This window comes from Rasamsonia byssochlamydoides, assembly GCF_041956645.1.
Source record: "Rasamsonia byssochlamydoides strain NRRL 3658 unplaced genomic scaffold VTN77scaffold_70, whole genome shotgun sequence".
Classification (NCBI taxonomy): domain Eukaryota; kingdom Fungi; phylum Ascomycota; class Eurotiomycetes; order Eurotiales; family Trichocomaceae; genus Rasamsonia; species Rasamsonia byssochlamydoides.
This window is the reverse complement of record NW_027192453.1, coordinates 1-53,109: the sequence shown is the minus strand read 5'-3', so window position 1 is coordinate 53,109 and position 53,109 is coordinate 1. Positions and strand designations below refer to the sequence as shown.

The 53,109-nt window shown below is 50.1% G+C and overlaps 21 protein-coding genes across 21 annotated transcripts; 7 read left to right on the top strand and 14 right to left on the bottom strand.

Annotated features, from left to right (window-relative positions):
- Positions 1 to 3,286: 3,286 nt before the first annotated feature.
- Positions 3,287 to 4,177, bottom strand: VTN77DRAFT_8339 (uncharacterized protein; the record flags this gene model as incomplete). The annotated part of the gene is made up of 1 exon (XM_069424826.1): positions 3,287 to 4,177. One exon carries the CDS (start codon positions 4,175 to 4,177, stop codon positions 3,287 to 3,289), a length of 891 nt encoding a protein of 296 aa, XP_069274753.1.
- Positions 4,178 to 8,453: 4,276 nt separating this feature from the next.
- On the top strand, positions 8,454 to 11,541 carry VTN77DRAFT_8338 (uncharacterized protein; the record flags this gene model as incomplete). Its single annotated transcript, XM_069424825.1, has 7 exons — positions 8,454 to 8,522; positions 8,593 to 9,070; positions 9,139 to 9,500; positions 9,562 to 10,408; positions 10,458 to 10,641; positions 10,702 to 11,350; positions 11,404 to 11,541. The coding sequence occupies 7 exons, from the start codon at positions 8,454 to 8,456 to the stop codon at positions 11,539 to 11,541; spliced, it is 2,727 nt and encodes a 908-aa protein (XP_069274752.1).
- Positions 11,542 to 12,350: 809 nt separating this feature from the next.
- On the top strand, positions 12,351 to 13,127 carry VTN77DRAFT_8337 (uncharacterized protein; the record flags this gene model as incomplete). Its single annotated transcript, XM_069424824.1, has 4 exons — positions 12,351 to 12,371; positions 12,448 to 12,535; positions 12,606 to 12,895; positions 12,975 to 13,127. 4 exons carry the CDS (start codon positions 12,351 to 12,353, stop codon positions 13,125 to 13,127), a joined length of 552 nt encoding a protein of 183 aa, XP_069274751.1.
- Positions 13,128 to 14,800: 1,673 nt separating this feature from the next.
- VTN77DRAFT_8336 (uncharacterized protein) lies at positions 14,801 to 15,531 on the bottom strand (the record flags this gene model as incomplete). The annotated part of the gene is made up of 4 exons (XM_069424823.1): positions 14,801 to 14,880; positions 15,038 to 15,073; positions 15,317 to 15,359; positions 15,502 to 15,531. 4 exons carry the CDS (start codon positions 15,529 to 15,531, stop codon positions 14,801 to 14,803), a joined length of 189 nt encoding a protein of 62 aa, XP_069274750.1.
- Positions 15,532 to 15,999: 468 nt separating this feature from the next.
- Positions 16,000 to 17,155, top strand: VTN77DRAFT_8335 (uncharacterized protein; the record flags this gene model as incomplete). Its single annotated transcript, XM_069424822.1, has 2 exons — positions 16,000 to 16,294; positions 16,347 to 17,155. The coding sequence occupies 2 exons, from the start codon at positions 16,000 to 16,002 to the stop codon at positions 17,153 to 17,155; spliced, it is 1,104 nt and encodes a 367-aa protein (XP_069274749.1).
- A 445-nt stretch (positions 17,156 to 17,600) lies between these two features.
- Positions 17,601 to 18,022, bottom strand: VTN77DRAFT_8334 (uncharacterized protein; the record flags this gene model as incomplete). Its single annotated transcript, XM_069424821.1, has 2 exons — positions 17,601 to 17,700; positions 17,805 to 18,022. The coding sequence occupies 2 exons, from the start codon at positions 18,020 to 18,022 to the stop codon at positions 17,601 to 17,603; spliced, it is 318 nt and encodes a 105-aa protein (XP_069274748.1).
- A 402-nt stretch (positions 18,023 to 18,424) lies between these two features.
- VTN77DRAFT_8333 (uncharacterized protein) lies at positions 18,425 to 19,878 on the top strand (the record flags this gene model as incomplete). Its single annotated transcript, XM_069424820.1, has 2 exons — positions 18,425 to 18,487; positions 18,622 to 19,878. The coding sequence occupies 2 exons, from the start codon at positions 18,425 to 18,427 to the stop codon at positions 19,876 to 19,878; spliced, it is 1,320 nt and encodes a 439-aa protein (XP_069274747.1).
- Positions 19,879 to 20,180: 302 nt separating this feature from the next.
- Positions 20,181 to 21,464, bottom strand: VTN77DRAFT_8332 (uncharacterized protein; the record flags this gene model as incomplete). The annotated part of the gene is made up of 2 exons (XM_069424819.1): positions 20,181 to 21,016; positions 21,131 to 21,464. 2 exons carry the CDS (start codon positions 21,462 to 21,464, stop codon positions 20,181 to 20,183), a joined length of 1,170 nt encoding a protein of 389 aa, XP_069274746.1.
- A 450-nt stretch (positions 21,465 to 21,914) lies between these two features.
- On the bottom strand, positions 21,915 to 23,219 carry VTN77DRAFT_8331 (uncharacterized protein; the record flags this gene model as incomplete). Its single annotated transcript, XM_069424818.1, has 3 exons — positions 21,915 to 21,942; positions 21,994 to 22,972; positions 23,021 to 23,219. The coding sequence occupies 3 exons, from the start codon at positions 23,217 to 23,219 to the stop codon at positions 21,915 to 21,917; spliced, it is 1,206 nt and encodes a 401-aa protein (XP_069274745.1).
- Positions 23,220 to 23,976: 757 nt separating this feature from the next.
- On the top strand, positions 23,977 to 26,709 carry VTN77DRAFT_8330 (uncharacterized protein; the record flags this gene model as incomplete). Its single annotated transcript, XM_069424817.1, has 1 exon — positions 23,977 to 26,709. The coding sequence occupies one exon, from the start codon at positions 23,977 to 23,979 to the stop codon at positions 26,707 to 26,709; it is 2,733 nt and encodes a 910-aa protein (XP_069274744.1).
- Positions 26,710 to 27,624: 915 nt separating this feature from the next.
- Positions 27,625 to 28,676, bottom strand: VTN77DRAFT_8329 (uncharacterized protein; the record flags this gene model as incomplete). The annotated part of the gene is made up of 3 exons (XM_069424815.1): positions 27,625 to 27,734; positions 27,850 to 28,493; positions 28,561 to 28,676. The coding sequence occupies 3 exons, from the start codon at positions 28,674 to 28,676 to the stop codon at positions 27,625 to 27,627; spliced, it is 870 nt and encodes a 289-aa protein (XP_069274743.1).
- Positions 28,677 to 31,955: 3,279 nt separating this feature from the next.
- On the bottom strand, positions 31,956 to 33,192 carry VTN77DRAFT_8328 (uncharacterized protein; the record flags this gene model as incomplete). The annotated part of the gene is made up of 2 exons (XM_069424814.1): positions 31,956 to 32,087; positions 32,149 to 33,192. 2 exons carry the CDS (start codon positions 33,190 to 33,192, stop codon positions 31,956 to 31,958), a joined length of 1,176 nt encoding a protein of 391 aa, XP_069274742.1.
- A 468-nt stretch (positions 33,193 to 33,660) lies between these two features.
- VTN77DRAFT_8327 (uncharacterized protein) lies at positions 33,661 to 34,055 on the bottom strand (the record flags this gene model as incomplete). Its single annotated transcript, XM_069424813.1, has 2 exons — positions 33,661 to 33,746; positions 33,797 to 34,055. The coding sequence occupies 2 exons, from the start codon at positions 34,053 to 34,055 to the stop codon at positions 33,661 to 33,663; spliced, it is 345 nt and encodes a 114-aa protein (XP_069274741.1).
- A 1,325-nt stretch (positions 34,056 to 35,380) lies between these two features.
- On the bottom strand, positions 35,381 to 36,261 carry VTN77DRAFT_8326 (uncharacterized protein; the record flags this gene model as incomplete). Its single annotated transcript, XM_069424812.1, has 3 exons — positions 35,381 to 35,874; positions 35,942 to 36,106; positions 36,186 to 36,261. The coding sequence occupies 3 exons, from the start codon at positions 36,259 to 36,261 to the stop codon at positions 35,381 to 35,383; spliced, it is 735 nt and encodes a 244-aa protein (XP_069274740.1).
- A 3,199-nt stretch (positions 36,262 to 39,460) lies between these two features.
- On the bottom strand, positions 39,461 to 39,805 carry VTN77DRAFT_8325 (uncharacterized protein; the record flags this gene model as incomplete). Its single annotated transcript, XM_069424811.1, has 3 exons — positions 39,461 to 39,508; positions 39,574 to 39,725; positions 39,787 to 39,805. 3 exons carry the CDS (start codon positions 39,803 to 39,805, stop codon positions 39,461 to 39,463), a joined length of 219 nt encoding a protein of 72 aa, XP_069274739.1.
- A 1,243-nt stretch (positions 39,806 to 41,048) lies between these two features.
- Positions 41,049 to 41,365, bottom strand: VTN77DRAFT_8324 (uncharacterized protein; the record flags this gene model as incomplete). Its single annotated transcript, XM_069424810.1, has 2 exons — positions 41,049 to 41,133; positions 41,181 to 41,365. The coding sequence occupies 2 exons, from the start codon at positions 41,363 to 41,365 to the stop codon at positions 41,049 to 41,051; spliced, it is 270 nt and encodes an 89-aa protein (XP_069274738.1).
- A 717-nt stretch (positions 41,366 to 42,082) lies between these two features.
- On the bottom strand, positions 42,083 to 42,466 carry VTN77DRAFT_8323 (uncharacterized protein; the record flags this gene model as incomplete). The annotated part of the gene is made up of 2 exons (XM_069424809.1): positions 42,083 to 42,273; positions 42,346 to 42,466. The coding sequence occupies 2 exons, from the start codon at positions 42,464 to 42,466 to the stop codon at positions 42,083 to 42,085; spliced, it is 312 nt and encodes a 103-aa protein (XP_069274737.1).
- A 1,178-nt stretch (positions 42,467 to 43,644) lies between these two features.
- On the top strand, positions 43,645 to 44,493 carry VTN77DRAFT_8322 (uncharacterized protein; the record flags this gene model as incomplete). The annotated part of the gene is made up of 1 exon (XM_069424808.1): positions 43,645 to 44,493. The coding sequence occupies one exon, from the start codon at positions 43,645 to 43,647 to the stop codon at positions 44,491 to 44,493; it is 849 nt and encodes a 282-aa protein (XP_069274736.1).
- Positions 44,494 to 47,145: 2,652 nt separating this feature from the next.
- VTN77DRAFT_8321 (uncharacterized protein) lies at positions 47,146 to 47,792 on the bottom strand (the record flags this gene model as incomplete). The annotated part of the gene is made up of 3 exons (XM_069424807.1): positions 47,146 to 47,423; positions 47,457 to 47,478; positions 47,700 to 47,792. The coding sequence occupies 3 exons, from the start codon at positions 47,790 to 47,792 to the stop codon at positions 47,146 to 47,148; spliced, it is 393 nt and encodes a 130-aa protein (XP_069274735.1).
- Positions 47,793 to 49,548: 1,756 nt separating this feature from the next.
- Positions 49,549 to 51,425, top strand: VTN77DRAFT_8320 (uncharacterized protein; the record flags this gene model as incomplete). The annotated part of the gene is made up of 2 exons (XM_069424806.1): positions 49,549 to 50,131; positions 50,200 to 51,425. The coding sequence occupies 2 exons, from the start codon at positions 49,549 to 49,551 to the stop codon at positions 51,423 to 51,425; spliced, it is 1,809 nt and encodes a 602-aa protein (XP_069274734.1).
- A 201-nt stretch (positions 51,426 to 51,626) lies between these two features.
- Positions 51,627 to 52,379, bottom strand: VTN77DRAFT_8319 (uncharacterized protein; the record flags this gene model as incomplete). Its single annotated transcript, XM_069424804.1, has 1 exon — positions 51,627 to 52,379. The coding sequence occupies one exon, from the start codon at positions 52,377 to 52,379 to the stop codon at positions 51,627 to 51,629; it is 753 nt and encodes a 250-aa protein (XP_069274733.1).
- Positions 52,380 to 53,109: the final 730 nt, after the last annotated feature.

Here is a 53,109-nt window from a genome sequence, read left to right as displayed (position 1 = left end):
TTCTTTTCATCTCAGTTGGCTAGTAGCGAGTAGATGGAGGAGGCAAATCAGACGGATTTTCCTCTTCGTCGCTATCAGACTCTTATTCCGTGTCATTGGGGTCTTCGTGATCATCGAGGCGATCAGCCGGATATAGACGTTCATCATCCTCTGGCGCAATAATGGGGCCCGTGAACGTATTGCGAACAACTGTCGGCGAGATCACCTTGGCGTATCCGTCGTCATCATTGTCGAATTGTACTGTATTTCAAGCTCAAGCTTTGCAGGGCTTGAGGATAGCGCAGCACATGAGCGAAGTTTGACTCTGGCCGGTCCTTTCGTTACTAATAGTCTGGACGTTCGACAATTTTGTCCTTGTAGCATTGTATTAGCGAGTCTGGATGCAATTCAGCGTTTTTTTTTATTTTTATTTTTTTATTTTTGATTATAGCTTGGAATGGTGTGTTGGCGTTTAATGCAGGCTTTATGACGTCCAGGAGCAACCAACTTTGTGCAGATTTATTTCAGGCCGGTTTCCTCGCGGACAACATCTTCCGGCAGCTCCCCGCGAATGCTCTCGCTTAGTTTCTCCAGCAGTCTCCAGGTTGCTTGCTCCACGGTGAAAGCAGTCACGAGTACAAAGCACTGTTGTCGGAGGAATTAAACCAAACGGCCTGTCCTGTTGATGGCGTTGTTCAACGGATATTGCGGAGCTGATATATAGAGATATGTCGATTTGAAAATGTCTCGAGGATTCGATTCAGGAACATTTCCACTAGCCACGTCGCCAGGGCCAGTGGTATTGTATATGACATTTGCTAAGGTTGAATGAGAGGCGAGATGTTCCTGATGCAGTCAATTGCTTCCGCATTACTCCACGTCGTTGTGAACCTCAGTGTCATCGAGGAATTCCAAGTCGTTCAAACATCCTTTGCTCGAAGTCGACGATAACTTCGCTTGCTTGTTGTCTGCTGGACGCGTCTTTTTCTCTAGCCTCCTGGTTTACGGATATGTTCGTCATACCCCTGGTGATGAATAAGCGTGTTGACCTTGTGAGTTTTTCTTACCCGTACATTGGCTTTTGTGATATTCAAATCGTGTTATATGTTTTTTGTCCATTTGTCGATCTGATGACCGACGGTTCATCAAAGAACCGGGCTAAGATCAGTCAGAACAAAAGTCATTAATTCCCCGTACCTAGGCATCTCCATGAGTCGTGGAGTAGAATATCCAAGGCTCCTCGGGAACATGTGCCGGACGTTCAGCAAGAAAATATGCCAATTCTGGACGGTGGCGTTTCAGATGCCAGCTACAGCTCCTTCAGCACCTCACTCATGAACAAATCGAGTACCGTCGGTGTGACTGCAAAGTCTGACCAATTCTTCGAGCTGAACCATTCATCCTGATCCAAGCGGGTCCATGTCGATTATCCTGTCAACTACTTTGTCGCACCAATTTGTCTCATCACCGTGATGGCGGTACTGGTCCGCCGATCAGAGCGTGTTTTCAGCACGCTTTCAAGGCCTGAATCTGCTAGACTGACCTCAATATCCAGGAAGAATGGAGCTCGTTAATGCCGCTGAGGGACTGGCTATCAGTCCTATGCCCGTAGATATGTAACATGATTCACGGTCGGATTGAGTCGATCATCTAAAACAATCAGAATCATAAATATAAAACTAAAAGAATAGACTCACAAAGACTGTCTGGGACTGACTTGATCTCATCTGGATTAAGCATCCAGACTAGTCTGAACCGTTTTTGGTACGGGTAGTCCGTATATCGTATCGATTATGGATCAATTGTGGATGAATAGTGGATTTTCCGACCGTTCGAAGGCAAGGAGATGGAGAACCCAATCTCCTAATGCTGGAGAGCCCTAGCGAGGGAGTCTTGGATAACCCGAAGACTCAGAGTGCGATAAAGAGAAATGAACCTCAAGTGATCTCACGCGTTTATCGCAAGAGACATGCTACCATTGGTACGGGTAGTCCGTATGTCTTCTGACAGGCGCTGCATCTTCTCGACCTCATCTAGCTTGAGGATACTAGCAGCAATCCAACTGAGAGAGTCGATCAACAGTGGGGGCCTGTTGGATGGTCCTAGCGACCAAGTCAGGACACCATGCTGCTTCTTTAGCTGCTGCTTAATGGCAGTGGACTGATTCCTGGGATGGCGATAGATAATGTACCGAGATCTCTCCAAAACGCATAAGGATGAGTAGAGTCCGAGGTGCGTATAATCCATCATCAGGTATCGAGGCTGGGACAGATGGAGCAGTAAAGGTAACGACATCTTCCTCAGTCATTGCCTCTCTTTCTGCCAGAGTTGGCGTTCAGGATGAGCCAGCTGTATCTGAACTCAAGTTGCTCTCGTATAGCATCATGGAAAGCTTCCTCATCCGAGAGGTTCTGTATCCGCCCTTAGCCTGGTAAATCCTCCCCGGATATCTGATCCAGGTAGCAGCTTCCACAGCCGCGCTCGATTTGGAAACGAAGCAAGTACGACGCCTTGTGGATTCACCCGTTGATGATGATCACGTTCAGGTTGACTGTTTATTTGCCGTAGGTCTGCCGCAGAAACCGGAATCTCTTGGTCAATTCACTGGCTTGCGAGATACCAGCATCAATAAAATTCGCTTTATTCAGTGTAAGATCCATTTTCGACAGCATTACCGCTGCGTACGTATGATATTGGTCCGTGCATGAACTTGATAAACTCCCGATTCGATAGATTTGCCAACTTGATATCTCCGTAGGCTCGCCTTGGTGACTACCTCTGCTGGAGATCGAAGGAAAGTACGATGCTGCGTCGTACACCGTTCTTGTCGCCCGCCCATATATATTTCCAGTCCTGCCGGACCCGTCTGTCCCGGAAGAGAAATTCCATCATCGTTGATTTCCCTGACCCTGCTTTTCTGCAAAGAAGATGCCATTCTCATTGCGCAGAAACGATATTAAGGCCTTGGATGTCCGACGCTGTCTTTGCGGCCTTTTTTTTTGCTGAAGATGCTTTGTTGGTAAGCTGGTTTGATATAAAATCAAGATTTGGAGAGTAAAAAAAGGAACAGGAGGAGCAGTATGTGCGCGATAATTCAGGCAGGAGAACCAACACTGTAGAATTCCGCTTTCCAGAGGTTTTGGGCATTGCAAAGCTTGCTTCCATTTTGCCGAAGTCTTGAGTTGAAGACAACGTGGCGGTGATTAAAGGTTTTGATCTGCTAAATAGCAGTCCAGCTAATTAGCCAACAGGTTAGAAATCAGAATACCGTTTGAGGTATTATCCAGTTTTAGCAATCAGGGGCTTGCTAGTATAAACAATGGAACGCAAGGAGTGCAACGGGGAACTGACACTCCTTACCTCTCCGGGCTCGACGCGTGAGGACAAGAGGGGGCTCCTTCGTCACCGCAGACGAGACAGCCCTCGAAGCGTTGCCTGGGAACGAGAGGTTGACAAAGGCTGAAATGTTACGTGATGCTACGGAGACCTCTATAAGACACTCCGATGCTGTCTTCAGTATCTGGAGCGCTGCTTGCTTGGGTATAACGTCGCTGTCCGGATCCCTCTCCAACAGCGATACGTACTCTGCGAAACTCTCGGCCACCCTCTGCGAGTTTACACTGAGGGAGTTGAGGTCCTTCGCCAGGAGCTGTCTGTCGCGCTCCTTAGCACTCTCCCTTGCCTTGTCTTGCGATTTCTTACTGGACATGATTAGGTTGTATAAGCCGCGACAGAAAGCGGGTCTGCCAAGTGTACACTCGGGCGACCTCAGGTCGCTGTGATGCCTTGCCACGGACGCTGGGTGAGGCGCTGTTTTCACTGTGACCTTTACCAGCGTAGTGTCCACGCAAGATCTGAGCTTGTCTCCAAAGTCCGCAGCGGATCTCCCGAGCGCATACAGGGTCACTGTCCTCACCCCGTATCCCGCAGACAACTCTATGGCGGCCTTGAGAAGCACTAGAAGCCTTGCAGCTTCTCTGTCTGACTCCGGGCTGTTTTCGGGGGTTATTGACCTTACGTTGGTAACTAGAACGCCACAGTCTATGTATTTCCAGCTGTCCCTAAGCCACTCCAGCGGTACACTGAAGTCACAGCCGCAAGTGCGAGAGATGTCACTCGCTAGTACCTCCACAGTGGCTGGTATTTCTTGGAATGTGCCCTTCGTAAGACTCTCATCATAGGACATTGCCGAGGCCATCTCCGGGTATAATGTCCCTATTGTAAGGTGACTGCGCTAGCACTATAGTGCTCAGCGGCAAAGATGCATGTAGCCTCAGTATGTACCTGGAGAAGCGCAGGTAATAGCTCCTTTGCGTGGGCTCGAGGTCACCGAGACCACGCGCGAGCTCACGTACCCTGTTAAGGTAGTTGACGGTGAGGAGGAAAACCTTTTCTCCCTCGACATGGGTAACCTCGTGAAGGTATTGGATGCCATGAACCTCACATGAGGCAGTCCGCGGTTTTGGTATTCGACGCACCATAGTCGTCCAGAGCAGTGGCAAGATGCCATTCAAAGGTGAAGATGGGTATCCGGTTGTGGTGTGCGAGCAGACGATTCTCTCCGTAGGACGTTTGCTTTGGACTGCTGCGAGATGTGTGAGTTCCGCAAGGAGTCTGAGGAGGCGTGCCACCACGAGTAGTACCCGGCTTCGGGGACATTGAGTAGACTGAGATCCACGAGGAGGCAGATCTGGGCGTTCCGCAGCAGTCTCCCTCTCCTCGAGCTCGTTACTTCGGGTTCGGCCGTGAATGTAGTGAATAGGATGTGCCGGGCAACCGTAGTACCGTCTGTACTAAGGCCATGCAGTCCGGAGGATGGAGTGCATGAATCTGGAATTGCCTATAAACTGTTCTCTGGCTCATGAGTGAAGCTAGCCTTGTCCAATACTTTGGTCGAAACAATCAACGAGTTCTGTAAAGATGGGATTCTGCCGATGCCTCAGTGGTCCCTATTCCTCGTTGGTATATAGCAACCTGTGTGCGGTTTTCTGTATCTTTGGCTGCTATACACATATATAGGTAGTCCGTGAAAACGAACGACGGCCCATTCGAACGAATCTGGCAGTCAGCACAGATGACTTTCATGCCAGCCGAATAGCAAGTCTGATAGGTTGCAGACACATATCTTGGGTATACTGCCCATCAGAAAGTGACCTTCTGCGCCATGTTGTAGTACATGGAGAATCTGGCATAACGCGAACTGACCGTTCCTACCCCGTGGCTCGGACTTCCATTTCTGCCAGACAGTCCAGCTCATCAATCTCGCTCACTGGCCTGTTGCATGGAGAATATTGGCGATTGAATGATGAATATCTGGATGTTAGCTGTGGCATGGGAGGTTCGATCACTGCCAAAAGGCAGCCGTTTTCCGTCGCTGTGAGGCATTCGAGTATGCCGCGCAGAATTGGATAACACGAAAAGAGCGATATGGCGGTTGAGGGATCTGACTTGGCAGTGGATCATGTGCTTCGATTAATTCTGTCAAGATGATATATTATAAAATGATCCTGATGGTTACGACGGTTGGTTATAGTGTCTGCAGTCTGTTATGATACTGGAGGAAGTATTATATATATTGAAGGAAGTGGTCCAGAAAATGGAAATTTGAGGAATGAGTCTTTGGCTATGAGGAGAAAAACAAGAGAAGGGACAGAGGGGAGTGGAGCAGGGGTAGAGGGGGGAAGAGGGACATTTTTATATTGCATTGAGTACTGGTCTTGCACAGTGAATGAAACCTGTTCAGTCAATGTCTCGGCAAAGTGCATGTCTTAGCACCTACTATATAAACTACATATCGGTGAATCTCCAGGAAATTCTCCGTGCTATGATTCCTGACCTGTATGACATAGGCAGTCCCGCAGATTATCACTCTGAAGATCATGACAGAATGTGAAGCTCTTCCATGGAGGGTTCAACACAATACCCAGGTAGAGGTCTGGGGTATAGATATGGTGGATCTGCGATGAGATCATCGTCTCCATCACCATATGAATCGCATTGTGATAGGTTGCAGGATTGATCCAGAGGAACTGGATAGATTGAATACTTCCAGTATGTTTAGCAGTGCCAACTAGATTATTCTTTCTTTCCCATCAAAACAGAATGCGATGGAGTACTGGCATAGTCCAAAATGGCATCATTGGAAATGCTAGAGATGTTGCAAATCCATGAGTCAGGACCACATGACTTGCAGGTATTTGTATCTCTAGCTTGGAAATTCACGAGTCAGTAAATAACACATTACTTGCAGGTATCTTGGAAATCTGGCTGGGATGGTCGTTCTTGCCCTTTCTGGCGAGGACTCGCAGGATGCAGACTAGATCGATGATTGGGCCAGGCTCAGCCACACCGACGGTTTCATGGATCCCGGCATTGGCGGGCATCCACCACGGTCAGCCAATGAAGATAGCGAACGGGCGCTATTCTTGGATTCTTGGAAAATGACAAGTGGGGAAAGAAAGAGAAATCTCGACCAGTCACACGGCCCAGTGTCCAGAGGAACAAGGATGGACCCAATCAGACCCTGCCAGGTCGGTCCAGGGCGCTCATCGAACCGGTCAGGTGAAAATGAGAAGGCTCCACCGTGTCCCTTGGCTGGTCCCTAGGCTAATTAACGCCCTCGGAACCGTTAGGGATCCCGAGTACCGATCAGTCCAAATGGTGGCTTTAGCCTCTGTCATGGCTATATTTAGGACTGCTTGATTATTATTTTTTTTCTTTTTTTGAGACTTCGCCATCAATCAAGCCTTGATGCAGATGGACTTACGGAGTATTAAGTTATTATTATTCTTAGGTTGATCTAGGTCATCTACTAGCCATCTGGTCAAGCACTAGTAGCCTGTAGCCTCGCAGGACGGGTCACTGGCCGACGCGTCGAACCTTCTTTTCTTTTTCCACACACACACACACACAAAAAATTAAAGAGAGATTGATATCAAGGAGTGCATGCATTACCTACTCTGTATGGAACGCTGCCGTTGCACGCATCAGCAAGCGACTTGGATGGAATGGAATGCGGCACAGTCTATCCACTTCCCACAGTTTAGGTGGGTAGTCGGTCACTCAAAAAGAAGACTGTATTTATTATTTCTAGACCCCATGACAAGCAGATCTTGGGTCGGGTTCCGGCCGCGTACTCGATCGAGTTCGTCGTTTACCAGCCGTTAGTTAAGCTACTCCGTACCCGTACCATGGCCAAATAAATGATCGTGGGAGGGGCGTCGAGGGCGATCGGTATGGATATGGGATGGCATGGCCCATGGAACCCCAAAACAGTTAAGAGGCTAAGAGTCTAGGACAGCCCCTCCCCCTGGGGCGTGTTTCAGCTGCTGGCAGGAGTCGGCACTTACTCCGTAGTTACTCTCTGTGCAGTATGTAGTTAACAGGAGGCGTATTGTACGGAGTACTCCGTAGAGGAGCGGCTTCTCTTCTTTATTAATTCGAGAGTCTTAATTAGGGAATCGTTTTCTGCACAGACGCATAGACCGTATGTAGGCTGGTAGCCTGATAGTAAGGTTTCAGACCGTCCGACGATCATCTGAGGCGCAGTCAAGACATAAGCATTTTCTGCAGAGGATAGATCAGAGTAAACGCCTGCGATGTTGTATTGTGATTACTACGGTGATTTTTATCTGATCTCTTGAGAAGGTTGGTGGCGATGGCAGTCAAGAGAATACCTCGGATTGTGACAGTAACACCAGCACCGCCCAAGTATGCATGCACTGATCATACGCTCTATCTAGTTTTCTACAGTCGATCTCTTGACGTGCCTCCACCAACTATTCCTGCCTCCTATTTTCCCCCTTTACTCTTCAAAATTACTCCGTTCTCTGCCAGTCTGGATGTACTCCATACTGTACGATAGTTACTCTGGTATGGGCTGGGTTGGGTCGTTGCTGGCGTGTCTGTAAATAGTCACATTAGCTCTAACTAAGTCACTGAGCCAAGCCACAGGGAGCAATTGGCTTAACCCCAGAGGGACAATGGGAGAGCGTGCGTGCGTTGCGGCCTCCATATTATTATGCACCTAACGTGAGACTGCGGCTGGACTCCCTACCCTCCGTCTTGCCAGCAAAACCACCGCCTAACCGGCCCCGACCCGTACAATCTCTTCTGGAATTTCTTTCTTTCCTTTCCACCCTGTCCCTTCCGTCCTTCCTTTCCTTTCTCTTTCCCATCGTCCTTTTTCTCGTCCATCGAGCTTTATTCTTATTCTTCTATCCTTTCCATCGTAGGAGAAAACAGAGTCGGTCGTTGGACTCTGCCATTCGGGTCGGCCAACTTTCAGCCCTGGAGGCTCCTCCCGTACGCTGCGCCTTCGTGTCTCAGCTGACTCCTGTTAAGCCTTTCTCCTTCGCTCCTTATAACTACCGACCCGATCCACTGCATTATTCATTTTCTACTGATTTTGTATTTTTACTGTTCCTTCTCGTTCCACACGCGTTCAGGACTTCACCGAGTCCTCTCAAAACAACATGGCCTACCAGGGCTCTGGCTCACCGTACGAAGAGAGCCATCGCCTTAATGACATGTCTGGTTCAGGCGTACGGCTGAGTGATACCCTGACACTTTGTTCAAAACCATGCTGACAATATGTTCGCTTTTCCCCCACAGTACGGCCGGGAAGACGATGAAGCGTCCAAATCGCTGTTGAACCAGGGTCCCTTCAATGGACCGTTCGATGATCCTAACAGCCGCTCGCAGTCTCCCATGCGTCCTGTGTCCAGGTACAGTTTGACCGAATCCTACGCGACCGATTCGGCCGGGAATGGATACCATGATCCCTACAACACTTCTGGTTCCACGTATTCCGGGAACAACACGGAAAACCCTGCTACCGCCTTTGGCGTGCCGGGCCGTGTGGCATCGCCCTACGCGCGGAGCGAGACGTCGTCCACCGAGGCGTGGAAACAGAGACAGGCTCCTGGCGGTGGGGGCAATCTGCGTCGCTATGCCACGAGAAAGGTCAAACTGGTTCAGGGTTCCGTCCTGAGCGTCGACTATCCTGTTCCCAGTGCCATCCAGAATGCCATCCAGGCCAAGTACCGGAACGATCTGGAGGGAGGAAGTGAGGAATTCACCCACATGCGCTGTAGGTTGATTCCGGTCGAGATCTCCCAGATGATGCTTTCCCCCGGTAGCTGACCAGTACTCTAAAAGATACGGCTGCCACCTGTGATCCTAACGAATTCACGCTGCAAAATGGATACAACCTCCGACCGGCAATGTACAACCGTCACACGGAGCTGCTGATCGCCATTACCTACTACAATGAAGACAAAATGCTGACGGCTCGAACCCTGCACGGTGTCATGCAGAATATCCGTGACATTGTCAATCTGAAGAAATCCGAATTCTGGAACAAGGGTGGACCCGCGTGGCAGAAGATTGTCGTGTGTCTCGTCTTTGACGGTATCGATCCTTGTGATAAGGACACTCTTGATGTCCTTGCCACTATCGGTATTTACCAGGACGGTGTCATGAAGAAAGACGTTGATGGGAAAGAGACGGTCGCCCACATTGTCAGTAGTTCTTCCCAAACGGGGGATTATACAACACATCACTAACTAACTTCGGATGCAGTTCGAGTATACCACCCAGCTGTCGGTGACTCCTAGCCAGCAATTGATTCGTCCAACCGATGATGGACCCAGCACTCTCCCCCCGGTCCAGATGATCTTCTGTTTGAAGCAAAAGAACAGCAAAAAGATCAACTCCCACCGATGGCTCTTCAACGCCTTCGGCCGGATTCTCAACCCCGAGGTGTGCATTCTGCTCGACGCCGGTACCAAGCCCGGTCCCAAGTCTCTCCTGGCTCTGTGGGAAGCATTCTATAACGACAAGGATCTTGGCGGTGCTTGTGGTGAGATCCACGCCATGTTGGGCAAAGGATGGAAGAACTTGACCAACCCGCTGGTGGCGGCCCAAAACTTCGAGTACAAGATCAGTAACATTCTCGACAAGCCGCTGGAGAGTGCGTTCGGATACGTCAGTGTGTTGCCCGGTGCCTTCTCGGCCTACCGATTCCGCGCCATTATGGGTCGACCCTTGGAGCAGTATTTCCACGGTGACCACACCCTGTCGAAGCAGCTGGGTAAGAAGGGTATCGAGGGCATGAACATCTTCAAGAAGAACATGTTCTTGGCCGAAGACCGTATTCTGTGTTTCGAATTGGTCGCCAAAGCCGGCTCCAAGTGGCATCTGTCCTACGTCAAGGCGTCAAAGGCCGAAACCGACGTGCCCGAAGGTGCCGCCGAGTTCATCTCGCAGCGTCGTCGTTGGCTGAACGGTTCGTTTGCCGCCAGTATCTATTCGCTTATGCACTTTGGGCGGATGTACAAGAGTGGTCACAACATCATTCGCATGTTCTTCTTCCATATCCAGATGTTGTACAACACCTTCCAGCTGATTCTGACCTGGTTTGCTCTTGGTAAGATAACCTCCCCGCTTACTGAAATCGGGCTGCTAACCATTGTCAGCGTCTTACTGGCTTACTACGTCTGTCATTATGGATCTGGTCGGCACTCCTGGCACGTCCAACAACAACAAGGCTTTTCCCTTCGGCAATACAGCCACTCCCATCATTAATACCATCATTAAATACATGTATCTCGGGTTCCTCCTGCTTCAGTTCATTCTGGCTTTGGGTAATCGTCCGAAAGGGTAAGTTCCAACTGGACTGGGGTCTCTCGCGGTGTTTGCCGACATGCTGATGTTGCATAGTTCAAAACACTCGTATATCATGTCTTTCTGCTTCTTCGGTATCGTTCAGTTCTATATTGTGATTCTTTCTATGTACCTGGTCGTGCACGCCTTCAGCGGATCTGCTCCGATGGATTTCGACACCTCCCATGGCGTGGGCGCATTCCTCAAATCCTTCTTCTCGTCCTCTGGAGCCGGTATTATTATTATCGCGTTGGTTGCCACCTTTGGTCTCTACTTCGTCGCCTCTTTCATGTACATGGACCCGTGGCACATGTTCACTTCGTTCCCGGCCTATCTCTTGATTATGTCGTCCTACATCAACATTCTCAACGTGTACGCATTCAGCAACTGGCACGATGTCTCCTGGGGTACCAAGGGTGCCGACAAGGCCGACGCTCTTCCCTCCGCGCAGACCAAGAAGGAAGCCGACGGCAAGGGTGCGGTTATCGAAGAAATCGATAAGCCTCAGGCCGATATCGACAGTGCGTTCGAGGCGACTGTGAAGCGCGCGTTGACCCCGTTTGTTCCGCCGGAGGAAAAGGACGAGCGCAGTCTGGAGGACTCGTACAAGAGCTTCCGTACCAAGCTGGTGACGTTTTGGATCTTCAGTAACGCTCTTTTGGCTGTGTGTATTACTAGTGAGGCAGTGGATAAGTTCGGTTTCACTGTAAGTTCCTCCCTCTCTTTGACTTTTAGCTACAGAACTGACCGATTTCGCAGTCTCAAGCCACGACCCGAACCTCGCACTTCTTCCAGGCCCTGCTGTGGGCAACGGCGGCTCTGGCGCTGATTCGATTCACCGGCGCGTGTTGGTTCTTGGGCCACACTGGTTTGATGTGCTGCTTCGCCCGGCGGTGATCGTGATCGTGATCGTGATCGTGCTTGTGCAAAGCTGGGGTTGCTGCTTGCAGCTGGCTGTGGATGGCGGTGGCTCCGTTGGCGCTGTTTTCCGGAAAAGGCATAACCTTTTAATTCCCATCCTTCTGACCATGTAGTCTACTGTAGATTCCCCCTGCGATGTTTATCTTCTGGTCATTTTTTTTTCCCTTTTGTTGTTGATTTTGTTTGTTGATTTATTGATTATCAGTTGATATTGGCGAAGCAAGAGGCGATGTCACTGCCGATTGCAGACTTACTTGCAGACTTAGTTCCTGGAGCGTGAGTGAGATAATGGCGCTAGAGTTTGAATTTGAATGGCAGATATACAGTTTCTTTGCATCGTGTAATCCAGTTCGTAGATTTCTACATGGTTAGGTATCCTTGCGGATTCCTTAGCGTGCATACAGCCGTGGCGACTGACTTGGGGGGTTTTCGTTGGTCCGCGGATCAGTCAGCAGACTGGATAAGATCTTATCGGCCAAAACAACTTGCCGCCGCCATTTGCCATAACAGCGGCTGTTTCTTGCGCAAGCACAATTCTCGAGACCTTTTCCAGAAGACTTCTGCAGCCCGATCATCGTCGATTTTCCTATTCTCTCTCTCTCCCTCTTGGTCCCACTGACGAACTGTCCTTGCCACGCCAGAAGAGACGATTACCTATCGCGTGCCCCGATAACCCCGCAGCTTCTCCTGCTCATCTTCCCCACGACGCAGACATCACGTTGCCACGACTACTGGAAATAGTATAAGATAGTACAGACCTCGCGGGGCGGAGGTGTGAAGGCAAGATGTTGAAGATATGGTCGATGGTGCGGTCCTTTGCCTGCCGCTTGTCTTGGATTCTCGTTTGATAGGCATCGGACTGACTGTTGTTTCTACATACAGAAGCAGAAGCAGCAGCAGGCAGAGAATGCCGAGGGAGGAGGAGCAAAGAAGAAGAAGGTCACTGCAGCCCAGCTGCGGGTGCAGAGAGGTGTGTCTCACATCACATCCACCGTCATGTCGAACTTGACATTGATATGTCCTCGGGTATATGTAAACAGACCTACAAGAACTCTCCCTAGGAAGCACGATGAAAATGCACTTCCCTAACCCAGACGACATCCTCAACTTCACCCTCACCATCGAGCCGGACGAGGGCATGTACAAAGGCGGCTCCTTCCACTTCACCTTCTCCATCAACCAGAACTTCCCCCACGACCCGCCCAAGGTCAAGTGCACGCAGAAGATCTACCATCCGAATATCGACCTCGAGGGGAACGTGTGCTTGAATATCCTGCGGGAGGACTGGAAGCCGGTGTTGAATCTGAATGCTGTTATTGTGGGGATGCAGGTGCGTTTTACGTCCAGATACATTTCACGTTTGATGTTTTACTTCTCAGGAACAGCGCTAATTTTTGTTTTCTCTGTAGTTCCTCTTCCTCGAACCCAACGCCTCCGACCCCCTCAACAAGGAAGCAGCAGAAGACCTGCGAACGAACAGGGAAGGCTTCAAGCGCAACGTGCGAACCGCGATGGCTGGCGGTACCATCCGAGGGATACAGTACGAGCGTGTGCTTCGATAGAGAAGAGTGCATACATTACATAGTTTGATTGGATTGGATTGCTCTGTGGGAAAGAAGACAGGACCTGAACTTGATACACTTGATGAGCCCGCTGTAGCGGTGTCAATGAATGCTTTTTTTTTCTCCATCTCTTCCCATTTATCTAGCATGCGATTGCTTATCATTTTGCCTGTTTTTGATCCTGAGAAGGGAAGAAGGAAGGAAGGAAGAGAGCGAAGCGAAGAGAACAGAAGAGAAGAGAAAAAGAAAACGACAAGGGAAAGAAAAGAAAGAACGGGGAAGAGAAAAGGGATGAGTGAATGGGCAATGCAGTTACCTATCTATCTATCCATCCTATCTATCTATTATACTTTGCCTTGCTTGCTTGCTTTTTCTTGTTTTCTTGTGTTCTTTTTTATTTTTTTTAATTTCCTGTGGAAAGGAATCTGGTGCATTGGTTTCATTTCTTCCTTTTATTATTTTTTCCTCCTTCACATATAGACACACACACACACACACAGAGAGAGAGAGAGAGAGAGAGAGACAGGCAGATAGATAGACAGACTTACTTACTGATCTATCTATCTACCTACCCATTACACATGTTTGGTTTGGTTGAATAGGAAGGATAAGACAAGATACCTACCTAGCATTATATGATATGACATGACATTGAAGACATGGCATGGAATGGCATGATGAGACATATATACTGTTAACAATAATACCTTCTATTATTATGATCGCGATGACGTCTTTTTAATGCGATATTTTCCCTGCTATGTGCTTGCTTAGTTCTTTTTTTTTTAATAGTAAGACTACTTACTAGGAGAGAGATAGAGAGAGAGGAGTTACTTAAAGGAAGAGAGAATGAGAAGGTAATACACAATAAACAAATAAAGGAAATTCTTTGACTTACGGATCTATCTATCTATCTATCTATCTACCTAGCTATGCTATCCATGTTTGGTTGAATAGGAAGGATACCTACCTACCTAGGGAGCATTATCATTATCATTATATGACATGGAAGATAGGGAAAGACAGGGAATGGAACGATGAAAATCATATATATACATACTGTTAAGAATATTTTCTACTATGATCACTATTATTTATTTATTTCTTTTTTTCCCTGTTTTCTATGCTGTCCCTGCTACGTGCTTTATTTTTTTAAGATATTGTCAACGGAAACGAGACGCTGACTGAACAGTGATGATTATTAGAAATGTATCAAGAAGACGAGAGGGGGGAAAAAGGGTGATTTTAAAGCCCAGAAAAAAAAATCGATGTGGCCGATCAGCTTCCATCTCCTTTTTTCCTTTGTTTTCGGGTACGGTACTTGCTTAATTCGTGGGTAAGATCACGATGTATATAATAGCCTAGAACCCCTAGGCGCTGATAAATAGTAGGTCTTAGGATAGAGAGGCAGAGAGAGAAAGAGAGAGTAAGAAATGAACAACAAAGGAAATTCTTCGACGAAAGTGCGTTTTTGTTTTTTGTTTTCTTATATACAGACACAGTGTCTTCGTTTCCACCCCTTCATTCATCCCTCCGCTAGCTGCAGCACAAGGCTAGTTTCTCATTCCCGACAATTCATTGTTTCTTTCTTGTCTATCGGGGGTCCGTGCGGACGGAGTGTAAGAGAGAAGGGAAAACTTGGTTTATCGATTCATTTGGGTTGATTGACGGATTTATGCCTGGCCGCGAGCGCGCTCGTTCTCGAGGCGAGAGTAGAAGTTGTCACGGGCCCGGACGCGAGGGAGGTGGAAGCCTGTATATATAGATAGGAGCAATTAGCGTTGCGTAAGAAGGATCTTCTGTCTGGAGGATTTGGAAGAGCTGTTTGAGTGGTAAAACGAAAGGGACTGCAGTGTCTGGTAGACGACAGTCGGGCTAGGTCTTTGCTTTTTGCTTTTGTTTATACGTACCGTACCACCACAGGTAGCCGAAGGTGGTTCCCAGACCTGTGTAGATTGAATTGACTTGTCAGTATGATCATTCTGCAATACACCACAGCACAGCACACGAATTGACTCCAGCCATCTTTTTCCCCCTCCTTTCCCTGCCAATTCATGGCCGGAGATGCGGTTCCGGGAAATCCGGCCTTGATTGACACTGAATTGGATTGTATCGTCGCCTCGCTTTCCATTTCCATCGAGGGTTGTCTTCTCATCTCATTTCAGGCAGCTGGGATGGTGTCGACTCACCAATAGAGGTGCTAAGGTCCAGGACAAGGCCCCGGCGGAGCATCTGCGTGGCAATAAATTAGCATGGAGAAATTCACAAGTCAAGTCAAATTCCATTGATTGAAGCTCAATGAAGTCCGAGCAAGGAAGAAGGAAGCAGATTAGATACGACAAACGTAGCAGCAGGACTTGACAGGGCTACTTACGCCAGTGATAGGAGGAAGTGCGGAAGCCATTGCGGCGCAGGACGGAAGCAATTGATCGAGAGAGTCGTAGATAAGATGGTCTGCAGAGGTCTGGCGGGTGAGATCGTGTAAGATGGAAGAGCGAGCGGACTTGACGTTGGGTGATGCGATCGCCAAGCGTGGCCGGACTGGGCTTAGCCGGAAATCACCGGGTGGCGTGAGGCGAGTTGATGCCTGAGGCAGTAGTCACCTTGCTTGGAGCTTGCATGTAGAAGTTGAACTGATAGCAAGCGGTCTGGGTAAATACGGAGACATCTATTCTAATGGAATACTTAAACTATCACTGGAAATTACAGTACAGAATTTCTCTTCGAATTACTTGACTGGATCAATTGACACTTAAGGTCGCACCTAAATAATCACGTGACTACACGTTTCCCGTGCATGACGGACAACTCGCGCATCAACAAGCTACCTAGGTAGGTAACCTTTCTGTCGACTCAACCAGCGCTCCTCACCATGCAGCAAAACGGTATGGCATCGACCATACCATCTCCAGATCCTCCCATCAAGCGGTCATCATCTTCGTTGTCTTCATCAGGGGAGCCCGCCGCGAAACGTCTGAAACGGCCGTATCATCACCACCATCGACTCCAGATCCCCGTGCAGCCAGGCCTGCGCGAGCCTGCCATCCCGGACGATGCGACCGTCACCCATCTGATGAACCGTGCCATCGGGCAGGTGCTGAAAGAAACTGGATTCGACCTCGCGGAGCCCGTGGCGTTGGACAGTCTCCGCAATGCTACGGAGGAGTGTACGCTGGTTGACAAGGATATTTTCTTGAAGACAAGACTGACAACTGCTAGTCATCCTCCACTTTGCCTCTCTTGTGCGGCAGACTATGTCCGCCTGTCGCCGGATCCAGCCTATCCCGCAGGACTTTGAGCACGCGCTGCGCAGGTCCTTTATCAGCTTCGACGACCTAACTCCTCACCTCAAACCGCTGAGTATGGTCGCCCCGACACCAACGCTGCTACCAAGTCCTCCTCCCGAAGAACAGGATCCCTTTGACGCCTTTGCTGGCATGCCTGTTCTCGACCCGGTTCTCAGCGGCGAGGACGATCGCGTGCGCAGCAAGTACATCCCTCCTCATTTCCCGCAATTCCCCAGCAAACACACCTATCGTTACACTCCCGTCTTCACGGAACGGGAACTGGATCCCCGTAAGATCCGAGAACGCGCGACGGAGGACGGCCGGCACGGAGAGGAGGCCTTGCGCAAGCTGGCCCGCGCTGCTTTCAGAGATACGCAGGCGGCTGGTGCCGGGCCCCGCGAGAAGCGCCTGTGGGGTCGGAAGCATGAGAGCATGGAGAGCATGTTTGAGAAGACGGTCCGGGGGTTGGCCAAGAAGGCGGCGCAGAAGAACAACAACGCAGTGGGCATTTCTGATCCTCAGCCTCAGCCTCAGCCGATGGAGGTCGATGGCGGCGCGGCGCAGAAACAGTTGAAATCGCCGTTTGCCAATATTGAATTGGGGCCGATTGTCAACTGCGAGAGGGGGTTCTGGCGGAAGACCGCGACGGGGCCGAGGAAGACGGAAAAAGTGGTTGAGGCGAAAGCGGTTGAGACGAAGGATGCTGCTCTGGCGAGGGTAGAGCGCTGGGTGAGTACATAAACTTGCCGTATGCATGCATTTAAGGTATAAGGATCGTCAGGCAGTGGAGTTGGTTAGGTCAGGCGTTTGTGGGTTGACATTTTTATTGTTAAATTGCGAGATACCCGGGTTGTTGTTCAATGTATATACTACTGTACAGGAGTGGAAGAGATAACAATTCCATAATGTCCTCTTTAACATGCGACTGGTCCATGCTGAAAAAGAAATATCAATCCAATAATCCCGTCGTCTGTCTATCTTCTTTTTTTCCAACCCAGAACTCCTACCCACTAACGCCTCCCAATGCATGACCAAAATAAAAATACAATCAAAAATCAGACAATCTGACTGTCTCTTATACGTAGAAAGAGCCAGGACCTGCCCGTGCGTTATCGACCTGCTTGTTGCTTTTGTGCCGAGTGCTGAGCATTATTTTCTGTCGCAGTTGTGGTCTTGGTTTTGCTTGCTATTGCTTGCTACCGCTGCTTTTTGCCGTCGTCGGCTGTGATTCCGATTCTTTCGTCCGTTCCCAAGCTGTCGTTTCGACCGTTAGGCCGCCGGCGCATCTGCGTAGATATCGTTCAATCAGCACATATAATATAAATCACCACATCATCAAGCAAAAGCAAAACAGTCAAAAAAAATAAAAGGTTTCTACCGGTGTACTCACCTCCGAAACAGCCTCACAACAGGCTCACACTTCACCACGCCAGGAGGCTGAATCCCCTGCGACGGCGGATTGCACGAGTACTGCACCATCTCGAGCAAAGCGCACTTGTTGAGGTCGATCGGGTCGCCTTTACGTCGCTTCTCCTTGAAGCCGCTGTGCACGATCTGTACGCGGTCGGGGAGGTCGGTGGTTGAGAAGACAGGGACAAGGGGGGCCATTTGGTTGTCTTTCTTCTGAAGGCTTTGGCTGTTGTTTTTTTTTTCCCCTTTTGCTCACTCTCAATTGATTCGGTATATTGTAGATTGTATTATGGGATTGATCTGGTTGATTGAATTGGATTGGATTGATTGTGTTGTTAAAGCAAGTTCTCTCGTGACGTTCGAACTTGGTCTCATGAGTTAACTTCTAGCCGTCGAAGTTCCGTTCCGCAGCGGAGGAGGGACCGATCTCCGATAGCACGACCTATCACTATCAATCTACTACTATCCTATCAAAATCGAAGGTACTGTACCAACCCAAGTGCATACACTCCAACACAACTCGTGCTGTTAGAGAAACATAGATATCAATTGTGGGGAAAAAAACTCTGCTTGAATGCATCTAAATAATGAGGGAGAGGCATGAGTGCCGCCGCACTTGGGGAGAGACTGCTGGGGGAGGTGCACGAGGAGAGACTGGATGAGGTGAGTAGATCCTCTTATTCCTTGAATTATATGTGGAATGTTATTAATGAGTCATATTGGTGTTTCGCTACTATTCCTGAACCATTGTTCTCGACCATCAGTGCTGACCAGAGTATAATATCTACTGCATGCAGCTCCTCCATGACCTGCGAGATCAGTATCTTCAGAGTTCAGAAGCAGAAGACCATGCCTCCTATCTTGGGGTGAAGCGGCTCGATGACCTGCTTGGTACTTTCCTCGACAGGGGGAAGACCACTACAGCTCCTGCTCAGCCGCGCCCTCCCGAAGGAGAAGCTGAAGATGCAACAGCTCAGCATCATGATCGTCCAGCGGAACCAGCTACAAGACCAGCCCACAATCGCAGTCAGAAGCAGAAGAGACTGCCTGTGCTGGAAATATCTAGCCTATCCTCCGGTGCGGGCAAGACCCAGCTGCTCTATTATCTTGCTGTTATTGCCGTCCTGCCATCGACGTATCGCGGACTTCATTTAGGAGGTCGAGAAGCGGCAGTTGTCCTGCTCGACTCGGATGGAAGATTCGATGCTGATCGACTGTGGGAGGTCGCGGCGGGCATTGTTCGACAGAAGATCAAACACCTATCACAAGAAGCAGCAGCAGAAGCAGCGACAGCAGACAGGCCAGAGAAGATACAGGGGAAAGATAACCATACTGATCTCGCCTCTCTTCTGCACGATGCCCTCCAACATGTCCACGTCTTCCGCCCCCAGTCGTCGTCGGCTCTGCTCTCCACCCTGCAAACCCTCGATGGCTATCTGTTCGACCTCACCCGACACGTATCCGCGGTACGGCCCTTGCATGCTATCCTGCTCGACAGCGCCAGCGCCTTCTACTGGCAAGACCGTCTACGCGACGAGGTCGCACGCACCGAGGACATTGGACGCAACCCGGCGGAGATTGCGCGCGACCGCGAGCAGAACCGGAGTTTCCACCTGACGGTGCTGTACGGCAAGCTGGTCGCCGAGCTGCGTCGTCTACAGACGTGTTTTGACTGTGCCATCGTCTACACGACCTGGGGTATCTCGCGGGTTGCTTCGTCGTCATCTTCGTCCACTCCCTACGCAGCATTATCTACCGGCCCGCCGTCCTTTCGACCGCATCTGCCTCCCTCGTGGGGCAGCTTTCCGACCCTACGCATCGTCGTCCAGCGCGACGCCGTGCGGCAGTTTGGGCCCGAGACGACCGTGGCAGAGGCCGAGCGAGATGCGCCCATCCGACAGGAGGTCGTTCAGAGAGGGAAGTTTTCCGCCTGGGTGGATCCGTGGGGGAGGGAGGAGTGGCCGTTGAGTGTGCTCAATGCGTTGAATCGGATGCCGGAGCGAGGGGGGTTTCCGTTCTGGGTGAGAAGAGAGGGTGTGTTTATGGAGGAGTGATTCGAGAACTAGATTTAGTTCTCATGGTGTAACCTGGGCGCTTTGTATATCATAGATAGTAGCCCCAGTATACCTAGGGATAATCGATACCATTCTGTTCGTCCTGACGATACGAATTCGATGCATATCACGACACAATACTTTGTCATCGTTTCATCCATTCAGGTATCATCACGTCGTAACCATCGTTTCGTACTGTGTCTTGCCTTTATACATCCTCTTGTCCTTGTACAAGTGTGTATATACATCACATCCACCCATATATACCTATATCAACCATCCCCAAGCCAATGCCGACCTACCTACTTACTCCCAAACATACTCGCAATCGCCTCTACCGTCGTATTCCCTCCACTAAAAACGATACCAACATCCCATCCTTTCTCTCCCCCTTCCTTTTCCACTAATCGCCGAAACTCCTCATCGAACAGACACACCGCCAGCCCAACAACGGCGCTCGGCTCGACGACCACTTTCATCCGCTCCAGCACCAGCCGCATCGCCTTCTTGATCTGCTCGTCGCTAACGGCGTACACGCCCGCGACCTTGTTCGGGTCGGAAATCACCGCCCAATTGTGGACGCCCACAGGCGTGCGCAGGCCATCGGCGATAGTCTTCGACGAGACGGTCTCGATGCGAGATCCTGCTGCTAGACCGCGCCGACAGTCATCGGCACCTTCGAAGGAGGGTTCTGCGCCGAACACTTTCGTCTTCTTTTTCTTTTTATGTTCCTCTGTGCTGGAGAAGTACGTCGCGACGCCGGCGTTGAGACCTCCTCCGCCGATGGGCGTGAAGACGGCGTCGAGGGCTGGTTCCTCCTCATCAAGAGTAGCACCAGCCTGAGCAGCTTCCTCCCTCTTCAACTGGATATACTGCTCCTCCAACTCCAACCCCACTGTGCCCTGACCCAAGATAATATCCGGATGGTCGTAGGGGGGCACGAAAATGGCGCCCGTCTCTGCCTGCACGCGCTCCGTGACGGCCTCTCGCTCGGTACTGGTCGAGCCGCTGAAAATGACTTTTGCGCCCAGTGCCTGCGTCGATGCGATTTTGGAGGGTGTGCTGATTGACGGCATGATGATGTAGGCGGGGATGGAGAGGGTGGAGGCCGCGAGGGCGAGGGCTTGGGCGTGGTTTCCTAGGAGAAAGAATTAGCAAGCGGTCAATTCATCGAGCAATTGGCATAAATGAATCCTGTAGAATGCAGAACATGTCCATCTACCCAGGGAGCTAGTTAGGGGGGTATCCCTACCAGAACTATGCGTAACAACCCCCCTCCTCCTAACCTCCTCCTCCCCTCTTTCCTCCAGCAGTCTCAGGACAGCATGAAACGCGCCCCTAGGCTTAAACGCGCCTATCCGCTGCAAATTCTCGCACTTGAAGTAGAACCGGAATTTCGGCCTCGCGGGCGTCTGCCCCTCGAACGGCGTGCCTACCAGATCAGCGGGGTCTTGTGCTGTCGACGCGATCCGGTCCAGTGTGCGGCAAGTTAGGAGGGGTGTCCGGTGGATGTAGGATGATATCCGGGCGTGGGCGGCATGGATGTTGGCGCGGGTGAGGGGGAGGTGGTTTTTTGGGTCGGTCATTTTCGTTTTTTTTTTCCCCGTATGGAGTGTGTTGGGTGGAATATATACAGGAGAACAGAGGGAAGAGATGGTATTAGAAAAAAAAAAAGAAAGCGTTAGGATGAGTTCGACATTGAATTGAAGTAATTAATCGATGTGTTAGCTGGGCGGGGACTGTCTACTAATGATGGATGGAAATTGCGGATTTCGGCGACATATCCGAGAAGATATGGATTCCCCGCACTTGCGCCAAGTTACCTACCTAGGTATCCTATCTTGATAGCCATATCATCATTCTCATGCGGCATGCCTCCGAGACAAAACAACAGCAAAGTAGCATCCAGTAGCATCCGTAGCATCCAGTGCTAAATAGCATCCTAACAAACAAACGACAAACTTTTCATTCATCACGTATCTACATTACATAACTGAACAAAAAAGGAAAAGAAACGAAAGAAAAGAAAAGGGGGCTTATTTCTGGTTCTCAGGGCGGAGAGATCTACAACCGTCAGCATCATCGTTAAACCAGCTTGATGACTGGGATACCTACCTCACTGCCTTCCCAGCCCGCCAGATCTCCAAATTGCGAATGTCCTCCATCTCCTGCTCGTAGCGCTCCCGGTAGTCCTTCTGCGAGTTGTACTCCAACGCCCGCTTCGTCTCCTTGCCGTCCTTGACGCTGTCGTACAGCTCGTTGAACACCGGCTTGAGCACGTCCTTGAACTTCGGCGCCCAGTCGATGGCGCCCCGCCGGGCGGTCGTCGAGCAGGCCGCGTACATCCAGTCCATGCCGTTGGCGCCGATCAGCGGGTATAGCGACTGCGTGGCCTCCTCGACGGTCTCGTTGAAAGCCTCCGACGGCGAGTGACCGCGCTCACGCAGCACCTCGTACTGTGCCAGGAACATGCCGTGAATAGCGCCCATCAGGCAGCCACGCTCGCCGTACAGGTCGGAGTAGACCTCCTTCTCGAACGTCGTCTCGTACAGGTAGCCTGATCCAACAGCGACACCCATGGCAATGGCCTTCTCCTTGGCCTTGCCGGTGACATCCTGGTACACGGCAATCGACGAGTTGATACCACGGCCCTCGCGGAAGAGCGAGCGCACAGTACGACCGGAGCCCTTGGGGGCGACGAGGATGACGTCAATGTCCTTGGGCACGTCGACCTTGGTGAGGTCCTTGAAGACAGGCGAGAACCCGTGCGAGAAGTACAGGGTCTTGCCCTTGGTCAGGAGGGGCTTGATCGTGGGCCAGGTCTCGGACTGGGCGGCGTCGGAGAGCAGGTTCATGATGATGGTGCCCTTCTCGATGGCGGTGGTCACGTCGAACAGGTTCTTGCCGGGAATCCAGCCATCCTGGACGGCCTCCTTCCACGAGGCACCGTCCTTGCGGACACCGACGATGACGTTCAGGCCGTTGTCACGCAGGTTCAGACCCTGGCCGTGGCCCTGGGAACCGTAGCCGATGAGGGCGAGGGTGTCGTTCTTGAAGTACTCCTGGAGTTTCTCGCGAGGCCAGTCCTCACGCTCTATTTGAGTCAGCGGTAGAATTGAAAACTAGTTCCGATGAAACCCACCGTAGACGGTCTCCTTGGTGCCGGCAAAGTCAATCGACTTGACTCCGCGGACAGGCACCACCACCGGGCTACGCACAGCAGTCGCAGCAGCCACAGGACGAGCCCGGGCAGCAGTGACCAGAGTCCGACGAGGGACGGCCACGCGGGCGGACAGACGCAGGGCACGAGGCAGGGTCTGAGGCAGGGTCTTGGAGGCCATGATGGATGGAATATGAAAAAGTTCAATCACTTGGATTGAATTGACTAAATTAAGCTGAATTGAACTGAAGAAAAGTGCAAGAGAGGAGAGATGATCCAAGGGAGCAATGACATGTAATATAAGATCGGGCTGGAGAACTGCAGTCCGGGGCAATCAGGTGACTGCAGGTGACTGCCGGAGTTGGGCCGCATCTCCGCGGGGCTTAGTGCGGTGTCGGCTCGGTCGGGCCGCCGATGTCGGAGCCGCGCCAATCGCTTGTCGTCTGTTTCCGCCAATCATCTGCCGCGTTCCATGGTCCAATCGACGCGAGAATAAGGTTACTCACACCTGTCAGTTGTCGCAGATCGTTTGGGTGGAAATTAAACGAACCAGATTAGCCAGATCAGCCTTATGGACATGCTTGTGTTATGGGGTCCTGTTTGTATCGCTGATATTATTCTTAACTCAGTCGATAGCGAGTGCCGCCAGGCATCTTCGTGGCTAGTTCCAGTTGGCTGCCCGTTGGCTGCCCCAGTGGCTGCCCCAGGCACCCGCGTCACCTTTGTGACTCGTCCATTCTAGACCACTCGTCAATATCAACATCGCCGTTTCAGTCGATCCTATCTTTATCTCAATATTCCAAATTCCAATCCTCCTGCCAGTGCACAGTCTTCGATCATCTCTCACTTCCCCACCGCGTTTATGCCACTGTCTCCATCGGCATCTCCCCCGCACAAAAGTCTACAAAGTCTACTTCTGCGACTATGAGGCCAACATCATGAGCACCTCGGCCCTCCCCTCCTTTTCTCGTCTCCCCTCCATCCAGACCCGGAAAGCCCTGCTGCTGCTCGATCTGCAGAATGACTTTGTCCGTCCGACTGGCCGCCTCCCAGTCCAGAATGCGCAGGACTTTCTAGATCTCATCCCAACCCTGGTCCAAAGCTTTCGTCGCACGGGCGATATTGTCTGGGTCCGCTCCCAGTATGAAGACCCCCGGCCGCTCATCGACCCCGACAGCGGCGGGGAGCGCATCATCCTCGCTGCCGGCCCCCTCGACAGCAAGAACAACAAGAAGAAATCAGGGCGGGGTCGACGAGAAAGCTTAGGGAACGAGGATGACACCGACCCCGAGGCCTTTCTGTCCGGGCCAGACCCCGCCTGCCGTGCCCAGACGCCTGGCGCACAGTTCCCTGCCCCGATCGTCGCCGCCGTCGATCACGAAAACGACATCGTCATCGTCAAGTCTGACTATTCTGCCCTCCAATCTCCCGGCCTAGTCCTGTCGTTGCGTTCACGCTTCGTCACGGAACTTTATCTCTGTGGCAGCCTGTCCAATGTCTCTGTCTACGCTACCGCCCTCGATGCGGCCCGTCAGGGCTTCGCGCTTACTCTGATCGAAGACTGTCTAGGTTTCCGCAGTTTTGCTCGCCATGAGGAGGCCATCCGCCGCATGGCCGACATCATGGGTGCGAACGGCATCTCGGTCCAGGAGCTGCTCGAGGAGCAGGAATGGCAGGAGACCCACGACATCGCCCACTCCGCCACTCCGGGGCAAGAGCAGGAACAAGCACAAAGACCGGAACAGTCTTCTCCCCGCGTCCAATCCGGCATCGAAGGTGGAATGAACCATCTCGCCGTCCAGGGCTCCCCACCCGCCACCTGCTCCTCTGCCAGCCGCCCCTCTGCCAGGACGGAGACTGGTCCACAAGCCCCTGCCTCCCTCCAGGACATTCTACCCGTGTCAGATACATCGACGGGCTTCGCGATCGAGGCAGATCCCAACTTAGAGGCCAACTTAGATGTCGATTTAGACCCGGAACCGTGGTTGCTGCCTCCCTCCAAATATCAGCGCGCCCCCACACGACCGGTGCGGGAGCCCCACCTGGAAGACCCCGTACCCGTTCGCAAACCTCCCGCTCGCATGCGCCGGCCTAGGAGGCCCGCTGACTCTCCGCCTTCCGCCCGTCGACCGGGCTCGTCCCGCTCGGCGGAATCCAATCCAGGACGGACGACTCCGGCTTCTCCTGTTGCGACTCCTCCCACGAAGACGACGACAACAGCAACAATGAAAAAGAAGAAGACCGACGATGGCACTCTCGGCCCAGGCGACCACATCGGGGAGGGCGATTCTCGCATCATCTACAATGTCGACTTGCCGCTGGACGCCTTTGCCAACATCCGCGATGAGGTGCAGTGGCAGAAGATGTATCACCTGTCGGGACAGGTGCCACGCCTCGTGGCTGTCCAGGGTGCTGTACTGCCAGACGGCTCCATCCCTATCTATCGCCATCCAGCAGATGAGTCGCCGCCGTTGCTACCGTTCACCCCGACGGTGGACCGCGTTCGCCAGGCCGTCGAACGTATTCTCGGGTATCCGGTGAACCATGTGCTCATCCAGCTGTATCGAGGCGGGCAGGACCGGATCTCGGAACATTCGGACAAGACGCTTGACATTGTTCGTGGTACTTCCATTTGCAACGTCAGCTTTGGGGCGCAGCGGACCATGATTCTGAGGACCAAGTTGTCTGGTACGACCGAGGCAGCTCAGGAGGGAGGTGCCAGTTACAGCAGCAGTGGTGCTGGACGCCGGACGCAACGAATACCCATGCCACATGAGTCGGTGTTTGTCCTCGGCCCCAAGACCAACATGCGCTGGCTGCACGGAATCCGCGCAGACAAACGTCCTGACGAAGTCAAATCGGCCGAAGAGCGGGCCTATAACGGCGAGCGCATCTCGCTAACGTTCCGCTCCATCGGCACGTTCATCAATCCAGTCAAGCAGACCATCTGGGGTCAAGGCGCGGTGGCCAAGAGCGCAGACGCCGCCCGCCCGGTGATCCATGGCGACCCGGCCGAAACGGAGCGACTGATCCAGGCGTTTGGGCGGGAGAACCACGACACAGAATTTGACTGGGATGCCGTGTATGGCGGCGGGTTTGACGTGGTCAACTTTGTCACGCCGGCCGTGGCACGGTTAGTCCTGAGTGGGGATCCGGTGGCAGATCTGCGTGTGCGGCTGGCTCTGACGGAGAATGGGATGCGCTACGAGACAGACGCGCCTGCGTCTGGCTTGGAGAGTCGACAGCTGGTTTATATCAGTCCTGATGGGAAGACCACTGTGACGGGGGATATGGAGATTCTCTCGTATCTTGGGCAGTTGGATGAAAGCGCACGACCAGGAGTCGACATCCTCCGCGGGGGATCGCTACTGCAGCAGATTGCCGAACTGACATCAAACTGGCGACGATGGCAACAGGAAAGAGGAGACAACGTGACAGATTTAGCAGTATGGGAACAGAAATTGCAAGAACAAGAGCAGGGACAGGGACATCACTACCTCTGCGGAGGAGTGTTCGGCATCGACGACTGTGCACTGTGGCCGGTATTGAGGGAGATGCAGCAGAAGTCGATCCTGTCGTCGACGGACTTCCCGCATCTGTGGAATTACTACCACCGTGTCGCGAAACGGGGGTGTGTACGGGCGGTGCTGGATGAGATGGAGACAGATTAACCTCGTCTGAGCACGTGTCCGTATCACCATTTACTTTTATATACTGATCAATCTGATCGTCTCATGCTTATACATGCTTATATAAACAAACCTGCAGGTATTAGAGGGTCGGGAATTGAGGGAGTATGATATGATATGAATCTTTGCTAGCTAGCTATGACGACAGCGTAGCTAGTCATTTTCTTTTTTTTTTCTTCTTCTTTTTTTTTTCTATTTTTCTTTTCATTGCTTTTTCCTTTTCTCTTCTCTTCTCTTTTCTTATTTCGTTTTTTTTTTTTCATTTTCATTTTCATTTTCATTTTCTTTTTCTTTTTCATTTTCTTTTTCTTTTTCATTTTCTTTTTCATTTTCATTTTCATTTTCTTTTCTTCCCTTTTTTTTTTCTTTTTTTTTCTTAAAAATTTCTAAGATATATCTCCATTTGTTGTTGCAAATTGATTGATTATATACTCGTTGATAATGAGATAATGAGATAATGAGATGATATGATACGATATCCATGACGTTACGAGATAATAAGATGAAAAAAAAAATGAAATATGATTGATTGGTTAATTGCTCTCATTGGTGTTACAAAAGTTCGATTGAAAATTAAAAAGGTTAAAAAGGTGTGTATATACATAATTTCCTGGGACAGGCAGGCAGTCAGGCAGGCACAAGTCCGACAGATTTGTCCAAGTGCCCTCGGGGCCCCTTTCCAAGGTGTCAGCGCCTATGTACATACATAAAAATCAGTCTGCTTTCTCACTTCCTTCCATCCTTCCTAATAATCATCCCTGTTTTTTTTTTCTCATCTTATATATTAGGAGTTCTAGTTTGGTCAAAAAAAAAAAAAGAGGTGCCATGACAACTGCCCTTGCGCTGTTTGATCGTCTCTGGTTGATAGGAGGATAGAAGCTGCAGCTGCAGCTACAGCTACAGCTTCTGAAACGTTGGGGTCCGTTTCTGTAGCCCTGATAGCATCGCTGCTGTGACGTCCTTTGTCTGCAGGGCGGCGCTGTTCCAGACGCTGGTGTAGCGGAGGCCTAGATTTTGTATCAGTCAGGATCATCGTCGAAGTAGCATAACTTGTTTCTTTGGCACAGCTCGACAGGAGGCTGTCTAGTCTGGACGGATGTATGGAATAGGTGTCATCCTTACCATCCTGCACAGAATGATCCCGCGACCAATTCAACAACTCCTTCGTCCCCTGGACAGCGATCGGGCTCTTACTAGCGATCAGCACCGCCATGTCAATAGCCGCCTGCACCGTCTTCGCCTTGTCATCGTAGACAGCATTGACAAAGCCCACGCGCAGCGCCTCGTCCGGCCCAAACTGCCGCGCCGTCAGCGACACCTCCTTCACCCAGCCGTAATGCCCAACGACCTTGGGCAGACGGCTCAACGTGCCGATGTCAGCGGCAAGCCCGATGTCGACCTCCTTGACGGCGAATCTGGTGTTGCGCGCGCACAGCCGCACGTCTGCGGCAGTCGACAGGTCGATGCCCAGGCCTAGCACGTACCCGTGCATGGCCGCGATGACGGGCTTCTCGCACCGCTCGACGGCCGTGATGCAGTCCTGAAAATCGGCGATGTGCCGCCGCAGACGCACCGCGATGCGTCCGGCGTCGAGCGCCGGGTCTGACTCGCTCGTCGTCGCGGCGAGAAGCCCATCTTGGGACGATGCAGCTTGCACGTCTAAGCCAGCTGTGAAAGCGCGATCACCGGCGCCGCTGAGCACGATGGCCCGAACAGACGAGTCGTGCGAGAGTTGGTCAAAGACGCGGCGGAGTTCGAGCCACATCCTACACAGACAGTCAGCACGAGGGACTATTATTATTTTCAAGCAGGTTATGAGGTGAGAATGCATACGCCTCCACAAACGCATTCATCTTCTCCGCGCGATTGATCTCCACGTGAGCGACATATTCCTGCGGGAAGGTGACGTTGAAGTACTTGAAGGTGTAGGACTTGCTGTCTGTCGCCATGGTAATTATTGTAAACTGGTATGCGCCCTCTTTCAATATTCCAGGCAGGTAGGTATTTATCCAAAATAGGGTAGATAGTCAGAAGATGGTAGGTATGCAGTTTTTGTGGTTTTCGTATCCGGTAGAGAGTTCAACGATCAGCTCAATCAGCAGATGTAGGCGTCGTTAGGATGTATTTTAGGATGAGATCGATCAAGTCATTCTGGACCCAATGACAACCTAACCACATAAACTTGACCGATCAATAATTCGAACAAAGAGAATAAAAATTGAAACACGAAGATTGATGAAATAAATAAAATAAAATATGCGTACAGAGTAATTATTTTGTATCATCAATAGTGATCGGAGAGAGTACCTAAGTAAGATGGATCATCTCCGCTTGCCGAGGTTCGCTCGGATCTGGTAAGAGTAATATCTTCCACGTGACCCTGTCTGTCTTTTTTATGAGTTGACAGTTAAACTTAATAATAATTTTGACTTATTTTTTTTTTTCAATAATAATCTATTTCAGGTTTGATCATTTTGATTTATGGGATTGTTGTATGTACCGTACCTTAGCATGTGCATGACTCACAGTATACAAACGTTATCGATGTAGAGAGAGACGATATCATTGACTGATATCATTGATGAAGCGATAATACTACATAGTTCAAGATCAAAGTTCTCGCATGAAATGAAGTGCATATGTCTATATTAAAAGATCATCGATCCTCAGACAAACTCAATTATGTGTAATAATTAGAAATCTCGTATTTCTTGCAGACTCGGCCAAACAGAGGCACCATGGCACCAACTTCTTGGTAAATCTAAACCAGGTATCGGCTGCGCCAACAGTATTCACGTCATATGCGCAGTGTTCTCTTTAGTCATAGCCATTAGTACAATAGATGTCTAGAGTTGGATACCTACACCACCCCCATAACCACGTCCTTTCCCCCTTTAGACGGATCTACCTTTTCGAATTTCACGTACTCGCGACCAGAGACCACCATATTCTGTGCCAAAGACGTCGAAGAAGCCAAGAACCACCAACTTCTCTGTTGGAGTGCTCCTTGGGAAAAGCTTTGTGACGCCTTTTGGTGACAAGAATGACTAGGGACGGGCTCACGCTCCATCGCTCGGCTGGTTGCCAATCCTCTTAGCCTGGCACGATTGCTTGATGAACGTTCGCACTGCTGGTGGGTAGCTCTCTTCAGGCGCTACCCCGACGGTATATGATCGTCTTCGATCCTTGACTTTCGGTCCCTAATTGATGAGAACATCCTTGGCGAAATAAAATGCATACATACATCCACAACAATCAGAGGCGACGACAATGACTTGTCTCAGGTATCGGCGTATGTATGGATCCTTGGCTGCTATACTCATGAAGAGTTTGTGGACGTTTGTCTCGATTGTGTCTCTGGCTCGTTCCCTTTGCCGTCACAGAAAAGCATGATATTTTGAGCATTATCGCTTCCCGGTATGACGTTCGTACTGTCCTCGACTCTGGCCATTACACACAGCTTCAAGATTCGCGCGTGACGTCGTCTATCGTAGATACGGCTGTTCTTTCGAGGATGCTATCGTCCGCTCCCTATTATCGATTCCGGATTGACATGCGAGATTCCGACGATTCTGCAATGTTCGGAATGTTTTCGAACCTCCCTCAACGCCCGATTATGAGCCTAGCCAGCCAATTTTGAGGAAGTTTTGCGGTGAGCAATTTCCATCAAGTCTCGGGGGCCGCTCATTAGCTGGCTGCAGATAGTACAAGATCGTTCTCTTGCGGCGCGGTTGCAAAGCCTTCTCGCTACATAGGGCTTCTTGTAGGTCTTGATCTCGTATGTGAGTTGGCGCCCCTAGACGTAGCCGAATAAAGGTTAGTGATATTGCTCAAAAAATGGCAAGAGAGTATAGGAGACAGGCGCACCAGTTTTATTCATCTTCTGCCGATATCTCCTATCCTGACTTATCCCATCGCTTCGAGAGATCATCCATTCGCCGCTTGATCATCTTCTGAGTACTGGGGAACACCGTCGTGGAACTTGTCCAGGATGGGTGACAAGAAAAAAAAAGGCCTGAAATTCGCCGTTATTTCAGCCAAAAATTGAAAATTCTCCATCACTAGTGACAGCACATTGACACTAGCTGCGCTAGCTTCCAGGCTTGGAACAGCAATCCCGCAAGCGCAAGCTCAGGAACCATAGCCCAGTTCTTGCAAGCCACTGTCGGAGACAGGCGGTTGATATTTCAGGACATTCCAGGAAAATATCGATCCAGTCGATTCCAGGAGATGGCCAGTCTCTTTATCTAATATAAAGTAAGCCAAGTGCCTCCAGAGACGACGCAAGAGAAACTTACCATGGGCCCTTGTTTTGTGCTCTGGGACGCACTGAAAATGGAATTATGTGGGCACAAAGATGCTCCGGTCGCTACATGCCGGTTGCTGGACATATTCGAGGTCAACGATGCCAGTGACCATGCATCTGTGGCCGTCAGTGTCCAGAAGGAGTAATATATATTAAAAGAAACCCTATAAAAAAGACAGGGAAGAAAGGTGGATAAAGACAAAATATACCAAGACAGGTATATATGTATATAGCACACCGGGTGCGATGAAAAGGAAAGATAAAGAGACTGAAGGAGGGGGTTGACGACCTTTAAGTAGCCTAAGAATCCGCCTTCACTATTCCTATTCACTTCATCTGTGCAACATTCCCTATCTGAACAGCACGGGTGACTGCTCAGGCCAGGAGAGTAGTGATTGGTGGGGGGTAGTCAGGGCATATTCACCACAGACGTACTCCATAGTACATACGTACAGACATCCATGGATACGAGTTCCGGGAATAAAGCAATATCCCGTGAAGCAGGTGCTTACCCGAGACAACAGACGGGATGGGACATATGGACTGTCCCTACTCCCTAGGATTGGGCCTGCAATCAGCCGAGATCCTCATTGTTTGGATCTTCGAACCATCGTCTTTGAGCCTATCTAGGGGTTCTAGTTCTTCAAAGCTGGGGTGTGCGATATCAAACATGTCCCGAATTGGCTGTGTACATACAGACCTTGGCCTTCGTTGGAACGATGAAATAAGGCCTATAAGGTTTGTAACATATACTCTACTTCTAGCATAGGTAGTAAATTGAAAACTCCTATTCAAGGGTAGTGTTAACAAGCAGGAGAAACAATTATGTACATATATTGTGAAAGAGGTTCGTTGCTCATACATGCGCCACATCGTCAAATATGTACACATTGGTGTATGTACATCCAGTGTAGGCTACTGGCTAACACCCACTCTCCCCAGCACTACAGACATAGATCCCCTCGACCCAGTCCGACTGAAGCACCTCTGAAGCCGTCGGACGCCGGCGCCACGACGGGTCGAGCATGGCATAGATCACACTGCGACACGAGGCCTACATCCATCAAGAACATTAGTAAATGTATGTAGAGGAACTGGGTGACTAACTGACTAACCCCGCTCAACGCTTCGATCGGCTCGTACATGCCCGCCTCCGTCCGATCGCGCACGTACTCCCGGTAGTCGGAGTCCCTGTTGATGACGGCGAACCGCCACAGGTGCCGGCCTGTTCGCATGTCCATATACACAATCCCTGCAGCCCAAATGTCCACCGCCCGCGCGTCGAAATACCCCCCGTTCCCGTCCGTATACTGCTCCGGACTGATGTACGGGAACGACCCGCACAGCCCCGTCGTCAGGTGCGTCTTCTTCTCCCACGGCAGCCGGAAGCACTCGGCGTTGCCAAAGTCGGCGATCTTCAGCGCCCCCCTCCGCGTCAGCAGGAGGTTGTCCGGCTTCAGGTCGCGGTGCGCCACGCCCGTCTGGTGCAGATATTCCAGCCCGCGCAGCAGCTGCTTGAAGTAGCAGTTGGCCTCCGCGGCCGTCAGTTTGCCCGCCGAGCGGACGCGCGTGTACACGTCCCCGCCGCTGCAGTACTCCATGATTTCGCAGAAATTGCCGTCCGTGTCCCGGATCAGATCCAGCGTCGCGATGACGTTCGGATGGCGCAGCGTCGACGAGATGCAGAACTCCGCTCCCAGCCGCTTCAGGTATTTCTTCCGCGATTCCCGCGGCCGGATCTCGAATTTCTTCACCGCGAAGAGCCGTCCTGTCGGATATCCCTCGGAATGGGGCTTGAACGTCACCCTCACGATGCCCGACGAGCCGCGCCCGATCTGCGACTTGTAGGTTCCGTATCGTTCGGTGAGAGAGGCGGTCGTCGTCGACAGCGGGCGAGAGTGAGGCTCAGTGGTGCTCCCTGCACTCGTCGGTAGTAGTGCGGGCTGATGGTTCTTCTCCTTGGCTGTTTCCTTCATCGCCTTGAGCGTGTCCTGCAACATTTCCAGAAGACCATCCTGTGTTCTGCTGTCGTACAGACGGTGCTCATGAGTGCCATCGTCGTGAAGACGGAACCGACTGTCCTTGGTGCTCGGCTGTCTTGGTCGAAGGGCACCGTCACGAAGTTTTGAAAGCTGCGCGTCTGCTCGGTAGTTGCCCATGGAGATCTAATAAACGATTCACTATAGTCTAACAGGTGATGTCTTCTGTTAAGAGTCGTCCTCCATGCCACACTGCTGCCTATCTGGTCGGTCCTGAGGTAACACAACGCGTGATATGCCTTGCTCATATGCGGAACGGAATCATGGTGACGGCAGTGTTGTCTTCTGGGTACAAGGCAGCTGAGTCCAGCAAGCACAATCACCTGAGAGGAAAAATAATGGGAATCTTCCCAAATGCCCATCCATTGTCGATATCGCAGTCATTATAACAGTGCATGCTGAAAGCTGAGGGAATTGTTCTGATATTCCTGTCCAATCGCTGCGGGTCGGAATCCACGTGTCATCCTCGCCAGCAACCCACCTGACGACATCCTCAACCTGAGATCATTCTATGGTCACCATCGCCATGATATGAAAAATAACGCCCGGTCCACTATGAGGCTTTTTTTTCATGTCCTGTGCTTAAACCTATCTATGGGGGAGGGATCTGCTAGAGGCCCATTGTTCCGGGGCAATAGCAAAAGATAGGGTTTTCTTTATCGAAGTGACCGATGCTACTACTAGATTAGCTTGTCTCTGCCAATCAGGAGCGTCAGAAAAATACCAATCAGCTTCTGATCCTCTGGACTGAGCATATATCCATGACTATTCATAGAATAATGTTGAACGGTCTTGGGAACCTTGGAAGCTTGGATCATTTCCGAAATAGATAAGTGGCAGCGCCCCTCACCCAATATCTGGAGGCGTCGATCCGAAAGCTTGCTGTGAAGCAACCCTTGGGTCATTGTTAATGCTGTATACAGACCCGTATGTATTGAACCGAGCTCGTCAAAAAAGTGTCTACTGCCTTGGCTTGACATCATGGATTTAAGAGAGCAATAGATCAAGAGGTAGACGGTAGACGCGTCCAGCAAGAGGGCCCCTCATCAACCGCAGACGGAAACATGCTGAGGGGTAGGTAGTTATGGTGCATGATCTTACTCCACGTGGGGCTGAGGACCTGAATCATGGATGACGCTGTTGGCTCACAAGTCAAGCTCCAGCGGAAATTACCGCTCTAGCTCGATCAAGCTTGCAAGTTTTATGGCCATGGCGAGAAGTAGGTATCTACTTGTCCGTTAGTTGTAGCAGCTACATCGTTAGCACAACGATAACGTAGGTACTCCGTAGTTTTCGAGTCTCGTCCTTTCTCTGTCAACTAGGATCACTTTGCAACAGTCGAATCGACATTCACAGCCACAAATGCATTGTTCTGTACAAATCAGACCACCTCCATAGAAGTCCGACTTTCCTGCTGTCTGACTTGCGTTCGCCGGGATCGCAGCAGCTAAGGAGGCGGGATCAGCAGCGGCGTGCCACACGAGCGTCGCGATTCCAGGGGGCCGACAGTGGCGGGGAGGCGTCCGCGCTCGATCTCGAGTTCCTCTGGCGGGTAAAAATGCCTCAGAGAAAGCGGTTCTGTCGCCAGTGACGTCGCGCGCTTGGGACCGTCAGCAAGACGCTGGATCGGGAAGCCAGACGGAGGGCCAGTCTTACGGGGAGGACCATGATCCATCACGGGGAGGCGTGCTGTGGAGGCATGCCGCGGGATTTTTCGAGACACGCACCACGCACCAGGGCGGAAATTACCCATGGATCGAGCCATTTCCACCGCCTTTTCGGGAGCTTTCTTGCACGAATCCCAGCCCTAAGCTCAAGGGCAGTGCCGAGGTGGTCGCCGCAAACTCAAACAACAAGTCCAAAATACACAATTTGTTCAGCAAGTCAGTCGTAAATTTATAGAACAATGGATTGTGGCTATAAGTCTCAAGACCAGGGGTAATAGAGAAACTCAGAGCAGAGCCTCTGCAAGTTCATGGATCCAGTGCCTGAGGCACTCTAAACTCCAAAATTGAATTGGATGTAGACTCTATATATAAGTCCGCAGTTGCAGATTCTTGCAATTGCATCCATATCCAAAGACCGATGTCGTATCGCAGGGACGTAGACCACCGAACAATGTCAGAAACTCCAAAATGTAAAGGAAAAAGCCGCCCAGAGCCTCTTGTCTCCGGTGCTCTTTCTAGACGTCAATCCAATGAGGTTATGTATCGTATATACATGAATCCTGTGATTGCTGTGGTCTCACAGGAACCAAAAAGGCCGAAATCAAGAATCATGTCCAAGATACAACAAAGAGAGTCATCAATCATTGCGACCAAAAGAAAGTCGACCAATCTTCTGGGAGCGCATCTACGTCTTCAAACCCGGCCAGAGTCGAGTCAGGAACAAAACCGTTATCTGACAACGACGACGGATGCTCGGGAAACAGGGAGTCGTCCGGAAACTGGAAGGGATAGGAGGACGACTGCTGCAGGACTGGATCCTCCATGGCTGGCAGCGTCACGTAGGTATACCCCATCGGGGCCGTCGTCACCGACGCATACGTGGCGACCGGGCCCGGCATGGGATGCGACTGCTGTGACAGCAGATCGTAGCCAGGAGCGGCCGGACTGGCCGCTGGGAAGGCTGGAGCACGGAAGCTGGCGGTGGATGATGGAGGAAGAGGAAGCGAAGAAGGCTGAGGGTTGGAATAAGTGGGATACTGATGAGAAGGGTTACTTTGCTCAGTTGGAGACGGGAGAGGTGCAGGTTGTGGTGCAATGCGTGCAAAGGAAGCGGGCTGGACTCGACGCCGTACAGCTGTTTTCTAGCCCGCGAGTTAGCGAACAACAGCCGTTCTTGCCATCAAACAGAGTCACCTCGTTGCCTTTCTTGAATACTTTTCCGGAGGACTTTGCATCGCTCTCACCATCGGACTTTTTGTCGCGGCTGTTGAGCTTGCTGTGCTCTTCCCTGTCCTTACAGGGGCCGCGACAAAGGCGGCAGACGGAGAAGGGTCGCCCCTTTTTATTGATGCGAATTAGCGGTCGATCTGAGGGAGTTAGCAACGCCGGCGATTGTTTCGTTCAGTTGCAATCGAATCGAATTGAATCGACCCTAACAGGACGTACCATGATGTCGACAGCTGGACACGCGATGGCCTCGCACGCAAGCTTCACAAGCCCACTTCTCACCGTCGATGAGCATCCCTGCGTGTTATTGAACCGACAGCATGACGAGAGCGACCCAAGAACGAGAATCAGCTAATTGAGTGAGTAAATAGGATGAAAAGAAAAGAAGAAAAGTGGTTGACGGCGATTGACGAGGAGGGTTTTAACCAGCACGAGGGAGGAACGAGGGTCCACTCCGACCGCGTCTGCCGTGGAAGTAGCAGGACGTGGCTCAGCACGCCCGTCTCCCCGATGAGTCTAGCTGGTAATTAAGGCATGCATATCATCCAGAGACTACCAAGAAGTTCTGAAGATCATACCACCGCCAGGGTTTCGATTCGACTGGCAGTCAACGAATACGCACGCGCCAGAGGCGACATGAAGAAGAGCATCATCCCCGCGCGGGGTACAATTCATACAATAGCCTGACCATTGACCACCTGCTTCTTTCTCTTGTACAGTATGCATGTTGATCTCTTTCTGTTTCATTTTTGTTTTGTTTGACTTTTTCCGGGAAATTTTGGATTTTCTGCTTCCACACGTTCACACTTCGCTCTCCCCTGAATGAGGAAAACTTGCTGATTTCCATCGGAAATTACAGGGAGACAGGCAAGATGATGTGGACTCCAGTTCTCTCCTGAAGGATATTTGCAACAGGCGAAGGACAATAATACTACACAGTGGGCAGGATGGACAGTCATGACGGATTGTCTCTTTGCACTACCCCACCATCGCTCATTATGAGCAGATTCAGTCCGGGCGGAATCAAGTCAGGGGAAAAAATCCATCTGGTTGATTATTGAATTTTTGCAGTGTGCGATGCGGGATTTTTGCTCTTTGACTGATCCCTTGCGAGATGCTAACCTAACCCGCTTGCTAGGAAAAAAAAAGGAACAGGTACCTGCCAGTGGGTTCGAGTGAAGCAAGGCCTCTCTCCAGAGCAATTACTGTAGGGAGTAGTTGTATATGGAGCAGGATCGGGGTGGATTCTGAAAACAGGACGACCGTCATTGGTGGCCTTTCGGACCGTGGATCACTGGAGCCTTTCCTCAATATGACCAAAAGGACGAGAGAGGGCGGGGAAGAAGGAGACTGACGGTGCGCTGAGCGATTATTTGAGGACGCGAAAATCAGAAATGGTCTGCAGCAGGACGAGTCGATATTTGGTAGAGAGAAAACGGCATACCGTCAACATCGGCCGGACAGCGGGGCGTGCACCCTTGGTCGGTTTCCAAGCGTTTGGACGGGGAAAATCCCTCATACATTCCTATACGCCTTCGCAAAGCAAACGAGCCACAGCTGCGCAGCCCAGCCGGACCGGCCTACCAATTTGGCGAGGATGATCCCCGGGATTTTCTGAGACCGCAGCAAATCTCCCGATTGCTAAAAATCGCCAAAAAACCCTGCGAATTGGGTCGATCTTTCCAACCCGTTCGAGAGGTGATGTTGAGAAAAAGCTTGTGCTCGGGTCACTATGCGGCTGTGTCTTGTGGGGGAAGCAATCCCTTGATTATGGCGCAGGCCTTATTACTTACAGTTTACTTACATGACTGCAGATGGATTGATGAGTTGTCCTCACCCACGGAGTATGATAGCACTTATCTACGAATGAATGGGAATGGAGCTGCCATTAGTCATGCTAATTGCTCTTTCGGGTGTAGAATAGAAGTAACAGAGTAGTATTTCTCCACAGAAATATTAATAAAAATGAATCCCGGTCCTTCATTTCTGGTCCACCTGCAGTATGCACTCTTCCCGAGCGGGAGATTCCGCTCAGCCTCGTTTCTTGTCAACGCCTTAAACAGGTAGTCAGTGACTATACGCCTATGTAAGTAAAACTTGGCATGATATGTTGCATTTCTGGCGAGAGATAGATCGATGGGAATGGATACCGGCTAACTAATTGGTGTTTGGAAGGTCCATCCGAAACCTCACCAGAGTATTGTACATTACATAGGTAGAGACAAAAAGCACAGCCTCCCAGGAATATAATAAGTAGGAACTCACGAATCCTCGTCTCACCTACATTGAATCCTTGGTGCACAAAAACCTTGAATTGTCCTCGATTCTAGAAAGATACGCTTTGAATTGTATCTATTACCCGGCTACTGGTATTTTCTTCTCTTGACGGCAGTCACCATCCACTTCTCGTTTTCCAAGTCTAGAAAATAACCTGAGATGGGTGCTTATTGGCTAAGATCAGTCGAGTATGGATTATCTCAATATACAGTCGGAAACAGACCAAACTTTCTTCTTAATATGATTATCAGCATCAACTGCATGTTACTGGGAGAACGAAGGAAGAAGAATGGTATTTATATTTTCTAAGATGATTCTACATACAGTTCTCTACTTCCTTTTTTTTTTCCCGTTTGCTTTTTTATTCCTACTACGCAGCTTTAAATATAACTTATCCTGTACTATTACGAACAGAGCACCAATTATTAACTTAAACAAGTTCCAAGTTTGGTACTCGATACTCTAGCAAGAAATGCTGTCTACTACCCGTAGGGGGTAAAGGTACAGAGAGAAATAAATTAGGTAGTAAGATCCGTGAAAATAATAACTATCACCATGATTATCATATTTTTTTGATCAATAATGATTTCGAAAGAATAGATAAATACCGACTACTTCAAAGGTCCGTGTTAGAAGAGTCTTGAGTTGCCGTAGATAATCATGGCCCGTCACTCTAGCTCGCGGAGAGACCTTTGGACCAGCCTATTGGCCCAACACGGCGCTGAGATCGTGATAGACAGCATCGCCTAGCTCCTCAATAGTAGAAGGATGGAGGGTACTTGTAGGCCCTCCAGTCAATCAATGAGCCATGAGCAGGATAACCCCCAAGACAGCAGTGACCTGCTCTGGGACCGGTTCCTTTATGTGTAGCTCATCGCCTATCTCTTCCTCGTCCCGAGACCCGATATTTGGGACCGCATTCGTCGTATATGATCCCTTTCAAGGCAAAATACCCGCACTATCGACGCATCAATCATTCGCAAGCTGTAGCCTCGTCGTCACAGGAATGAACGTGTCATGCAGAACCACTCTCCAGAATGGTATGTCCTAATATAAGCGATTGCCAAATAATCCACCTAGAGGTATTGACGGTATCAAGGCGAAGAAAATGGTTTCGAGAGCGATCTTGGTTCTCGATTCCACCGCGCCTGGTGGGATGCTCCGTGGACTCGGTAGGTTCGTAGGGAAAGCCATCGCATGGCCAAGCCGCTGCCACATCACTCGGACTCGGACTCCTCCGGCTGCATCACTTTCTCGTCGAGTTCCTGTGAAAGAATCATCCCTTAGTATGTGTTGTGATGTAATCCCGTGGAAAAAGAGGTGGACCTACTCTTCCCAGCCGTTCCTTCAGGTTCTGGAGTTGGCTCTCCTTGATGACCAGGTGGCGGTCGTCATCGAGGTCCTCCACGATGTAGTCATGTCGCTCCTCATCGTACTTGAGAATGATGGCCTTGACGGAGGGATCGCACTCAACAAGGACTCCTAAGACCGATGAGCGAGTTGACTTCTACGGGAATAGGGGTAGGAGCTGCGGATTGCGTACCTTTGACAGCTCGAGGCATTGTGATGGTGGTGGACAGGAGAACCGGTAGACGGGCTCAACAATCAGTCAGAGAAGATGCTTCTGATCGGAGAAGGTGTTGAAAAGGCCTCAGAGTGGAAGTACGGAGTAGAGATGCAGGGTCTGGCGGAGGATCTGCAAGGGATGCCCGCCCGGAAGTCGGATTCAAGCCTTCGGAGCTGTTGCGGAGAAACACCTCGGAGATGATTGGCCAGTGGCCATCTCAGGGCTTAGGGCTTAGGGTCAGGGCTACCGAACTATCTACCAGGTATTAACTGCAACTCATCTTTATCATCCACACACTTACAACCTCCGCTCTGTCATCGTCAAACAGGGCCCAATCGCAAGGGCAGGCCTCTGCGCGGGCAGCTCTCAATTCTCACTTGAAGAAGCGTCTTCAGGCAGAAGATGTCAAAAAAGGCTGGGGAACCCAAACCTTCGAGCTCTTCAGCCGAAAATGACAGAACTGACAAAATTCTCGATCATTTCCTTGATCGCCTGCCCCCGGACGGCCAGCAAAATCTCATCGCTATATTAGCAAAGGAGGATGACAAGAGCCTGTTAGAGCTCGTCCAGAACATACGCATGAACCTCATGGCACCATGCAAGAAGACTAATTTTAGAGGACTGCTTTTTATTTCTTCATCATCTTCTTCTCTTTTATATTGTTTTCTCTTGTTGGCGGGCCACAGAGTACCCTTTTTGGCCGAATCTGCAACAGGTCTTTACTTTCCTGCTATGTAAGGTCTTGACTTTCATATTTTTTAGTAAAAGCAAGTGGAGGGAAAACTTTTTCCCTCCTACCCCATCAGCAACACACCATCCACATCATCAGAGAATGCTGATGCAGGGAGACATGCCGCTGAAATTACGAGAATCAGCAAGAGAAGCGACCATAAGATCCTCTCATGAGATACCCTTCACCCTAGGTAGTTTGTCCTAGAAAATGGATGGGTTGCTGTCTGTCCAGATGGAGCTATCGATTCTTATATGTTAGTACTGTACAGAGTACTTACGTAGGTAATAGATAGATACTAGGTAGATAGGGGATACTAATTATATTATTCCCCAGTCACGAACAAACCAACCGATTACCTAGCTTGCTTGCGTTGCTTGCATAGAATATTAATGTGTGGGCGAATAAATTACAAATTAAAAAAAAAACAACATGAAGAGGCTACATACAACAGCTGGGATTTTCGCTGGTGGTCACCCACCCAACTACTAACCAGCCGGCGTGTGGCTTATGGGCGGCCAATTCTCGCCTGGGTGCCGTCCGGGTGAGTTAGCGGGTGATGCCGCTTTACGCTCGCGCGACCAAGGGTGAGTCTGGGTGAGTGTGTGAGCAACGGGTGAGGCCTGAGGCATTGACTCACCCGGCATCGCACGACTGTCGCGCCATGTCACCACCCTGAACTTTGTACCCCACAGCCCCCTGGACGACCGCCGCTGGTTGGATCCTGACCCAGATGGGCCTTAGCTCAGCCACACCAAGTGCACCCAGGAACAACGATTTTCCTGTTCCAAAGTAGATAAGGTGCTGTGTCCGACGCAATATCATTGGCGGGTAGCTGAACTGGATGACGTGTTCATTCGAAAGTGGGGAGAGCCTACTGGGTCTTCATCTACAGCTTTGGTTGTGGATTTGAATACATACTCCGTACTGAAGTCCAAAAAATCATGCAGCCTGATCTACCAAAGAGAGAATTTTTTTTGATTTTTTGAGGAAAAGATCAATTGGCGATCGTAGGATGCAATAAGCAGGCACTGGCTTCTTTCCAGAGGACTCTTAAATTTAGTGTACCTATTTATCTCTTCAGCGTAGGTTATCTGACTCGTACAGTACTGTACAGTACATCAGATCTCAAAACAGAGGTAATCAGGATCAATCGCTCAAGAGTCCCAACAAGTTTGCATGCCTTGCCTTGGCCTTTTCGATGATCAGAACTCATCCTGGAGATGCAGCATCATGGTGGTGCGGATAATCCGATCCCTTCTAAACAGATCCTCAAATCTCCTTCCAAATTTTATCCGATCTCCACCTCGAAGTTAACCGACAGTATTCCTCCTTTAAAATTCCTGTTTCCTCTTCGCAATTGGTTCTTGCTGGCGATATTGGTCGCTTGGTGGACTATGATGACTATCGGGATTTCTTGCAGTTATTCGAGTGCTGTCGACAGTCTTACGTTAGCTAACATGAGGGTTGGAAGAGGCTTGAGTAGGGCGGTTTGATGAAACTCCATGTATGGCTCGGTACATGTAGGTTTGCTGTTGACGCTCATTCCATTCGCTCATTCAACCAGGGATCGTCCAAGAGCTCCCTCGCAGTCTTTCGCTCCTCGGGAAGCCATTTCAGCATTGACCGTTTAAATTGAAGAAATAGGTCCTTATCCCTGCCTTCCAGACGCGTCTCTACTTCCTCTAATGAGGTCGTGGGAATTCTGGCATGCTCCTCTGCCTTCCAGCGACCTGAACGAAATTGAATAAGTAAGGCCTGATGCAAAGGAACGTAGACGGCTGTGGTGATAGCAACTAACTCACCGTCAACATCGAAACACTGTGAAGTAGTCTCGCTCCGTCGCATGAATTCCTTTGGGGTAAGCCCTAGAAAACCTGTTATCTGCGCCATGTGCTTGAACGGATCATAGTTGCCCTTCCTCATCCATGAGATGGTGAGCAGAATTCATTTTAGCGAAACATTACCAGAGTAGCGAGATTCCATATATCGACGGGAGGACCCCAAGGCATCTCAAATGTCACTTCAGGAGCCCTGTAGACATGCGGTTGTATCTGTCTGTTGCACTCTCCCAATTCTAGCCTCCCCAAAATCGCACTAAACTGGATAACCCCACCTGCCATTTTTTGGCTTGCCAAAGCTGCGAGATGTATAGATGGTTCGCGTCTCGTCTATGATCTTTCTTGGACTTGGGTTTTCCAACTCGGCCTTTTCAAAATCCTCCAGCATAGAATTATCCGCAATAATGAGCATCAAACTACCCGCCTTCAAATCTGAGAAATAAAGTCAATAATCAATTGGACTCAGAATTATGCATATGGAGAAATTACTACCAGTGTGAACAACACCGGCTTCTGTATGTAGAAAGTCCAGAGCGGCAAGGAGATGTTTCAACATCAGCCTCAGAAGAGGTGCATTGAAAGGCTCGGAATGCGATTCCAGCATGTCAAGAATGCTTAGATGCATCGGTGGTTGGACCAGACATTGATGACAACCGTGCGGGCCGGAGATCTCGAAGGAATCATAAAGCTCACGAATGTAAGGTTGGCCTGGGTGCGACGATCTGATCTTCCTAAGGTGTTCATAGACAACAAGCTCTCTGCGTCTTTTCAAAGGGAACTTTCGCAGTTGTGTGGAGACTTTCAAAGCTGCGTATTTGTGTTCGCTGTGAAGCGTGAGTCGTTGACTTCCTGAATCTCAAATATGGGTTCATCTGTCTACCTCAAATCACGACAGAGCCACACCGTTGAATAGGCTCCATAGCCCAGTTTCCCGACAACTTGGTATCTCGATTTGAAAACCTCACCTATGCGAACTGGATAATACTGATCATGTTCGTAAAATGGTAGCGTTTCCTCTTCCACAAGATAGTCGGGACCGATCAAGTGACATCCAATGTCAGAGAATCTCCTGGGCAGTGACGGCTGTCTATGCCAAACGCGCCCGAGACGACGGAAGAAGGCTATGACGCATTCAGTCAAAAGCTTCCGATGCGTAGCTGAAAAGGATCACGCATGTAAATAAAAATTGTCGATGAGAACTGCAGACTCGGAGTGACTAAAAAGTCAAGAAAGGTATACTGGTTTATTTTCGAGCATCCGAAAATGTCTGATTTCGCTGCAGTGATTACTTGGACTGCGGACTACGGATTATTGGACAATCACGCGGCCGCCACATCAGCCACAGTCAAAGTCAATCGCATTGATGCTATTGATGTGATCTTGGAACAGTTACTTCCTATTGCATCTAACAATACACTGCGATGGGCTTTGTTCAACTTCGCTCGTTCCAAATTATCCGGGATGGTTGAGAAAACAATGCCTATTTTTCTGGATCGTGCCGATATACATGATTTTCGCTGTGCCCTGCCACAGTTTGCCTATTACAACAACCTTGAAGGTACCGAATCCATTGTCCGCAAAATTTTCAACGAAGCATGTGGCATGGATGACATCAGATGCTTGGTAGAAGCAGCAAGCCTAGCTGCGGGCTGCGGCCATAGTGAAGTGCTTGAATTGCTCATCCGGCACTTGTCTTTGCACGTCCATGGGCCAGAATTCATCGATTTCTTGGACGAAATCTTCTGTTATGCTGTTAAGCCTGCGAGAGTTGATGTCATCAAGAGCATGCTTAAACAACTGCCTCAACAGCCGGATGTTGGCCGCTCTATGACAGAAAATCATGACCAATCTTTCATTCGCCTCAGAGAGACATATGAAAATAAAGGTCTCGGTTTTGGAGAAGAGGATTATAAAAAGTGCGGAGTTTGCTTCAAGGGAGTCGATAATTGCCAGAAGCTCTATCTAAGCTGCGATCACACATTCCATGATGAATGTCTTGTCAAGTCAATGCGGGAGCATATTCGGTGTCCTACGTGCTGGAGAGAGATTCTGGGAGCTTGGTGTTACGAACCAACGAAGAGGGGCGCCGACCAGCTCAGCGGATCAAGGTGAAACAGAGATAAGGCAGAAACAAGGCAGCAAGGAGACATGGAAACGACCATTTTATGATCATTGAGAAGATACATTTTGGAAAGAGATATAAGTTGGTCGAGCTCGTGCCACCAGATTAGGGAGCCTGACTTGTCTCTTGGAAACAGCTACACCTTGTGCCTGCTAAGACATATGAAAGCTATGTATTTCTCCTTACCGGGCTGCACATTTTAATGATATTCCGCTAACTTGGTTAGTGCCTCGCCGTTTGAGAACCAATAGCTTGGAGACACTTTGCTTTACCCATACACCAAATGACGGATTCGGTGAAGGCTATGCTTCAGTGCATGCTTTGTTCTGGCGGTATAGGCGAGGAGAAATGGACAAGAGAATTCTGTGCTGGTATTTAATGACATCTCTTGAGATCAGTTGAACACTGACCAAAATTTCTCCTTAGTCTTTTAGAAGAACAACAGTGCTTGCATTGGCAATCTGCTCTTGAAAAGAAGGCCCCTGTTTGCAGAAATTGGAAGCCTGACAGCCTCTGACCGATCAATTACCACACAGATCAAAGTTTTCAACTCTGCTGTGCCAATTTATGCCTACAAATGCTTTTCTTCTTCATTTGTCCTGTCTCCGCTTATTGCAGGAGGTTGCAATGAGAGAAATCCATCCTGATCAGTTATTTATGCTCTGCCAGTCCCTTCAGCCTGACAGACAGAGAAACTTTGGATATGAAGAGCACAAATGGTGCGACAATCCGTCGAATATGGCTCGTGTACAGAAAAGATAAAAAGGACGGACAACGAGAAAACATCAATTTTGAAACAGATAATACGGTACGTCTTAGGGAACGAGGTGATTTGTACGAAATCAGTGAATCTGCAGTACGTCCTTAATGAGTTATATCACACGGAAGAGATCTACTGACCATCTCTCAGGCTATTGCTTGGTGGTATTCAAAAACAAGGGACATCATTCGTATCTTCTAGATAGCCCCAACCTAGGCTGCACTGCTCTTGCTTTGTGTCCCAGAAGTTCTCTATCCCAAGTGGGCCCCAACAAGGCAAGTTCGGACCTAGAGTGCTGGTCGTCAAATATCAACGCATTGCTGGAAAAGGTCTTTCATTCATAGATAAACATATACTAAGTGGACAAAGCCGTCAGTGCAGGTCTTGTACTCCTTTTTTACCCTACCAGATCCTACCTGCAGGAGCTACTGGGGCATTGTGTCAAACTATCAAGTTTCAAATCACGCACCTGAAGAATTAGAGGCCTTTGGCAATGCAGATGCATGATTAATCTGACAATTTTCCGGCATTTACCTGGATACCTAATTGGGCATTGTCACTTGTAGTTAAATGTTGTTGTACTGAGAAGACCTGTGATTCATTTCATCAATTCAGACCTATAAATATTCCTTTCTTATTTTATCTTGTATCAAAGCTCTAAGAGACATCCAGCACTTCTTGTAGCTCACTCTGCACTGAGTTCCTGACTGGCATTCTGAGTGACCGTTGAGGCGTTGGCCATACTATCTACACGCTACTCAGCTCTGACGTAGTCTTTGATACTGGTGTAGGTAGGGAGGCTTGGACTTCCCTTGGCCAGCCACTTCTTCGAGAACCGATCGGTGGGGAACACTTAGATATTGATCACAAAAAGGGTTCGGTCAACTTAGGTACAAGACTACTTAAGAGGTAGCGCGAACTGAAGCAATACCCAAAGGTTATTTTATGACCTGCTTGTCTTCTTGGACAGCACTGTATTTTCCTTGCCACATAGGTAGAACATGGGCCGTTTCCGTCGCACTGTTTGTCAGTTGGCTATGCATTTGGGAATGAATTTAGCGGCTTACCTTCTTCTTCCATTTTAAGCAGCCCTCACAAGCAGTCGGTCATTTCTTTACGAGACTGGACTGTTGTTTACTTGATGATGGTGGTATCGAAATCTCAACCGGTAGATTTCCACTAATTCCTCCATGTATTGGGTCCTTCGGTATAATCTCTTCATTTTGGCTAGAACACCATTGCTCATCATCCACTCTGTACGGAGTTTTGTAACTAGAAAGTTGATTGGATTCTTTATAGTCTTGATTAGGTGCTGAACATACGCTTGCTGCAGATCTAAATCATGCACAATACAACCCTTATCATGTAAAGGCATTCTTATAAAGCGAGCCAAGGACCGTGGATTTGACCCAGATACTAATCCACGGATTCTACCAGAATATGTGGAAGATGCTCCTCATCCGGGCCGACCAAAAGAGATCTCTCAAGAAACGGAGCAAGCTATACTGGATTCTGTCACTAATGATCGAGCTGGCCGTGGGAAATCAGCCGAATATCTGGCTTATGAGGCTGGTATTTCTTATGCCTCTGCCTTGCAAATTTTGAAGCATTTTGGGTTAAGTTTTGTTAAACCAAGCTAGAAGCCTGGCCTGACTGATGCTGCTAAGAAACAGAGATATGAGTTTTGTAAAGCTTATGGACACTGGACCCTAGAAGATTAGAAGAATATTAATGAGACCTATTAATGAGACCTCTGTTATACTTAGGCATAGGCAGGGAGCCGTTCGAGTATAGAGAACACCTGGAGATATTTCTAATCTAACCAGTATGTGCTGTCAGTAGAAAGGTGCCTCTGAGGTCCATCTCTTCTGGAGCACATCCGTTAGATTGCCAGCTCCAGCTCACCCTCCTCCAGCTGAGGCCCAACCGCCTCTTTGAGGAGATCCCAACAGAAAGCATGGATGGGGAAGCCCTGTGGATAGCAATTCTGGTATTTGGCATCGAGAAAAGCAGGCGGGTAGATTTTCTGCATGACTTCCTCAAATAGAGCCTCTAGGGCTGAGGAATATTCGTTCTCATCAAGATCTGCTAGATCTCCATCTGGATCGTCATAGGGCCATTGGCCGTCCACTGTCATCTCCTCGAACTTCAGCGACCCGTCTGGAGAGTCTTCAGCCCAGAGATCAAATCAACCGATCCCGGACAGGCGGTATGGCTGTTTATCGTCAGCCTTGAGAACTTTTACCCCTCAATACTGTCAGCCGGCGTTTTCACTTGTTAACAATCTTCTTTTTTTTTTGCCCCCTTTTCCCGTCAAAAAAAAAAGGGAGGGGGACGGGGGAGAGGAAAGACAGAAAGGAGCTCACTACTAACTGACTCGGTAAGGGAATGAACAGAGCCATAGCATGCCAAGTCGGTCCTGGTCTCCTCGCATACCGCGGAACTCTCCATGAGAGTCGTCGACCGGTTAGAGCTTGTCGTCTTCCTCGTCGGTGATTCCGATCGTGCACACACCGCAGATGGTGTCATAGCAAGAGACTCTGTAGGTCATGATGACATGTAAAAAAAATAGTGCATGTGTATTCGTTCTTTCTTCTCTAGTCTAGGTTTATTAATCTTAAAATACCCTGCTAACACAAGCAGTGCGTGCAGAGTTGAGAGGAATGAGGAATAGCGAGGATGAAATGGGCTGATGTTCTCATCACAGTGTTTATCTGTTGTTCTTTCCTGATGTCAGGATGGCCGTCCTTTTACTCGACTCAATACACGTAATAGATAGCCTGATGCCAGGTACAGTACAATATCCTCAAATGCACACTCTTCTAAACGGACGCTTGCACAGGTGTAGCTTGGCTGCAGGCAAAGAGTACGCACCAAATTATAAAACTGCATAACCCCGACACACTCTCTGGTGGAAGGCCCATCACGGCCAGCGGTATCCTGTCCTCCACTTCTTGCACACTGACAAATCTGGAATCCATCGAATCCTCCATATGTCACATTCGTCCCAATGCAGAAGAGAGCGTCGATGAATGCGTCTGTAGAGCATGTCATAACAGAATCTTGCAATATCGCTCCAGCTGGTTAATCTCATCAGTCAGACACCCGGACTTTGAACATTATTGTGGCTGATACTTGTTATTAGTCAAGAAAAAAGAGGACCCCACAATAGCATCTTGCTTTGTGCTTGCTAGCTATAAGCTATGGCCATACATCTCCAACTTATTCTTACCCTAACAACCGGCGTACTTAGTGGCCGTACTTGTTTGTGAGGTTTATGAACCTCCGCCTCAGCGGAAGGACATTGGGATCATCAGCGTCCTGCAAATCCAACTGTTGCGGTGTGGGCACAGGAGAGTTGGCTTGAACCCCTCCACCGAGCCGCCATCGTGCCGATGCAAAGCACAGCATCGATGAAGGCCGTTCCCGGGGGCCCCTCGCAACAGGCTCCTGCAGCACCGATCGAGTTGATTAATGTCTCTTTGGGTTGCCCAGATAATCCTGCGATTCCTTTTAAACTCTAGGGATACAAGGTGTCGCCTCGTGCCATTGTTGGCGTAACAATGCACCATGGCATCGAACTGAGTGCCGGAAATAAGTGTTCAGAACGGCCATGCAAAAGTAAGGCATATCTGCTTCCACACTCGCGGGTGCCTGGCCCTCATTGTAGAGGTTTGGAAGACTGTTTCTGGGAATGTGACAAAGGAGGAGAAAGGATACTTGCTGGCTTGATTGTGTGGAGCTATGGACTATCTAGGAAGCAGCGACTCTTCATGGCTGACATATCAAAATCTGCAAGCAGTTCTGACAGATTACCCAGTCAATGTGATTCAAGCTGCTTTATACTCAATTCTCACCCATCCTTCTTTGATGCTTGCACTGTTTGTGTAGCAACATCAAACTGCAACATTTCTGTCTCGAAATGGTGCAGTGGGTTCTTCCATTTTCGACAAGATTACATCATATTAAATTATGCTAAAGTCCCTTGACAAACTGCCATGTCGGTTTTCCCCGCATGGTCGACATCCTCACCAGAGATTACAGCGGCCCGACGTCATGCCGTTGACAGAATCTCCTGAAGCGTTCGCGGACTTGCTTCCTTGTTTTCTTGCCAGCAGGTCGATATGAGCCTGATTTTCAACCTGAAGAGAAACGCCCGTGAAACGGTCATCCGGCAATCAAAAAAAAAATGTGGAATAGCTATAGCTAACCTATGCAACATGCCCAGCTCTCAGCTATGAATGGAATTTCCTGTGATCGGCCGAAGACTCTCGATTGCCCCACGATGCAGTCTTACCTCCAGTATTGTGGCTTTCGCAGACAGCTGGAAGCCCAGATCGTGCAAGAAGATCAGGAAAAGCCCAGCAAACCCGATGGTCGCGAGGATGGCCAAGATCGAGGCGTTTCTCCAGGCGAGGAAGGACGAACAGGAAGAAGTCGCAATGTCGGCCGGTCGAGGACATTGCGCATCTCTCCGCATTCAGTGCGCCTGGACATGGAGCCCAGGGGAGACATCGACCAGGTAGATTTTCAGACCGAAATCGAGGGGAATGTTTCCACCATTAACGCCCGGGAGGCAATGGGCAATACGGTCAGTCTGACGGTGACAGGGGTGGAGGTACCACCAACACAGATGGCAACAAACAACATCCCTGGCGGTGATGACAAGATACTGGTGGTGTCGTTCGAGGGCGAGGACGATCCAATGGATCCGCACAACTGGACATTGCCCAGACGGCTGGTCTGCACCTTCATCGTATCCCTCACGGGAGCTGCTGTCGAGTTTGGGACAGTGATCGATTCACCCCACCTGGAGCAAGCAGCGCAAGGAGTTGGGACCCAGCTTGAACCCAGATATCTGCTCACCGGTATTGATCATTCGAACTGGTTTCTCCTCTCTTCCTCTTCTTTTCCATGACACTGACTGGGAACCAAGGAATGTTTTTAATCGGCCTGGGCGCCGGATCGCTGATAACGGGACCTTTCTCGGAGTTCTTTGGACGGAATCCGGTGTACATTGTCACCCTAGCAATGTATATGTCGTTCGTCCTGGCAACAGAATATGGACCAACCCGTGGAATCAGGATCATGCTGCGCGGGTTTGCCGCGTTTGTCGGCTCTGCGTCGAGCGTCTGCACCAGCGGTTCGATTGCTGACCTTTGGTCCCGGCTCGAGCGTGGCTATATATTTCCGGTCTACACCTGCAGCGTCTTCATGGCCCCCCTGCTTGCGTCAATCGTTAACGGTTTCCTCGTGGAACACTATAAGAGGAGGCGCCTTTCGTACTGGGCGTCTCTGGTGTTTGCCGGCATTGCGTTTATTGCCGTAGTGATGTTTCAGCCAGAGACGTACAGTCCCATTTTGCTCCAGTGGAAGGCAAAGCAGCTTCGTAAGCTGACAGGAGATTCAAGATACCGAGCCCCAATTCAGCTCAAGAAGGTCTCCTTTTGGCGTCGGCTAAGACATGCCCTGTACCGACCGTTTCTTTTCATGTTCAAAGATGGGCTTCTCACCCTGGTTGGTGTATATATGGCCCTGAACTATGTCATCGTCTATATGCTCTTTGCTGGGATCCCGTTCACTTTCGGGAGAATTTATCATTGGTCTGCAGGCTTTGTGGGATTATCTTTCCTAGCAAGCATCGTTGGGGTCTTGCTCTGTGGTCCTGCAGTCCTCGTTGCCTGGAGACGTCTCAGGAAAGAGATGGTGGAAGCTCTTGAACAAGAGCGCCCTCATCTGGAACCGGAGATCAGCCTCTATCTGGCCGTGCTCGGTGCCCCCGCCATCCCGGTAGCGTTATTCTGGATGGGTTGGACGGCCCGCCCTTCGATATCGTTCTGGTCGCCGCTGGCATCGACGTCGCTGTTTGCCTACGGCGTGATCTGCGTCACTATCTCAATCTTCCAGTATGTGACCGACAGCTTCGAGTCCCACACGGCCAGCGCGCAGGCAGCCGTCCTTATGCTCCGATACGTTTCTGCTGGAGCCATGGCTCAAGCGGCGGTTCCATTATATACCAGACTCGGGGTGGGCTTGACACTGACCATTTTCGGGATTCTGAGTGTCGTGGTGATGCCGATTCCATTGATCCTGTATAAACACGGTCATAGGGCCCGGAGACGCAGCACATATTCCCTTTCTCCTGCAGGCGCCAGCAGTTGATTTTGTAGTTCCAGATTACTAACCTCCATCCCTCTTCTCTATGCCTAGTGTATGGTGGGGTTCATTTTTTTTGCCGTATTTCTCATATAGGTAGTTTTCATTAGCTATTTCCCAGGCGGACTGACGTCCAATATATATCCTCTGCATTGTATTGCCCAAAATTCTTCGACACAAGGTGCAGATCGACTGATTTCGTGGGCTTCACGCTTCTTCTCCCTGTCGGTCTTCGTCCGACTTTTTTGATTCTTCCTTGCGCTTGGTGGAACTGTCCGGATTTGAAGCAGACACTGCGAGCTTCTTTTCCAGATGCCTCTCGAGCCAGTTTCGGTGGCCGTTGGAAATCTTGAGACTGCGATCCACCTTGCCGGGTAGTTTTGCAATCTTCTTTTCCAGACTTATTGCATCCTTTGAAGAAGCTGCTTCATCTTCTCCATCCTTGCTACTGCCTCCTACCTCTCTCCACAACACTTCCAGCTCTTCTCTCCATCCTAACGCATCTGCCAATTGACGAACGCCATCGTCACAATCTCCGAGGATACACACATCGTCTGGCCTTCTGCCAATGCTGCCCACCTTCTCCCGATTCACATGCACTCGCGGGACCCCCTCCCGGACCAGACCGGGCAAGCCCGCAACGGGGTGAACCAACAGGCTGGTGCCCATGATAATCACCAGGTCCGCTTGAGCCATCGCCTTGGGAGCATGGGCCTTGAAACTAGCCGGAAGAGGCTCTCCGAAGAGCACAATATCCGGCTTCACGATCCCGTTGCATTGAGGATCCTGACAGTGGGGCACATCGCCGCTCTGGACTATCTTCGCCATTAAATCGTCCGGAAAGGGTGTTTTGCAGTCCATGCAGCGCTGACTGGCCAAGCTGCCATGGGCCGCAAGGATTTTGTCTTCAGGCACTCCCGCCCTGCGCTCGAGGCCGTCGATATTCTGCATGACGAGCATATGGAGCAGGCGTTTGCGCGCCAGCAGCGCGATGAACGCGTGCGCGACCGTGGGCTTGTACTTGCCCGGATGCTGCGCCGCCGGGCCACGGCATAGAACGGCTCTGGGGTGTGGCGGAAGTACGAGATGTGGAAGGGGGCTTCGGGATAGGGGAGATGGAACTTCTCCAGCTGAGCATACAGGCTCGTATCTGGCGACCGGAAATCCGGGATGCCGGCCGAGGTCGAGATGCCAGCACCGGTGAGGACGACGATCTGGGTGGCTTTGCCGGCTTTGATCAGATCGGCGACGCCGTTGACGGTGGGGGACTTCAACGTGTGGGCGACCGGCTCGGAAGACTCCTCATTTTGTTGACAGGTTGAAAACAGTATCAACTTGCTGATCCATCCTTCAGGGGACATTTCGAGTTATATGCAGCAGTTTGTCGCTACAGGATTCCTTTTGGCGGCTGCCTAGCATTAGATCCCGACAAGTCGCACCAATTACAACCTACCTCATAACTGGTGCCACTGATGGACACCTCGCGATATGGTGTTTGGACTCTGTTCTCGACAGCGTCTTTACCAATTCTGGGAACGGACATATGGACATCAAACCCACCTTCGACGCTGAGACAGTAACCGCAGAGACGATATCATGGCAGACTCGCCATCCGATCCATTCCAGCAGCATTAAATCGCTGGAGATGATGAGAATCGCCGAGAATTGCGCGCTGTTCGTGGGGGAGGGG